Source organism: Salvelinus fontinalis, chromosome 29, assembly GCF_029448725.1.
Source record: "Salvelinus fontinalis isolate EN_2023a chromosome 29, ASM2944872v1, whole genome shotgun sequence".
In the NCBI taxonomy this organism is placed as follows: domain Eukaryota; kingdom Metazoa; phylum Chordata; class Actinopteri; order Salmoniformes; family Salmonidae; genus Salvelinus; species Salvelinus fontinalis.
In genome coordinates this window covers 6,134,394-6,206,013 of record NC_074693.1, presented here as the reverse complement: position 1 = coordinate 6,206,013, position 71,620 = coordinate 6,134,394, and the positions used below count along the sequence as shown (strand labels likewise).

The 71,620-nt window shown below is 45.3% G+C and overlaps 2 protein-coding genes across 7 annotated transcripts in view; both read right to left on the bottom strand.

Annotated features, from left to right (window-relative positions):
• The window catches only part of LOC129827351 (germ cell nuclear acidic protein-like), a 16,448-nt gene extending 4,406 nt beyond the window's left edge, over positions 1–12,042 (bottom strand). The window contains exons 1-9 of the mRNA XM_055888119.1: positions 11,938–12,042; positions 11,207–11,309; positions 10,554–10,764; positions 10,154–10,220; positions 9,173–9,222; positions 7,265–7,328; positions 7,102–7,181; positions 6,242–6,772; positions 3,769–3,946 (exon numbers count right to left, since the gene is read on the bottom strand). Coding sequence (XP_055744094.1) covers positions 3,769–3,946; positions 6,242–6,772; positions 7,102–7,181; positions 7,265–7,328; positions 9,173–9,222; positions 10,154–10,220; positions 10,554–10,764; positions 11,207–11,296 — 1,271 coding nt within the window. The 5' untranslated portion in view covers positions 11,297–11,309; positions 11,938–12,042. The remainder of the gene's footprint in view (positions 1–3,768; positions 3,947–6,241; positions 6,773–7,101; positions 7,182–7,264; positions 7,329–9,172; positions 9,223–10,153; positions 10,221–10,553; positions 10,765–11,206; positions 11,310–11,937) is intronic.
• Positions 12,043–15,901: 3,859 nt separating this feature from the next.
• ogt.1 (O-linked N-acetylglucosamine (GlcNAc) transferase, tandem duplicate 1) lies at positions 15,902–51,798 on the bottom strand. Of its 6 annotated transcripts, none has more exons than XM_055888113.1 (22): positions 51,406–51,798; positions 48,964–49,147; positions 48,188–48,431; positions 47,846–47,914; positions 43,850–43,966; positions 43,118–43,197; positions 39,259–39,469; positions 38,632–38,772; positions 36,375–36,475; positions 36,075–36,228; positions 35,717–35,818; positions 35,274–35,471; positions 34,544–34,702; positions 34,235–34,324; positions 33,948–34,073; positions 27,771–27,941; positions 21,297–21,413; positions 20,725–20,895; positions 20,049–20,201; positions 19,658–19,910; positions 19,283–19,406; positions 15,902–17,908 (listed from the first exon to the last, which is right to left on the bottom strand). In XM_055888113.1, exons 1-22 carry the CDS (start codon positions 51,440–51,442, stop codon positions 17,728–17,730), a joined length of 3,183 nt encoding a protein of 1,060 aa, XP_055744088.1. In that variant the 5' UTR covers positions 51,443–51,798; the 3' UTR covers positions 15,902–17,727. The 6 variants fall into 6 exon arrangements, with proteins under 6 accessions (XP_055744088.1, XP_055744090.1, XP_055744089.1 ...); XM_055888115.1 differs by having other exon boundaries at positions 35,292–35,471; XM_055888114.1 differs by having other exon boundaries at positions 39,274–39,469.
• Between the last annotated feature and the right edge of the window lie 19,822 nt (positions 51,799–71,620).

Here is a 71,620-nt window from a genome sequence, read left to right as displayed (position 1 = left end):
CCCTAGTCAGCACAGTATGGAGCTACACCCTGTCCTAGGCCCTAGTCAGCACAGTATGGAGCTACACTCTGCCCTAGGCCCTAGTCAGCACAGTATGGAGCTACACCCTGTCCTAGGCCCTAGTCAGCACAGTATGGAGCTACACCCTGCCCTAGATCCTAGTCAGCACAATATGTAGCTAAACCCTGCCCTAGGCCCTGGTCAGTAGAGTATTGAGCTACACCCTGCCCTAGGCCCTGGTCAGCAGAGTATTGAGCTACACCCTGCCCTAGGCCCTGGTCAGCAGAGTATTGAGCTACACCCTGCCCTTGTCAGTAGAGTATTGAGCTACACCCTGCCCTAGATCCTGGTCAGTAGAGTATTGAGCTACACTTCCAGGCCCTGGTCAGTAGAGTATTGAGCTACACCCTGCCCTAGGCCCTGGTCAGTAGAGTATTGAGCTACACCCTGTCCCAGGCCCTGGTCAGTAGAGTATTGAGCTACACTTCCAGGCCCTGGTCAGTAGAGTATTGAGTTACACCCTGCCCTAGGCCCTGGTCAGTAGAGTATTGAGCTACACTTCCAGGCCCTGGTCAGTAGAGTATTGAGTTACACCCTGCCCTAGGCCCTGGTCAGTAGAGTATTGAGCTACACTTCCAGGCCCTGGTCAGTAGAGTATTGAGCTACACTCCCAGGCCCTGGTCAGTAGAGTATTGAACTACACTCCCAGGCCCTGGTCAGTAGAGTATTGAGCTACACTCCCAGGCCCTGGTCAGTAGAGTATTGAGTTACACCCTGCACTAGGCCCTGGTCAGTAGAGTATTGAGCTACACCCTGTCCTAGGCCCTGGTCAGTAGAGTATTGAACTACACTCCCAGGCCCTGGTCAGTAGAGTATTGAGCTACACTCCCAGGCCCTGGTCAGTAGAGTATTGAACTACACTCCCAGGCCCTGGTCAGTAGAGTATTGAGCTACACTCCCAGGCCCTGGTCAGTAGAGTATTGAGCTACACTCCCAGGCCCTGGTCAGTAGAGTATTGAGCTACACTCCCAGGCCCTGATCAGTAGAGTATTGAGCTACACTCCCAGGCCCTGGTCAGTAGAGTACTGAGCTACACCCTGCCCTAGGCCCTGGTCAGTAGAGTATTGAGCTAGACTCCTAGGCCCTGGTCAGTAGAGTATTGAGTTACACCCTGCCCTAGGCCCTGGTCAGCAGAGTATTGAGCTACACCCTGCCCTAGGCCCTGGTCAGCAGAGTATTGAGCTACACCCTGCCCTTGTCAGTAGAGTATTGAGCTACACCCTGCCCTGGTCAGTAGAGTATTTAGCTACACCCTGCCCTAGATCCTGGTCAGTAGAGTATTGGGCTACACCTCCAGGCCCTGGTCAGTAGAGTATTGAGCTACACCCTGCCCTAGGCCCTGATCAGTAGAGTATTGAGCTACACCCTGCCCTAGGCCCTAGTCATTAGAGTATTGAGCTACACTCCCAGGCCCTGGTCAGTAGAGTATTGAGCTACACTCCCAGGCCCTGGTCAGTAGAGTATTGAGCTACACTCCCAGGCCCTGGTCATTAGAGTATTGAGCTACACTCCCAGGCCCTGGTCATTAGAGTATTGAGCTACACTCCCAGGTCCTGGTCAGTAGAGTATTGAGCTACACTCCCAGGCCCTGGTCAGTAGAGTATTGAGCTACACTCCCAGGCCCTGGTCAGTAGAGTATTGAACTACACTCCCAGGCCCTAGTCAGTAGCGTATTGAGTTACACCCTGCACTAGGCCCTGGTCAGTAGAGTATTGAGCTACACCCTGCCCTAGGCCCTGATCAGTAGAGTATTGAGCTACACCCTGCACTAGGCCCTGGTCAGTAGAGTATTGAGCTACACTCCCAGGCCCTGGTCAGTAGAGTATTGAGCTACACTTCCAGGCCCTGGTCAGTAGAGTATTGAGCTACACTCCCAGGCCCTGGTCAGTAGATTATTGAGCTACACTCCCAGGCCCTGGTCAGTAGAGTACTGAGCTACACCCTGCCCTAGGCCCTGGTCAGTAGAGTATTGAGCTAGACTCCTAGGCCCTGGTCAGTAGAGTATTGAGTTACACCCTGCCCTAGGCCCTGGTCAGCAGAGTATTGAGCTACACCCTGCCCTAGGCCCTGGTCAGTAGAGTATTGAGCTACACCCTGCCCTAGATCCTGGTCAGTAGAGTATTGAGCTACACTTCCAGGCCCTGGTCAGTAGAGTATTGAGCTACACCCTGCCCTAGGCCCTGATCAGTAGAGTATTGAGCTACACCCTGCACTAGGCCCTGGTCAGTAGAGTATTGAGCTACACTCCCAGGCCCTGGTCAGTAGAGTATTGAGCTACACTTCCAGGCCCTGGTCAGTAGAGTATTGAGCTACACTCCCAGGCCCTGGTCAGTAGATTATTGAGCTACACTCCCAGGCCCTGGTCAGTAGAGTATTGAGCTACACCCTGCCCTAGATCCCTGGTCAGCAGAGTATTGAGCTACACCCCCAGGCGATGGTCAGTAGAGTATTGAGCTACACTCCCAGGCGATGGTCAGTAGAGTATTGAGCTACACTCCCAGGCCCTGGTCATTAGAGTATTGAGCTACACTCCCAGGCCCTGGTCATTAGAGTATTGAGCTACACTCCCAGGCCCTGGTCAGTAGAGTATTGAGCTACACTCCCAGGCCCTGGTCAGTAGAGTATTGAGCTACACTCCCAGGCCCTGGTCAGTAGAGTATTGAGCTACACTCCCAGGCCCTGGTCAGTAGAGTATTGAGCTACACTCCCAGGCCCTGGTCAGTAGAGTATTGAGCTACACTCCCAGGCCCTGGTCAGTAGAGTATTGAGCTACACTCCCAGGCCCTGGTCAGTAGAGTATTGAGCTACACTCCCAGGCCCTGGTCAGTAGAGTATTGAGCTACACTCCCAGGCCCTGGTCAGTAGAGTATTGAGCTACACTCCCAGGCCCTGGTCAGTAGAGTATTGAGCTACACTCCCAGGCCCTGGTCAGTAGAGTATTGAGCTACACTCCCAGGCCCTGGTCAGTAGAGTATTGAGCTACACTCCCAGGCCCTGGTCAGTAGAGTATTGAGCTACACTCCCAGGCCCTGGTCAGTAGAGTATTGAGCTACACTCCCAGGCCCTGGTCAGTAGAGTATTGAGCTACACTCCCAGGCCCTGGTCAGTAGAGTATTGAGCTACACTCCCAGGCCCTGGTCAGTAGAGTATTGAGCTACACTCCCAGGCCCTGGTCAGTAGAGTATTGAGCTACACTCCCAGGCCCTGGTCAGTAGAGTATTGAGCTACACTCCCAGGCCCTGGTCAGTAGAGTATTGAGCTACACTCCCAGGCCCTGGTCAGTAGAGTATTGAGCTACACTCCCAGGCCCTGGTCAGTAGAGTATTGAGCTACACTCCCAGGCCCTGGTCAGTAGAGTATTGAGCTACACTACCAGGCCCTGGTCAGTAGAGTATTGAGCTACACTCCCAGGCCCTGGTCAGTAGAGTATTGAGCTACACTCCCAGGCCCTGGTCAGTAGAGTATTGAGCTACACTCCCAGGCCCTGGTCAGTAGAGTATTGAGCTACACTCCCAGGCCCTGGTCAGTAGAGTATTGAGCTACACTCCCAGGCCCTGGTCAGTAGAGTATTGAGCTACACTCCCAGGCCCTGGTCAGTAGAGTATTGAGCTACACTCCCAGGCCCTGGTCAGTAGAGTATTGAGCTACACTCCCAGGCCCTGGTCAGTAGAGTATTGAGCTACACTCCCAGGCCCTGGTCAGTATTACCTGTAGGAGGAAAGGCTGCTGGTCTTGAGTCTTGATTCCGGCTGGGACACAGTGGGTTTAGTGACGGGCGGCCGCACCGGGGTCTTCAGATCCAAGGGCGTTCTCACTAACGGCCGAGGGCACACCTCTTTCGAGGCTTTTTGCCGTGGAGCTGACAGGGGGGGCTTCTGATTGGGCCCTGGATTCACACACACCAGGAAGCAGCCAATGAGATGACATGATATAGAAACGAAAAAGGAAATGTACCAATTAAAGACCGCAGCTGGCAGAAGCCTTGTTGGTGGACACTGTCTGAACAGAAATATATGAGTTATATTTAAACATGTTGGGAGCAGTATACCAGCATGCAGATTTACTTTGTTACGTTACCCTCTCTGATCCAACACCTTTTTAGGTATGTGCCTCCCCATTGTACAGAAAGATCTCCCGGTATTACACTCATAACTGCTGGACCTCCGACAGCAAGGCACTACAGAGGGTAGTGAGTACGGCCCAGTACATCACTGGCACCAAGCTTCCTGCCATCCAGGACCTCTATACCAGGCTGTGTCAGAGGAAGGCCCCAAAAAATTGCCTAAGACTCCATCCACCTTAGTCATAGACTGTTCTCTCTGCTACCGCACGGCAAGCGGTGCCGGAGTGTCAAGTCTAGGTCCAAAAAGCTTCTAAACAGCTTCTACCCCTAAGCCACAAGACTCCTGAACACCTAATCAAATGGCTACCCAGACTATTGCATTGCCCCCCTCTCGTCTATACATAGTCACTTTACCTCTACCTACATACTACCTCAATTACGTCGACTAACCTGTACCCCCACACATTGTACCAGTACCCCCTGTATATAGCCTCCTCACATTGACTCTGTACCAGTACCCCCTGTATATAGCCTCCTAACATTGACTCTGTACCAGTACCCCCTGTATATAGCCTCCTCACATAGCCTCTGTACCAGTACCCCCTGTATATAGCCTCCACATTGACTCTGTACCGTAAAACCCTGTATATAGCCTCCTCACATTGTACCAGTACCCCCTGTATATAGCCTCCCCTCATTGACTCTGTACCAGTACCCCCTGTATATAGCCTCCTCACATTGACTCTGTACCGGTACCCCCTGTATATAGCATCGCTACTTATTTTATTGTAGCTCCTTAATTATTCTGTATTTTTCTATTTTTCATATTTAATACATTTTTTACTTCAGCTTATTTTTGTAAATACTTGAAAACTTTATGAACTGCATTGTTGGTTAAGGGTTTGTAAGTAAGCATGTACAACTATGGTTTTATTCAGCGCATGTGACAAACACATGATTTGATTTATTACTGTGACCTGTGTTTAGGTGTTGGGGTGTTACCCGTGTCGTGTTGGGGTGTTACCCGTGTCGTGTTGGGGTGTTACCCGTGTCGTGTTGGGGTGTTGGAGCGTTACCCGTGTCGTGTTTAGGTGTTGGGGCGTTACCCGTGTCGGGTTTAGGTGTTGGGGCGTTACCCGTGTCGGGTTTAGGTGTTGGGGCGTTACCCGTGTCGGGTTTAGGTGTTGGGGCGTTACCCGTGTCGGGTTTAGGTGTTGGGGCGTTACCCGTGTCGGGTTTAGGTGTTGGGGCGTTACCCGTGTCGGGTTTAGGTGTTGGGGCGTTACCCGTGTCGGGTTTAGGTGTTGGGGCGTTACCCGTGTCGGGTTTAGGTGTTGGGGCGTTACCCGTGTCGTGTTTAGGTGTTGGGGCGTTACCCGTGTCGTGTTTAGGTGTTGGGGCGTTACCCGTGTCGTGTTTAGGTGTTGGGGCGTTACCCGTGTCGTGTTTAGGTGTTGGGGCGTTACCCGTGTCGTGTTTAGGTGTTGGGGCGTTACCCGTGTCGTGTTTAGGTGTTGGGGCGTTACCCGTGTCGTGTTTAGGTGTTGGGGCGTTACCCGTGTCGTGTTTAGGTGTTGGGGCGTTACCCGTGTCGTGTTTAGGTGTTGGGGCGTTACCCGTGTCGTGTTTAGGTGTTGGGGCGTTACCCGTGTCGTGTTTAGGTGTTGGGGCGTTACCCGTGTCGTGTTTAGGTGTTGGGGCGTTACCCGTGTCGTGTTTAGGTGTTGGGGCGTTACCCGTGTCGTGTTTAGGTGTTGGGGCGTTACCCGTGTCGTGTTTAGGTGTTGGGGTGTTACCCGTATTGGGTTTAGGTGTTGGGGTGTTACCCGTATTGGGTTTAGGTGTTGGGATGTTACCCGTGTCGTGTTTAGGTGTTGGGGTGTTAGCCGTATTGTGTTTAGGTGTTGGGGTGTTAGCCGTATTGTGTTTAGGTGTTGGGTTGTTACCCGTATTGTGTTGGGGCGTTACCCGTATTGTGTTTAGGTGTTGGGGTGTTACCCGTATTGTGTTTAGGTGTTGGGGTGTTACCCGTATTGTGTTTAGGTGTTGGGGCGTTACCCGTATTGTGTTTAGGTGTTGGGATGTTACCCGTATTGTGTTTAGGTGTTGGGGCGTTACCCGTATTGTGTTTAGGTGTTGGGGTGTTGCCGGTCTTGTGGTTCTTCTTAATTCTGTCCAGTAAGCTGAGGAACTCTTCCTCTGAGCTGGCTGAGTCCTCCACCTTCGACGGGGCTGAGTAGTTCCGCTGTGGAACGGGGGTCAGGGAGGGGGTGAAGGAGGAGCGGAGAGGAGGAGAGCTGGGAGAGAGGAAAGGCAGAGGAGGAGAGCTGGGAGAGAGGAAAGGCAGAGGAGGAGGGGAGGGAGAGAGGAAAGGCAGAGGAGGAGGGGAGGGAGAGAGGAAAGGCAGAGGAGGAGGGCTGGGAGAGGGAAAGAAGATTTTGTCCTTCTGGTTACTTTGTAGGACTTTGACTTTGTGGGTCTGTGGCGGCGGCGGCGGCCGGTGCACAGGGTGGCATGTCCTCCACGTGCTCTTCATCACAATACCATCATCTTCTTCACTGTCGCTGAGGAAAACTGGAGTGTCACACTGGGACAGGGGTCTTCTGACTGGGGTCTGGAAGGATGACGACTTAGGGGTCTTAAAGGCACCTGTAGAAGACATGACGAGTCTCCATGTAATGCTGTCGGCCTAACAACTCCCCCTAGCCGTGACAATATATCATATTAACCAAGGCTTCCTGGGTATTACTTCAATTCTGGCTATGAAAATAAAAGTAATCACAGTGCTGAACTGAAATCAAGAAGAAGAAACTTAGAAACACATTTCAGATTACTACAAGCACGTATGAGGACAGTCAACGACAGCGTGTCAAAAGGCAACCTATTCACTAAATAGTCCACTACTTTTGAATAGAGCCCTATTCGCCCTGGTCAAAAGTAGTGTATTAAATTGCCATTAGGGAAGCAGTCGATGTTACCTTTAGAGGTAGGTTTTTTCTTCCTCTCAACGACAAAGTCATCATCGGAGGAAAAGCTGTCGACAATGAAGTTTCTGATGCTGAGGAAAAAACAGGAGATAAACCTGAGTATTTTACACATGATAGGGACCATAGGCATGGTAAGAGGTTGGCACCACTGTACCTGTCTACACTGCCACGCTCCGCTTCCTTGGGCTTAGGCTTGGGAGTTTTCACACGGCTCAGGACTTCAGGGGCACCAGACGAGACACAAGGGAACAGTAAACATGTCATCCCCCATGATGCAGCAGCGCCAGTTATACCTCTCACTTGGCCTTTTCCGCTCTGCTGTGACTAACACATTTCCGTTAATTACCTCATCATTCACCAGAAATTAGTCAAAATCATGTGACTAACGTACGAATGTATGAACAGGCAGGTGGAGATCGATCTACAGTCCCCTACTCGATTTCTTCGTGGGGACAATGACACGAGTTTGGAGATGTGGAAGGGACCTGGGCCCGGTTTCCCCAATAGTGATGGAACTTACGAGTGTTTTAACGATGCATCTTTCCTACAACGGCCGAAGACGTAAAATAAGTTCCCCCCAAAACCCCACGCAGAGAGAACATTCACTAAGTACGTCGTTGGAGAATGTGTCCATACTGATAGGATTGAAAGGCTACGCTGCTCTCGGATCAGCTTTCTCCATTCAAATCTTACCTTAACATTATAATTATTTCATAATACTGACGACGGATCAGCTCCTAAAGAGATATTATCACCTATGGCTGCAAATATTGGGGTGGGTTATTCTACCGCTTAGCCTATAATAATGCATTAAATGAAGATCCTTGCACTAAGGCGGAGGTAGCGGTCCTGCTGCTGGGTTGTTGCCCTCCTACGGCCTCCTCCACGTCTCCTGATGTACTGGCCTGTCTCCTGGTAGCGCCTGCACTCTCTGGACACTACGCTGACAGACACAGCAAACCTTTTTGCCACAGTTCGCATTGATGTGCCATCCTGGATGAACTGCACTACCTGAGCCACTTGTGTGGGTTGTAGACTCCGTCTCATGCTACCACTAGATTGAGAGCACCGCCAGCATTCAAAAGTGACCAAAACATCAGCCAGGAAGCATAGGAACTGAGAAGTGGTCTGTGGTCACCACCTGCAGAATCACTCCTGTTTTGGGGGGTGTCTTGCTAATTGCCTATAATTTCCACCTTTTGTCTATTCCATTTGCACAACAGCATGTGAAATTTATTGTCAATCAGTGTTGGTTCCTAAGTGGACAGTTTGATTTCACAGAAGTGTGATTGACTTGGAGTTACATTGTGTTGTTTAAGTGTTCCCTTTATTTTTTGAGCAGTGTATATAGGCCTATAGTCTATAATGTAGGCAGGCTATTTATAATATATAGGTCTATACTGTAGGTAGGCTATTTATAATATATAGGTCTATAGTCTATACTGTAGGTAGGCTATTTATAGTATATAAGTCTACACTGTAGGTAGGCTATTTATAATTTATAGGCCTATAGTCTATACTGTAGGTGGGCTATTTATAATATATAGGTCTATAGTCTATACTGTAGGTAGACTATTTATAATATATAGGCCTATACTGTAATGCAGTCATCTCGGGTTTTATTTGAAGTTTTGTTTTCAAATATTTTTATCCTTTGCTTGTTTGTAACATTTGCAATGACATTGGCAACTTAGTATTTGTAAATCAACTTCGTTGTGAAGTTATTGACGGTCACAGAGAGTGATACACATCTTGATTCTATGTTTAGTGACGATCTTCTGTGTGTAAAGTGACGTGGTAAGAAAAAAACCCAGAATCTAACGACACACTTTGCTGTTCTACAAGTAGTTTGAGTTAGATGCATTTAGGAAACCAGTCAGAAAGACTTCTGTTCTTTGACTTAGAAATGACATACACCAAATTAGACATGGCAAAGACCCATTTACATACAACATTGTTTCAATAAAGAATTCTGAAGCCGCATTGGGTTTCAAAATATGATGACATAATGATCTAAATGACTTCCCCAATACATATGTCAAGGCACCAGTATAATACTTACAGTTTTCAAAGTGGTCATCACTGTCTGAGCTTAATACAAGGACTGATTCACTAGAGGGGAGAGAATCAGAGAAGAAACAATAACACATTTAGTCCAATTGAATGACTAGATAGAGAAAAGGGGATTAAGGGCACTATTCAATCCGTATCGTGGAAGTTCAGCGTTACAGCGTGATTGAAATTTAAAGGCAATGTTCCCAGGTTAGCGGAGAGCGCATTCACGGTAAACGCCGCATGTCGGCACAATCGGACATTGATTGAATAGAGCCATAAGACTACAAGGCTTTTACGGATGGAAGTAGGACTGTGACAGTTATGGAATTTTGAATGACGGTAATTGGCCAGCCAAATGAGTTGTCACTGTAATAAATGCAAAGAAATTAATAAAATAAACAACAATTATAATATTCTATTCTCCTCTGCATGTGCTGCCATAGAGATAGAATGAATAGAACGGGTGTCCCCATTCAAGTCAATTATGGCATAATGGGTGGACTGGAGGCCATTGTGAGTGTACCCATATGAGAAAAGCAGGAAGTAAAATGTGCTGCGATTTGTTGATTGAACTCAACTGACATTTAAAAAAATATATTCCCTTGCATGAGCCACATCAGTTAACATCACTTCAATGAACATTCTACATTTCCAAGGAAATGATTGCTTCACAATACCAGGCAGTAAACAACACACCCCACTACCTCATTTTTTCTGGTTACGTTACAGTCAGCTGCTATTGTATTGGTGTCTATGGGAGAATCACCCCGTTAAGCAGATCGGAACTGACCACTTTTTTTTAAATGGTAAAGTGAATTATCTTCATTTATCCACCATGTTTGAAACAGACTCAACAGGGCACTAATGCTGTCCCATCTTTATTGTTGTTTTACGGGTATTTTATTTTCATGACGGTCTTCATACATAACCGTCAGTTACAGTTATACGATAATTGTGCCAACCTTAGCTGGACAATTCACTACTTTACCTGACTTTCTTAGCAGCACTGCAATGTTTCCGAGAAGCCGTTTTGGGTGTAGCCTGCTCCACAAGAACTACAGACAAGAAGAACATGGAGATTCATTCATTCAACTACAGTATTTCAATGCATAGCTGTCATAGGCATACATGGTTGGCACCATGACAACCATAATCAGGAGTTGGCCAATGCTCATACAGCTCTGGACCAGGTGTAAAGGAATCTTCCAGATGAACAAAAAGACAGCAGTCGTAGGTAAAGTCAAGCAAAAACCAATCCAGGTTTAATTTAACTCCCAACAAGGAGACACCCTTCAGCACAGAAGCAGAGAACATGTTTAACAGGCCTCTTGGAAACAGCCCTTTATATCCTAATAGTCTAGTAACCCAACCCACTGACTCTCACTTACACTGGTCGAAATCATCGTCACTGGACTCCATGAACACCTTGGTCCTGTAACTGTTGCCCTTGGAGACCTGGTTCTCTTTCCCTGAGCCCCTGTCATCCTCTTCCTCACTGTCTAGCAGGTGTAGCTGGACTGGGGGAGGAAGGTTTTGAGCACCCCTGGAGCCATGACAGCCTGTGGCCAGGCGCCGAGTCTTACTGATGCTCTTAATCAGCTGCAGAGAAGACACAGAATCTGTTTGAAATGGAACCCTATTCCCTATATAGTGCACTACTTTTGACCGGGGACTATAGGACTCTATTCCCTATAAAGTGCACTACTTTTGACAGGGGACTATATTCCCTATATAGTGCACTACTTTTGACAGGGGACTATATTCCCTATATAGTGCACTACTTTTGACAGGGGACTATAGGACTCTATTCCCTATATAGTGCACTACTTTTGACAGGGGACTATAGGACTCTATTCACTGTATTTCCTATATAGTGCACTACTTTCGACAGGGGACTATAGGACTCTATTCACTGTATTCCCTATATAGAGCACTACTTTTGACCTGGTCAAATGTATTGCACTACATAGGAAATAGTGTGCAATTGATTAAGATAATCACTGGTGGTTGTAATTCATGTGACGAAGTAACCACATCATACCTGTTTCTCTGCGGTTTCCAATCCTCCCTTCTCTGACCAGCCCAGTTTCTCTGCAACTCTTTGAAATAATCTGTGATTATCGTCATCCATGGTCCCTTTCTCTCTGTAAGGGGGACAATATGACTATTATCTGGAAACAACATGGTAACAACATGCCCGGGCTGCTTACCCACCGATAGTTAGCAATGCCCTGGCCAGCCCTCTTTGGGCAATAAAAACAAACAAGACACATTTTGATAATGCAGTATCTTGATTAGCTAACAATAGCTAGTAGCAAGACACATTCTCGTAGCAGGCAAATGTATTTTAGCTAGGTATTTGATTATGCACGGGGTGTAAGTAGTAGCCTAACTAGCTAATGGGCTGTGCTATCCGATATATCCTTGGGACGTCCCTAACCTAAACCCTAACTAATCTTAACTAACCATACCCCCTATCCTAACCATAACTCGTACCTAGCATCGTCGAGATCCAGGCTTCCAACGACGTGATTTGAGATTTTGCAACGCTAGACTAACTCTTACCAAACCATTTTAAATGTAAACTTTAATGAGGGGATATAGACGTCCCAATGATACCGGATTGCACGTTACCTAATGCATGCTACCAAAACCCCTATAACCACGACTGTAAATAAAGGCTAAACGTTACAGTTTCTCGTGTTTAACTCACTATGCATTACTATTGGTTTACTCAATATTAGATTTTCGCGAATCGGGACATAACGTTACCTTTGAAGATTATGGTCAGTACATTTGCTTTGGGCCCAAACCTCGTATAGCAACCGAAAGCGAACAACGAAGATTCAAAATTGTGCACCGGAAGTTCTCATAGGCCGAGCGGAAATCTAGTAGTAATGACGTGGATAAAGTTACACAGAGCAGGTTTGTATTGACGACTTCCAACTGTATTAACATAAATCATTCATTTGGCATCTTGGCAAGATAGAAGCTAAATGTACACGATTGTAAATATACAAGTAGAAAGACAACGCTGTAATTGTAATGTTGAATCCCATAGCATTATTCTCTGTGTACTGAAACCAATAAACTAGTTAGTTTTTTCAAATGTTGTAATTTCATGTTTTAGACAGGACCTAGAGAAGAACACTTTGGATTTAGTTTTAGACCAAATATTTATTGAATTATCAGAAACTTTATCAGATCCCCAGAAGCTCACTCTCCCCATATCTGAGGAGGATGTTCCCCCTGAGCAGGAGCACTGTGAGCAGGAGTGGAGCCCCAGTCTGAGGCAGGAGGACCCAGAGCCCAGACAAATTAAAGAGGAACAAGATGAACTCAGGACCAGTCAGGAGGAAGAGCAGCTTCAAGGACTGGGGGAGGCTGGTATCATATAGTTCATATTCTCTCCTGCATGTGTGGAAAATGTATTGTGATCAAGAGAACCCACCTCCGCCCTCACATCTTCACCAAAACTGTGGAGGACAGAGAGAGGGACTCTCTACCCACCAACACAACTGAAGAAAACAGACCCTGATGGAGAGGATTACAGAGTATCAGAACCAACCAGTGACTCTCAACCCCTCTGCAGTAAATCCAGACTGTTCTGCAGCTCAGAGTGAAAACAGGGAAAGTGATGAAGTGGAGAGTAGAAGACTACTGTCAGGGTCTAAGACACTCAAATCAAAGAGAAATTGGACAATGAAAGAAATCTGTGCTGGAGGCAGGATGGCCACAAAAACATAGATCACCTGCAAATTCACAGTAAAGAAACATTTTATTCTCATACTTCTGTCCAATTTTTCTCTAAAAATACGAGTCCCACAGGGGAAAAATCATATCGATTCCAAAAATGTGGCAAACAATTGACTCAAAGACGAACCCTGAGGCCACATATGAGAATTCACACAGGGGAGAAGTCTGTGCAAAGAATGTAGGAAACGCTTCACACGGAAGGGTCACCTGACAGATCATATGAAAACTCATACAGGAGCGAAAGCATATCGACGTTTAAAGAATGTGGAAAATGCTTCAGCCATAGTAAACACCCTCTCCAAACATATTGTTTGATGATCCACAGAGGGGAGAAATAATACCAGTGCCAGAATAGTAAGAATCACCTCACACAGAAGGTATACCTGACTAAGTATGAGAATTCATACAGGGGATAAATCACATAGGTGACAAGAATGTAGCAAATGCTTCAACCGTAGTGACACCCCGACTAGGCATGGGAAAATAAAAACTAGTGAAGAGTAGCGTGAAGGAGGAAGGAGGGAATACACCTGCGGGATCCAACAACAGACAAGAGTTCAAGGCCTTTTCTTGTTTGGGCACAAGTCCTTCCTCCACCTTGTCCTCTGTGACCCAGAAACCGTTAAGTGGTCGAGGAGATGTCAATTCGTTAGTAAGGGAACGAGTAAGAGGCTCCTCCCCTCAATAGCCACCTTTCATGGAGGATAGTCATGTGTAACCTGCCAGAGTCCTTCGAAATCTGTCACACAGCCTTTGAATCTGCTGTTTTGTCAGAGGCGAAAAGCACGCATGCGGTTAAAAACAATATGCTGCTCATTTTATCTAGAAAATGTTGTTTATCACTTTGCACATGTATTTAGGGACGTGGAGGAGTCATTTCATAGAAGCGCATTTTGTCCATATTCCCTTCTCACCGTCTCTCCTCGATTTACCTTTTCAAAAGGAGGCGAGACGACGGAGAGCGGATGCAGGAGTTGAGCAAATCCAATTGAGAGAATGCCCAAGTCACAAGGGAGGGAAGGAGGGAGGCTTAACAGGAGCAGATAGGCCCTCTTGCCAAAAGCCAAGTGCCTGAGTGGAGGGTTAGGGGCCAGTGGGGGTGATGGGCCAGTGGAGGGTGAGGGGCCAGTGGAGGGTGAGGGGCCAGTGGAGGGTGAGGGGCCAGTGGAGGATTAGGGGCCAGTGGGGGGTGAGGGGCCAGTGGAGGGTTAGGGGCCAGTGGAGGGTTAGGGGCCAGTGGAGGGTTAGGGGTCAGTGGGGGTGAGGGGCCAGTGGAGGGTGAGGGGTCAGTGGAGGGTGAGGGGTCAGTGGGGGTGAGGGGTCAGTGGAGGGTGAGGGGCCAGTGGAGGGTGAGGGGTCAGTGGGGGTGAGGGGCCAGTGGAGGGTGAGGGGCCAGTGGAGGGTGAGGGGTCAGTGGAGGGTGAGGGGTCAGTGGGGGTGAGGGGTCAGTGGAGGGTGAGGGGTCAGTGGAGGGTGAGGGGCCAGTGGAGGGTGAGGGGTCAGTGGAGGGTGAGGGGTCAGTGGGGGTGAGGGGCCAGTGGAGGGTGAGGGGCCAGTGGAGGGTGAGGGGCCAGTGGAGGGTTAGGGGCCAGTAGGGGGTGAGGGGCCAGTGGAGGGTGAGGGGCCAGTGGAGGGTTAGGGGCCAGTGGAGGGTTAGGGGTCAGTGGGGGTGAGGGGCCAGTGGAGGGTGAGGGGTCAGTGGGGGTGAGGGGTCAGTGGAGGGTGAGGGGTCAGTGGGGGGTGAGGGGCCAGTGGAGGGTGAGGGGTCAGTGGGGGGTGAGGGGCCAGTGGAGGGTGAGGGGTCAGTGGGGGTGAGGGGTCAGTGGAGGGTGAGGGGCCAGTGGAGGGTGAGGGGCCAGTGGAGGGTTAGGGGCCAGTGGAGGGTTAGGGGCCAGTGGAGGGTTAGGGGCCAGTGGAGGGTTAGGGGCCAGTGGGGGTGAGGGGCCAGTGGAGGGTTAGGGGCCAGTGGAGGGTTAGGGGCCAGTGGAGGGTTAGGGGCCAGTGGAGGGTTAGGGGCCAGTGGAGGGTGAGGGGCCAGTGGGGGTGAGGGGCCAGTGGAGGGTTAGGGGCCAGTGGGGATGAGGGGCCAGTGGGGGTGAGGGGCCAGTGGAGGGTTAGGGGCCAGTGGGGGTGAGGGGCCAGTGGAGGTGAGGGGTCAGGATTCAAGCCCAGGCGCTTCTGCTGCTCTGGAAGGGCTGGAGTTGGGGACATGGTCATGTGTAGAGGTTAGAGGGCAAGTTGGGGCGGTGTGCATCAATCTATGGAACGTCTTTGATTAACGTTTTCAGAGAAATATGCTTCAAGGTAGAGTAATTGCCCTTTTGGACCTTTTGATAGCTGGATTTTGTTCATCATGATACAAGTTACTGCACAGAAAATGACTGAATGTTAAGACAAATCAACTCTTCGTTAGCTTGTTCAAAAATATATTTATATAGTTTTATTCATTTAGCAGTTTTTGTTGAGTTTTCTATTTTGTAATTATTACAAAACTACTACTTATGGCTAACAGTTATTACATTTAGAAAATCTATTTACAGCCACAGTTCTGTGTCTTGTGTACACCGTTCAGAACATCTATTTACAGCCACAGTTCTGTGTCTTGTGTACACCGTTCAGAACATCTATTTACAGCCACAGTTCTGTGTCTTGTGTACACCGTTCAGAACATCTATTTACAGCCCCAGTTCTGTGTCTTGTGTACACCGTTCAGAACATCTATTTACAGCCCCAGTTCTGTGTCTTGTGTACACCGTTCAGAACATCTATTTACAGCCCCAGTTCCGTGTCTTGGGTACACCGTTCAGAACATTTACAGCTACAGATCTGTGTCTTGTGTACACGTTTTGAAAATCTACATGGTAAAAACATTTTTTATATCAAATTGAGAAAAACATCTGTAAGGTGGAAGCAATATTGGGAGAACGTGCCCATACACTACCCTGATTATAGCAGCAAAATGATCACACATTCCAAGAGGTTTACCATATTTTTCTTTATTTCAACAGAAATGGAGTCAGAGCCTTGCAGCATACCAGACAAAGCTTAAATAAAACAGTTCACTGAAAGACGAGTAACAAAACTAAAACTGCTTAGAAAATACTTACCTAGGCCATTCCTGGTTGAAGTGATAAAATCAATCATTACGTAGGGTGAGGTGGGCATAACTAAGGGTGAAAGAAATACAGGGCCTTTCAATTGGGTCGTACTGACAAGAACCTCCTGTCTGTCCAGTTTATCCATACGGTTTGGTCTTAACCAGCATAGTGCGTGACATCGAACAAGAGGACAAAGCAATTGAGAGTATTTTTTTGTTTTCTTACATTGAAACATGACAAAATCCTTAAAGTTGGCATTTGGTGGTGGTGGGGGAAGGGAGCGGTTATGATCTTTCTCTCTGAAATGTGATAATAAACACCGGCATCTACTCTCATCCTGAATAACCAATAGCCTAAGATGAAAAAAAACCAAGAGCAGCTGCAGACTAAAAACAAACTGTTTAAGCTGATTCAACGTTTTTACTTCAAGACTAGAGTTACTAGATGTTCAGACTGCGGTGCAACAGTCCCTTTATACTCTTACTGCAGATTACATTATTACATTGCGATGGAAAAACATTGATGAAGGCTTGTGTAACAAGCCCCATATACACACACAGAGAAGAGAAGAAGCCACGGGGAGTCTCTTCCAGGCGCTGGATGGAGGGCGGGATGGAGAGGGTGTTCCACCTCGTCCTCTCGTACCCTGTATGGAAGCTGTGGTTTGGGGAAGAGTCTCAGGTGAAGAGCAAAGTGGTTCTGGCTCAGTCTGGCTCAGGGAAACAGACATGGATGGGATATGACTAGAGTGGAGGAGGGAGAAGGTGGGATGAGGTGATGAAACGGTGGACACACCTGCAGGCTCTACAACAGACAAGAGTCCAAGTCACAGGGGAGGGTTGAAAGGGGCTAAATAGGAGTAGATAGGCGCAGAGCTTTGGGCAGGAGGGGTAGAGAGAAGGGCAAGTGGGGGTCAGTTCCAGCCCAGGCGCTTCTACTGCTCTGGAGGGGCTGGAGTTGGACAGGTGGTGAGGTTAGAGGTCAGGGTGGGGCGGCTGGAGTTGGACAGGGTCAGGTGGTGAGGTTAGAGGTCAGGGTGGGGCGGCTGGAGTTGGACAGGGTCAGGTGGTGAGGTTAGAGGTCAGGGTGGGGCGGCTGGAGTTGGACAGGGTCAGGTGGTGAGGTTAGAGGTCAGGGTGGGGCGGCTGGAGTTGGACAGGGTCAGGTGGTGAGGTTAGAGGTCAGGGTGGGGCGGCTGGAGTTGGACAGGGTCAGGTGGTGAGGTTAGAGGTCAGGGTGGGGCGGCTGGAGTTGCACAGGGTCAGGTGGTGAGGTTAGAGGTCAGGGTGGGGCGGCTGGAGTTGGACAGGGTCAGGTGGTGAGGTCAGAGGTCAGGGTGGGACGGCTGGAGTTGGACAGGGTCAGGTGGTGAGGTTAGAGGTCAGGGTGGGGCGGCTGGAGTTGGACAGGGTCAGGTGGTGAGGTTAGAGGTCAGGGTGGGGCGGCTGGAGTTGGACAGGGTCAGGTGGTGAGGTTAGAGGTCAGGGTGGGGCGGCTGGAGTTGGACAGGGTCAGGTGGTGAGGTTAGAGGTCAGGGTGGGGCGGCGTGCATCGATCGATGGGACATCTGGTCGGGGGGCTGCATCCCATATAGCACCCGGTTCCTTTTTTTGTAGTGCACTACATTTGTCCACGTCCTCTTTAGGTCCTGGTCATAAGCAGTGCACTGAATAGGGTGCCATTTGGGACGTACCCAGGGTCCAGGACTTCAGGTGCTCTCGCTGCTCTCGACGGGCTGCAGTTTGACCAGGTGGTCTGGCTTGCCGCCGCTGGCGTGACGCTCCCACATCTGCAGGTAGAGCTTCTCCAGATCCATAGTGTACTGCTTGGTGTTGAACAGAGGGCTGCAGATACGCTGCTTCCACACACGGGACCGGATCATCTTCAGACTGGGGGGAGAACCGGGTCAGTTACAACAACGGTGAGAAGAGGGAGAGATGCTCAACACAGAAGAGATGGAGACAGATGGAGTGTGAGAAGAGGGAGAGATGGAGAGAGATGGAGTGTGAGAAGAGGGAGAGATGGAGACAGATGGAGTGTGAGAAGAGGGAGAGATGCTCAACCACAGGAGAGATGGACACAGATGGAGTGTGAGAAGAGGGAGAGATGCTCAACCACAGGAGAGATGGAGACAGATGGAGTGTGAGAAGAGGGAGAGATGGAGAGAGATGGAGTGTGAGAAGAGGGAGAGATGGAGAGACAGATGGAGTGTGAGAAGAGGGAGAGATGGAGAGAGATGGAGTGTGAGAAGAGGGAGAGATGCTCAACCACAGGAGAGATGGAGACAGATGGAGTGTGAGAAGAGGGAGAGATGGAGAGAGATGGAGTGTGAGAAGAGGGAGAGATGGAGAGATGGAGTGTGAGGAGGGAGAGATGCTCAACCACAGGAGAGATGGAGAGAGATGGAGTGTGAGAAGAGGGAGAGATGGAGACAGATGGAGTGTGAGGAGGGAGAGATGCTCAACCACAGGAGAGATGGAGACAGATGGAGTGTGAGAAGAGGGAGAGATGGAGAGAGATGGAGTGTGAGAAGAGGGAGAGATGCTCAACCACAGGAGAGATGGAGACAGATGGAGTGTGAGAAGAGGGAGAGATGGAGAGAGATGGAGTGTGAGAATAGGGAGAGATGCTCAACCACAGGAGAGATGGAGACAGATGGAGTGTGAGGAGGGAGAGATGCTCAACCACAGGAGAGATGGAGACAGATGGAGTGTGAGAAGAGGGAGAGATGGAGAGAGATGGAGTGTGAGAAGAGGGAGAGATGCTCAACCACAGAAGAGATGGAGAGAGATGGAGTGTGAGAAGAGGGAGAGATGGAGACAGATGGAGTGTGAGGAGGGAGAGATGCTCAACCACAGGAGAGATGGAGACAGATGGAGTGTGAGAAGAGGGAGAGATGGAGAGAGATGGAGTGTGAGAAGAGGGAGAGATGGAGACAGATGGAGTGTGAGAAGAGGGAGAGATGCTCAACCACAGGAGAGATGGAGACAGATGGAGTGTGAGAAGAGGGAGAGATGGAGAGAGATGGAGTGTGAGAAGAGGGAGAGATGGAGAGAGATGGAGTGTGAGAAGAGGGAGAGATGCTCAACCACAGAAGAGATGGAGAGAGATGGAGTGTGAGAAGAGGGAGAGATGCTCAACCACAGGAGAGATGGAGACAGATGGAGTGTGAGAAGAGGGAGAGATGGAGAGAGATGGAGTGTGAGAAGGGGGGGATTTAGAAGGAGCTAGCTGGAGTGTGTGTGTTAGTCAGAAGTTCTTACTATTCCATGTCGCAGCCCAGTTTGACAGCCACGTCCTCATATTCCTGTCTGGTGTGGGCGATAAGCTCAGGACAACCCAGACACTGTAGCTGAGAGGCTGCCACGCGTGACGCCAGGGTCTCACCTGTACGGGCACACGTCACATTTAAATACCGACTTGTCGTTCACACACACCACTGCTACTACAACACACAGAACCGTACATCCCAATTATCTCTCCGTAGTGTGCATTTGTTCCCTTCATGGATTGGAAATGACTGGGACATAGAAACTCCCTCTAACCTAAGTCAACACTGATCCAAAACGTTCTAATTTATGGAGAGTAGTGAACACTTCTGGAGGAAACATCTGTCCTGCGATCCTACACGGTCTCACCTGGCATTGTAACCATGGGTGTCCCGGCCCAGAGGACGTCCATGCCGGTGGTGTGTCCGTTACAGAGTGGCGTGTCCAGACACACGTCGGCCAGCTGGCCCCGTCTCACGTGTTCCTCCTTGGGCGCCACGGGGGAGAAGATGATACGGGAGCCGGGCAGGCCGAAGTTCTGGGCGTACTGCTGGATGTTGGGCTCGCCCACCGCAGGGAAACGCAGCAACCACAGAACACTGTTGGGAACCCGCTTCAGGATCTACAGGAGAGACCGAAGACGAGATCAGTAAGAGTCTGAAATGGAAATGGCACTACTGTTGACCAGAGCCCCTATTCCCCATATAGTGCACTACTACAACAGGATCATGGAGACAGTGTTTTCTAGCTTGATGCTTACATTGGCCCACATCTGCAGGGTGGGAGGGTCGATCTTGTAGAGCTGGTTGAAGTTGCAGTAGACGATGGAGTCCTCAGGCAGCCCGTACTGGGAGCGGGTTGTCACCACGATGGTACGAGGAACCTCCTCTCCTGTAGCCGCCTTGTTGTTGAGCTGAGATGGAGGACAAGGAGGAGGTTATGATGGACAGATTTATTATGAGCAGAGAGAGATAGATGGGGGCAGAGGAGAGGCCAGTGCATAGTGACAGTGTTAACCTTACACCCCTGTTCTAAACCCTGTTCTGACCCCTGTTCACCACAGTACTGGAACCATTTTCCCAGGTGTCAAAGACCCAAAAGTAGACATGCAAGTGACCCATTGTCTTTATCCAGTACTAGCCAGTCTTCGTGCCATACCAGGAGTGATTCAGACCCTGATACTACAACCTTCTCCCCTGGAAGTATCTGAAAACACACAGTATACATGAGATGTAACACTACAGACCCTAGTCATGTCACATGGCTGGGATCAAAGGTCAACCATACAGGTAACTTCCTGCTTCATTAGGTCACATGGCTGGGATCAAAGGTCAACCACACAGGTACCTCACTGCTTCACTTCAACCAGCAAAATAACAGCCTGGTACTCATTCTTATCCATTTCCTGTGTGTGTGTGCGCGTGTCCCTCCAGTACCTGTGTGGTGGCCAGTCCATTACTGACGGTGAATCCGTTGATGGTGACCTGTATCTGTCCCTGGTTGATCATGTTGATGATGGCCTCAGCCGCTGTGTTCATGGGGATGACGGGCATGGACAGAGCCCCGTTGGTTTCTGCTGCGCCACTCTCCCCAATGGAACACTTCATCTGGACAGGAAGGAAGGAGTCAGTGATCTACAAAGCATTTACATCATACTTTCTGGAGGATAAGGGCAGGTCTTCACTGTTCAAGTTTCAGAACAACAAGGAACAGACAATGGGGATATGGTCACAGAACATTCACCATGTCACCGTCTCACCTTGACGTCAGGCAGGCTGTTCAGGAAGGGTTAGGACTATTCACCATGTCACCGTCTCACCTTGACGTCAGGCAGGCTGTTCAGGAAGGGTTAGGACTATTCACCATGTCACCGTCTCACCTTGACGTCAGGCAGGCTGTCCAGGAAGGGTTAGGGCTATTCACCATGTCCCTGTCTCACCTTGACCACCTTGACGTCAGGCAGGCTGTCCAGGAAGGGTTAGAACTATTCACCATGTCCCTGTCTCACCTTGACCACCTTGACGTCAGGCAGGCTGTCCAGGAAGGCCTTGAGGTCGATACCATTCAGAACGATGCGGTTGTCAAAGATGTGGCCGTTAGACTTGAAGTCAATCACCGCCTTTTTCTGTTGAAGAAAATAAAAACAAGAACACTGGAGGTGAAGAGGTGAACTGCATGTCAAGTGTTGTTCCAAGAAACCAAGTCAGGGTCGTAGATCTAAAAAGCATTATTTTCATTCATCAAAGCACACATTTTTCCTTTCAGATGAATGTCACTGTATTTTTATGTAAACAGGGGAAACCCATTGAGACCAGGGTCTCATTTTCAAGGGTACCCTGGGAATAATAATTACCGCCATAGCATACAATAGAGCATTGACAACGCAAGAAAAGCCTCTATCACCGGAATGCTAACAAAATTAGCACAAACTAATAGCGAAATCACATAGCTGTTGTTAGCTAAAGGCGAACGAACGAAAAATCTTATTGCAGACAGGCAAATCCAGCTCAAAGTTATACAAGCATAGCTAGTAGCTACCGAATGTTATTTTCAGTGAGTGTGGACATTTACAAGCTTAAGTGAAGGAGAGAAATTGAGCAAATGAACAAAGTTGTGATGCATGCTTTTCAGCAGGAAGAGCAGCACGTGTACCTGCAGCAGAGGGGAGAAGAAAAAAAACACTAATAGGAACAGGCTGTGGTTCAGGTGGTTGTTTTCCTTGATGATCTTTTTGGCCTTCCTATGGCATCGGGTGCTGTAGGTGTCCAGGAGGGCGGGAAGTTTGCCCCTGGTAATGCGTTGAGCAGACCACGCCACCCTCTGGAGAGCCCTGCGGTTTTTGGGCGGTGCAGTTGCCGTACCAGGCAGTGTTACAGCCCAACAGGATGCTCTCAATTGTGCAGCTATAAATGTTTGTGAGGGTTTTAGGTGACAAGCCAAATTTCTTCAACCTCCTGAGGTTTCAGATCGTCAGTGATGTGTACGGCGAGGAACTTGAAGCTTTTCCACTGCGGCCCCATCAATGTGGATAGGGGCGTGCTCCCTCTGCCGTTTCCTGAAGTCCACGATCATCTCCTTTGTTTTGTTGACGTTGAGTGAGGTTATTTTCCTGGCACCACTCTACCGGGCCCTCACCTCCTCCCGGTAGACTGTCTCGTCATTGTTGGTAGTTAGACTTACTACTGTTGTGTCGTCTGCAAACTGCATAATTGAGTTGGAGGCGTGCGTGGTCACGCAGTCATGGATGTACAGGAGGGGGCTGAGCACACACCCTTGTGGGCCCCTGTGTTAAAGATAAGAGAAGATGTTGTTTCCTACCTTCACCACCTGGGAGCAGCCCCCCGTCAGGAAGTCCAGGACCCAATTGCACAAGGTGGGGTTCAGACCCAGGGTCTCTAGCTTAATGATGAGCTTGGAGGGTACTATGGTGCTGAATGCTGAGCTATAGTCAATAAACAGCATTCTTACATAGGTATTCCTCTTGTCCAGATGGGACAGGGCAGTGGGCAGTGTGCAGGCGATTGCATCGTCTGTGGATCTATTGGGGTGCTAAGCAAATTGAAGTGGGTCTAGGATGTCAGGTAAGGTAGAGGTGATATGATCCTTAACTAACCTCTCAAAGCACTTCATGATGACAGAAGTGAGTGCTACATGGCGATAGTCATTTAGTTCAGTTACCTTTGCTTTCTTGGGTACAGGAACAACGGTGGACATCTTGAAGCAAGTTGGGACTGGGAGAGATCGATTATGTCCCTAAACACTCAAACCAGCTCCTATACGCATATTCTGAGGACACGGCTAGGGACGCCGTTTGGGCCAGCAGCCTTGAGGGTTAACACGCTTAAATGTCTTACTCACATCGGCCACGGAGAAAGAGAGCCCACAGTCCTTGGTAGCGGGACGCGTTGGAGGCACCGTGTTATCCTCAAAGCGGGCAAAGGTTTTTTAGCTTGTCCGGAAGCAAGACAGTGTCCGCGATGTGGCTGGTTTTCCCTTTGTAGTCCGTGGTTGTCTGTAGACCCTGCCACATAAGTCTCGTGTCTGAGCCATTGAATTCCGACTCCACTGTCTCTGTACTGATGTTTTGCCTGTTTGATTGCCTTATGGAGGGAATAAGTACACTGTTCGTATTCAGCCATATTCCCAGTCAACTTGCCATGGTTAAATGCAGAGGTTCGCACTTTCAGTTTTGCACAAATGCTGCCATCTATCCACGGTTTCTGGTTTGAGTAGGATTTAATAGTCACAGCAGGTACAACATCTCCTATACACTTCCTGATGAACTCAGACACCATATCTGTGTATTCGTCAATGTTATTCTCAGAGGCTACCCGGATCACATCAGTCCGCATGTGCAAAACAATCTTGAAGCATGGATTCCGATTGGTCAGACCAGCGTTGAATAGACCTTAGCACAGGTACTTCCTGTTTGAGTTTCTGGCTATAGGAAGGGTGGAGCAAAACGGAGTTGTGATCAGATTTGCCGTTCTACAGTACTAATGTGTTGGTAGAATTTCGGAAGCGTTTTCCTCAAATTTGCTTTGTTAAAATCCTCAGCTACAATAAATGCAGCCCCAGGATGTGGTTTCCAGTTTGCATAAAGTCTAGTGTAGTTCCTTGAGGGCCGTCGTGGTATCGGCTTTAGGGGGATGATACACGGCTGTGACTATAACCGAAGAAAATTCTCTTGGGAGGGAATACAGTCGGCATTTGATTGTGAGGTATTCTAGGTTGGGTGAACAAAAGGATTTGAGTTTCTGTATGTTATCACAATCACACCATGAGTAGTTAATCATGAAACATACACCACCGCCTTTCTTCATCCCGGAGAGTTCTTTATTCCTGTCTGCGCGATGTACTGAGAACACAGATGGCTATATGGATTGGAACAGTATATCGAGAGAGAGCCATGTTTCTGTAAAACAGAGTATGTTACAATCCCTGATGTCTCTCTGAAAGGAGATCCTCGCCCTGAGCTCAATACTGTGGAACTCTTAAAGAGATGGGTCTGATAGATATCTGGAGAGAGACTAATAGCTTATCCATGGACTATACATACTACTTCAATGTCCATAACACCTACTCTCGTATAGATTACATTTTTATCCCAAAGATTTCCATAAAGTCTGCCACTTGTACAAAATCGGACACACAGCACTTTCAGTTCACGTCTTTGTCTGCCTCCGCTTTGACCTCTAAAAACATCCTGAGGTCAAAGAGCTGGAAATTCAACAGCTCCATGATATCAAACGAAGCATTCCATACATCGGTTACTACATGGATCGACAACAGTCTCTCCTATTTCTCCGGCCAATGTGAGACGCTGCCAAAGCCACACTTAAGAGGTCTTCTAATTGCATATGCTTCCTCTAAGAAAAAAGCAATGGAAGCACACAGGTTAGATCTTGAGGGAGTTGGAACACAGCGAAAAAGTACATAAATAATCCCCAGACAGTAACCTCCTAGAGTCAACTTAAAGTAGCCAAAGCCAAACTAAACTTGGACTATACTCAGGAGATGTACTAAACAGAAATAGCAGATTGCTTGCCTATTAAAATAAGAGCAGTCAGAGCATACAATCATCGCCATCTGAACAGCAGACGATGAGGTCACATACGATCCAGTTTATTTTTATTTTATTTTTTTACTTTTCATGGTTTTTACTGCAAATGATATACATCTGAGAGAAAAAAATTGATGCAAAACTCCATTCCTTCCTAGAGGGACTCTTGCGACCAAAACTATTTGAGACCCACCAAGATCTGAACTCTCCTTTCATGCCTGAGATCCTCAGAGCAATTATCTCCATACCACCTAATAAGTCCCCAGGCCCAGATGGATTTCCCCAGAGAGTTCTACAAAGCTTTTTGGCCCCAGCTGAGCCCTATTTTCATGCGCTCTCCCAGACTATTACAGTGTTGTTAAAACGGGCGCTCTCCCAGACGATTACAGTGTTGTTAAAACGGGCGCTCTCCCAGACGATTACAGTGTTGTTAAAACGGGCGCTCTCCAAGACGATTACAGTGTTGTTAAAACGGGCGCTCTCCCAGACTATTACAGTGTTGTTAAAACGGGCGCTCTCCCAGACTATTACAGTGTTGTTAAAACGGGCGCCCTCCCAGACGATTACAGTGTTGTTAAAACGGGCGCTCTCCCAGACGATTACCGTGTTGTTAAAATGGGCGCTCTCCCAGACTATGTTCACAGCCCTCATTACAGTGTTGCTATAAAAGACAAGGACCCTCTATCCTGCTCGTCCTTCCGGCCCATTCCGACTATAAAATAACTACCAAATTGCTCGCCAAAAGACGAAAACACTTCTTCTCAAAGTAATAAAAGCGGATCAAACAGATTTTATTAGAGACAGATACTCTTCATTCACCATCTTTTTTTATATTATAGATCAAGTTAAACGCACAGAAGACCACTGTCCTGCTGTCGTCACTGGATGTTGAGAAGGTGTTCGACAGGATGGAGTGGAACGTTTTGTTCTTCGTCTTAGAAAAGTTCAATATGGGCCCAAACTTTATTAAATGGATTAAGTCCCTATATTCTCATCCAAAATGCCATGGTGACTACTAACGGTCTGAATTCTGATAGATTCCCTTTGGAACGTGGCACAAGACAAGGATTCTCGCTGTAGCCCCTGTTGGGGGCGGATTTGATAAGGAGCAATCCAAGTATTATATGGGTGTTTCTGCAGGCGACCTTCAGCACAAGATTTCACTCTACGCGGATGATGTCTTGCATGGATCACAAACAGACAAGACTCAATGTGGATTCAGATAGAGGCCAATCCTGTGGTTCATTGCCCCTAAGCTCAATTACATTCATGAATAACTTTAGCAAAGTGGGCAACATAGCCAAAACCTTAGTGATTGCGACATGGTATACTGCTGCTCTACTAATGTAAAGATGAAATAATCTAATTACACATCTGTGGTGTACAAATTGTATCACATCCCAGTGAGAATCCATCGAATGAATACAGACATTTCTCCTGATTGTAAAATACGTACCTGTTCTTAGTTAAGTCTTTTTAAAACGCACATTGAAAAACCTGAGGGAGTTCAAGGTGCAGATCTTCAGGGTCAAGTCTACGAGATGTGGTTTCATCACCATTTAGCACTCCTTTAAGATTGGTGAGCAATTTTTGATTTGAATCAAAGCCAAGCTGAAGGTCTTTAACCAGTTAAATGTCATCTCATGATAATTACCTTTGGGCATTATGTAGAAGGCCATAAACAATAACAATTAATGCTGCATACTTAAGTTAAAATCTCACCTGTCTGATAAAAATATCTATAAATTGCTGAGGTGTAGTCGCTTGAAGACAAGCGCAAGTACACAGTTACAAATATGAAAATGAAATATTTGCATTTCCTATTCAACAATAATGTATGAATAAGGTTTGAAATTATTTATATGCTTTCTAAATAAAGCAGAATCAAATTATAAAACGACTAATTATACGATTTCACCTTCCTTATAAGTGTAAAGTACATATTTGTATGTTTAGAGTTAGAGAGAACGTGCATATTTTCTTAAGGTCTCTTGATCAAAACGGTAGGAGGGACATCCCAGCTTCAAGTGGTTTCAGATTTCACATCCTACGTCACAAGCTCATATTTTTTTTTATACAAAAAAATAAATATATATATATATTTTTTTTTAACTGTCCGTGGGAAACAGGGCTATCATTCAATGCAGGCCATTCTGATCTACGGCGTCCACAGATCGATTTAAGCAAAATTGACAGTCGGAACCGGTAACAGAAGCACTTTGGTCCCCAAAACAGGGGACCTTACATCTAAGAGGTTTTAAATGGTCTGCTGCACTGAAGGGGAATAAATAACTCACCTGCACAGTCCCATGTATTATTAAAAAGGTACAAACCAACATTATTAAATGTAAATAGTGAACAATAAAGGGCCTAGTATTGAGCCAGGCAGCTTGCTCTCAACCAATTACTACACCTTCATATTTAAATTCACTGGAGTGATATCCTTGATGCTGAAACTTGACCTTTGACTCAGAAAAACATATACAGGAAAAAAAATACCTTTATGTAAATATGCATATTATTTTATTGCTCTAGGAAAGTAATTTACTATGCATAGAGATTCTCCCCCCCCCCCCCCCCTCCCCCCCCCCCCCCACCCCACACACTCTACGCGATGCGCAATGCACAGAACACCGGAAGAAGAATTATCGTAATGTTTGAGCGACAACTAATCCCATAAGGGATATGTTGCCAACTGGCGATTTGAAATAAAATTCATTCATTCACAGGAAACATGGCAAGAGAACAAAACAGTCCCCCCAGGATTCCTTGATTGCAATTTGTTTGGCAAAATCAACAGTTCCCTGTATATTATGAGGGCTTGCAAATTTGACCTATCACTACGCATTAGCAACATAATAACGTCTAAATCAAGCCACTCAACAAACTTTTAATTGACTTGATAAACAGGAATCTCACCTTGAGGTGGGGGAACATGTTAGCGTGGTCTCCAATGAAGAAGGTGTGTGGCATGTAGGCTAGTTTCTCAGAGTACTGCTCTGCCACCTCGAAGGGGGACGTCTCCTTGTCTGACACAATGTAGTCCATGAAGGGAGCTCCGCTGGTCCCTGGGTAGCCCAGCCACATACACTGAGAAGCAGAGAACAGTTGGCACAGTGAACTTTATTTGGACATTATATCCCGGCTGTGGTGGTGACTTTTTTTGATGAGGGAGCGCACAAAAAAAAAAAAAATGTAATGACAGATGTAGCTTACTGAATATCATTGTAGAATAGGCCTCAGTAACAGTGGCAGTCTGAATGGGGGTGATCATAACAGTATAGTAACAGTCTGAACGGGGGTTATCATAACAGCATAGTAACAGTCTGAACGGGGGTTATCATAACAGGATAGTAACAGTCTGAACGGGGGTTATCATAACAGTATAGTAACAGTCTGAACGGGGGTGATCATAACAGTATAGTAACAGTCTGAACGGGGGTGATCATAACAGTATAGTAACAGTCTGAATGGGGGTGATCATAACAGCATAGTAACAGTCTGAATGGGGGTTATCATAACAGTATAGTAACAGTCTGAATGGGGGTGATCATAACAGCATAGTAACAGTCTGAATGGGGGTGATCATAACAGTATAGTAACAGTCTGAATGGGGGTGATCATAACAGTATAGTAACAGTCTGAACGGGGGTTATCATAACAGGATAGTAACAGTCTGAACGGGGGTTATCATAACAGTATAGTAACAGTCTGAACGGGGGTGATCATAACAGTATAGTAACAGTCTGAACGGGGGTGATCATAACAGTATAGTAACAGTCTGAACGGGGGTTATCATAACAGGATAGTAACAGTCTGAACGGGGGTTATCATAACAGGATAGTAACAGTCTGAACGGGGGTGATCATAACAGTATAGTAACAGTCTGAATGGGGGTGATCATAACAGTATAGTAACAGTCTGAACGGGGGTTATCATAACAGGATAGTAACAGTCTGAACGGGGGTTATCATAACAGGATAGTAACAGTCTGAATGGGGGTTATCATAACAGCATAGTAACAGTCTGAACGGGGGTGATCATAACAGTATAGTAACAGTCTGAACGGGGGTGATCATAACAGTATAGTAACAGTCTGAATGGGGGTGATCATAACAGTATAGTAACAGTCTGAACGGGGGTTATCATAACAGTATAGTAACAGTCTGAACGGGGGTTATCATAACAGTATAGTAACAGTCTGAACGGGGGTGATCATAACAGTATAGTAACAGTCTGAACGGGGGTTATCATAACAGTATAGTAACAGTCTGAATGGGGGTTATCATAACAGTATAGTAACAGTCTGAACGGGGGTTATCATAACAGTATAGTAACAGTCTGAATGGGGGTTATCATAACAGTATAGTAACAGTCTGAATGGGGGTTATCATAACAGTATAGTAACAGTCTGAATGGGGGTTATCATAACAGTATAGTAACAGTCTGAATGGGGGTTATCATAACAGTATAGTAACAGTCTGAACGGGGGTTATCATAACAGTATAGTAACAGTCTGAATGGGGGTTATCATAACAGTATACGCCCAAATATATTGTCTCAAGAAAATGTGATATTTTCAATACCCTCAAAACACCAAGTAAGGCTTAACTAATTTCCAAATAGGCCATCACTGTCAATCGTAAATGATCATTCTTCATGTGTTAACGACAAACTGAATGCCTGCCAATCATGTGATCTCAATCAGTTTCATGGAAATATGCAGTTAGATCTTCTTGAATTACTTTTGTGAGCAAAAAAAAGATTGTGTTAAAATATTAGCCTTTCTCCTAGGCCTATTTTGTTTCAATTAAAGCATAGTGTACAAAACATTAGGAACACCTGCTCTTTCCAGGACAGAGTGACTAGGTGAATCGTATGATCCCTTATTGACGTCACTTGTTAAATCGACTTCAATCAGTGTAGATGAAGGGGAGGAGACAGGTTAAAGAATGATTTTAAAGCCTTGAGACATGGATTGTGTGTGCCATTCAGAGGGCGAATGGGAAAGACAAAAGAGCCTTTGAACAGGGTATGACAGGCGCACCGGTTTGAGTATGTCAAGAACTGCAACGCTGCTGGGTTTTTCCACACTCAACAGTTTCCCGTGTGCGTCAAGAATGAGCCATCACCCCAAAGACATCCAGCCAACTTGACAACTGTGGGAAACATTGGCGTCAACATGGGCCAGAACCCCGGTGGAATTTATTTGACATCTTGTAGAGTTCATACCCTGACGAATTAAGGGATGTGAAAAAGGGGGTGCAACTCACACAAATGCGTGCACACCCCTTCAAATGAGTGGATTCGGTTATTTCAGCCACACCTGTTGATGGCAGGTGTATAAATACAGTTGAAGTCAGAAGTTTACATACACTTAGGTTGAAGTCATTAAAACTCGTTTTTCAACCACTCCACAAATGTCTTGTTAACAAACTATAGTTTTGGCAAGTCGGTTAGGACATCTACTTAGTGCATGACACAGGTAATTTTTCCAACAATTGTTTACAGACAGATTTTTTCACTATCACAATTCCAGTGGGTCAGAAGTTAACATACACAAAGTTGACTGGGCCTTTAAACAGCTTGGAAAATTCCAGAAAATTACGTCATGGCTTTAGAAGCTTCTGATAGGCTAATTGACATCATTTGAGTCAATTGGAGGCGTACCTGTGGATGTATTTCAAGGCCTACCTTCAAACTCAGTGCCTCTTTGCTTGACATCATGGGAAAATCAAAAGAAATCAGCCAAGATCTCAGAAAATAAAATTGTAGACCTCCACAAGTCTGCTTCATCCTTGGGAGCAATTTCCAAATGCCTGAAGGTACCACGTTCATCTGTACAAACAATAGTACGCAAATACACTGCTCAAAAAAATAAAGGGAACACTTAAACAACACAATGTAACTCCAAGTCAATCACACTTCTGTGAAATCAAACTGTCCACTTAGGAAGCAACACTGATTGACAATAAATTTCAGCAGTGCACTGCCAGAGCCCTGCTGGAGGTCATTTTGCAGGGCTCTGGCAGTGCACCTCCTTGCACAAAGGCAGAGGTAGCGGTCCTGCTGCTGGGTTGTTGCCCTCCTACGGCCTCCTCCACGTCTCCTGATGTACTGGCCTGTCTCCTGGTAGCGCCTCCATGCTCTGGACACTACGCTGACAGACACAGCAAACCTTTTTGCCATAGCTCGCATTGATGTGCCATCCTTGATGAACTGCACTACCTGAGACACTTGTGTGGGTTGTAGACTCCGTCTCATGCTACCACTAGAGTGAGAGCACCGCCAGCATTCAAAAGTGACCAAAACATCAGCCAGGAAGCATAGGAACTGAGAAGTGGTCTGTGGTCACCACCTGCAGAATCACTCCTTTTTTGGGGGTGTCTTGCTAATTGCCTATAATTTCCACCTTTTGTCTATTCCATTTGCACAACAGCATGTGAAATTTATTGTCAATCAGTGTTGCTTCCTAAGTGGACAGTTTGATTTCACAGAAGTGTGATTGACTTGGAGTTACATTGTGTTGTTTAAGTGTTCCCTTTATTTTTTTGGAGCAGTGTATAAACACCATGGGACCACGCAGCCGTCATACCGCTCAGGAAGGAGACGCGTTCTGTCTCCTAGAGATGAACATACTTTGGTGTGAAAAGTGCAAATCAATCCCTGAACAACAGCAAAGGACCATGTGAAGATGCTGGAGGAAACAGGTACAAAAGTATCTATATCCACAGTAAAATGAGTCCTATATTGACATAACCTGAAAGGCCGCTCAGCTAGGAAGTGCTCACTGCTCACAAAACCGCTATAAAAAAATCCAGACTACGGTTTGCAACTGCACATGAGGATAAAGATTGTACTTTTTGGAGAAATGTCCTCTGGTCTGATGAAACAAAAATAGAACTGTTTAGCCATAATGACCATCGTTATGTTTGGAGGAAAAAGGGGGAAGCTTGCAAGCCGAGGAACACCATCCCAACCGTGAAGAACGGGGGTGGCAGCATTATGTTGTGGGGGTGCTTTGCTGCAGGAGGGACTGGTGCCCTTCACAAAATAGATGGCATCATGAGGATGGAAAATTACGTGGATATATTGAAGCAACATCTCAAGACATTTATTTTTTATTTATTTTATTTTACCGTTATTTTACCAGGTAAGTTGACTGAGAACACATTCTCATTTGCAGCAACGACCTGGGGAATAGTTACAGGGGAGAGGAGGGGGATGAATGAGCCAATTGTAAACTGGGGATTATTAGGTGACCATGATGGTTTGAGGGCCAGATTGGGAATTTAGCCAGGACACCGGGGTTAACACCCCTACTCTTACGATAAGTGCCATGGGATCTTTAATGACCTCAGAGAGTCAGGACACCCGTTTAACGTCCCATCCGAAAGATGGCACCCTACACAGGGCAGTGTTCCCAATCACTGCCCTGGGGCATTGGAATATTTTTTAGACCAGAGGAAAGGGTGCCTCCTACTGGCCCTCCAACACCACTTCCAGCAGCATCTGGTCTCCCATCCAGGGACTGACCAGGACCAACCCTGCTTAGCTTCAGAAGCAAGCCAGCAGTGGTATGCAGGGTGGTATGCTGCTGGATCATCAGTCAGTCAGGAATCATCAGTCAGGAAGTTAAAGCTTGGTTGCAAATGGGTCTTCCAAATGGACAATGACCCCAAGCATACTTCCAAAGTTATGGCAGGACAACAAAGTCAAGGTATTGGAGTGGCCATCACAAAGCCCTGACCTCAATCCTATAGAAAACGTATGGGCAGAACTGAAAAAGCGTGTGTGAGCAAGGAGGCCTACAAACCTGACTCAGTTACACCAGCTCTGTCAGGAGGAATGGGCCACAATTCACCCAACTTATTGTGGGAAGCTTGTGGAAGGCTACCCGAAAAGTTTGACCCAAGTTAAACAATTTAAAGGCAATGCTACCAAATACTAATTGAGTGTATGTAAATTTCTGACCCACTGGGAATGTGATGAAAGACATAAAAGCTGAACTAAATCATTCTCTCTACTATTATTCTGACATTTCACATTCTTAAAATAAAGTGGTAATCCTAACTGACCTAAAACAGGGAATTTTTACTAGGATTAAATGTCAGGAATTGTGAAAAACTGAGTTTAAATGCATTTGGCTAAGGTGTATGTAAACTTCCGACTTCAACTGTGTGTATATATATACAGTATATAAAATAAAAGATAAATCAAGTACAGCCATGCAATCTCTATAGATAAACATTGGCAGTAGAACGGCTTTACTGAAGAGCTCAGTGATTTTCAAAATGGCACAGTCACCTTTCCAACAAGTCAGTCACATTTCTGCCCTGCTAGAGCTGCTCCGGTCAACTGTAAGTGTTGTTATTGTGAAGTGGAAAAGTCTAGGAGCAACTACGGCTCAGCAGCGAAGTGGTAGGCCACACACGATCACAGAACGCCGAGTGCTGAAGCCTGTAGCGTGTAAATATCGTCTGTCCTCTGTTGCATCACTCACTACCGAGTTCCAAACTGCCCCTGGAAGCAACGTCAGCACAGGAACTGTTCATCGGGAGCTTCATGAAATTGGTTTCGATGAAGATCACCATGCGCAACGCCAAGTGTTGGCTGGAGTGGTGTAAAGCTCGCGGCAATTGGACTCAGGAGCAGCGTAAACACTGTCTGTAGAGTGATGAATCACACTTCACCATCTGGCAGTCTGACGGTCGAACCTGGGGTTGGCGGATGTCAGGAGAACGCTACCTGCCCCAATGCATAGCGCCAACTAAAGTTAGATTATGGTCTGGGGCTGTTTTTCATGGTTTGGACTAGGCCCCTTAGTTACAGTGAAGTGAATCTTAACTCTACAGTATACAGTTCATTCTGTTATTCAATGCGTTTGTATGGTCAAATAGCAGTAAGGCCGAATACAATTCGTTTTATACTTCAAGGGGTATTTAAAATTCATAATCAAATAGCAAAAGGATCGTTGGTATGACATTAAAACAATTAAATACAGCTCATGAAACATGGCACAAACACGTCACATGATGTTTATATTGTTGTTCAGTATCGAAATGAACACGGCTAAATAAAGCCTGGTTATCTCACCTGGATGGGAGCGGGGCGCAGGGCAAACAGCTCGTTGCGGGCTCCTTTGGTATAGCCGTTCATATTGACCAGGATGTGGAGTCCATCCTGATGGATCCTGTCTGCTGCCTTACCGTTACACGGGAGCTGACAGAGGGGAGGAGTGGAGATGGAGGGAGAGACAGGAGGAGGGGGAAGGGAGAGGCTTTCAATCTGTACTCTGAAGTGCTGGATGTGGCTGAGAGGACAGAGAAAAGGAAGCTACTTCTAAAGTACTTAGATTCAGTTCTCAATCTGAGTTTACTCACCTGTGACAGGTCAGTGAAGTGATGGGCCTCGGCCACTACTTTAACCCTAAAGTTGGTGTTGTCATCTGGGCTCAGGGCATAGCAGAACACCTGGGGAGAGGATGTTATAACCATGTTACGACCAACACATTTCAAGTAATGTTTGGTCACTATAACACCTCACTTGTATCCATTATTTATTCAGTTACGTCAAAAAAAACATTGGTTTAAATGAAAAATCTAATCCAAGTAAGCAAACATCAGTTCATTTTAAATCATGGGTTGTTGCCAGTCTAGTGATAATGTCATACAACAGTAAGAAACCCTCACCTCAAACTTCTCAGAGTTGTGCATGCCGGGGATGGACTGCATGAGGTGGGAGGTGGGGTGGTTCCCGAAGTCAGAGCTGACATATCCCACCCTCAGACGACCCGCGCTGGCCTTCAGGTCTTTGGGGTACTCAAAGGCCGGCTTGTGGAGCGCATTGATCTGTGGGGGGGACAAGGACGGGACGGGGGGGGGGGGTTAGACTAACCAGGATGCACCCCAAATGGATTCCTATTCCCTATATAGTGAACTACTTTTAACCAAAAGTACTGCTCTATGTAATGAAAAGGGGGCCATTTGAAACCTAGGCCAAGGCTCTATTCTAGCATACTACATAGAATGATTGCTAGTATGGACATTGGAACATCATAGCCTGTCAGACAATGACCATAAACCCTAACTCCTTTCAGGTGGTCCAACTTGACAAGGTAGATTGTGTAATGGACGAGGGATCTGGTTTCAGTTACAACTAGCCTGAACCTGACCTTAACATCCAACTAACCACCCGACCCTAACCAATCTGACTGAACCAACCTCTTCACCCTGCAAGCAAGCCAACCACCTCCTGCCATCTAAGGCTGCTTTTTACTGTTTATTATCAACTAAATAAAAGACTACGGGCCTAAGTTTCCTTAACATAACTTCCAAGACATCCCACCTTACCGTTTACCCTTCACCATGCAAGCATCCCAGCCTAACTTTCCCCTGAATAAAAGGTCAATACTGTACTTGCTTTGATGAGGGCCTGTACCTTGTCCAGACAGAGGTTGCCGTGCCTCTCAGCGATGGCCTTGCGGAAGCCGTGAGAGAGGGGGTACAGCATGCTGTGGTGGGGGTGCACCGAGGGCAGCCGGTTCTTATCCAACTGGTCAGCCACGATGCTCACCAGCTTCTTCATACGCTCATCATAGTCTGTCCAGTCACACACAATCTGGGGAGAAGAGAGGACTGCTGTCTAAGTGGTGAGGTGTGAGAAGTGAGGCAGTCTGAAGTGGAAACTCAGAGAAATGTCAATCAAAAGAGCAGTAACTCGAGCATTACTTGGTTTATCTCTCGCAATGGCTCACATCAATACATGACTTATACTCTAGTTACAGTTAAGTCCCAAATCAGGATTTGGCATCAAGTGTATCTGCAGTAACTTGACATAGGAGACTAGTGTGTGTGTGTTTGTACCTGCAAGCAGTGTGCTAGGTTGCAGTAGGCATCAGGGAAGTCAGGCTTCAGTTTCAGGGCTGTACGGTATGAAGCAATGGCTTCTGGGATGTTACCAGAGTCCTGGGGGGGGGGGGGGGGGGGGGGCAATAACATATCATTACAATAATGCAATCATAGGACAACTTCCTTTATAAATACATGCATTTTAATATTTCCATTCATTAAAAAACGAATTGCAGACCAATTTTGTCCCGTGGAATATCAGTGACAGAAGATGAGTGATGCCAACGCTAAAGTCTACTTCACTGCACTTCTGTAGGTCTGATAGGAGTTGATTTAGAAATAGGGGTTAGAACAAAGATGGCAGATGAGTCACCTTGTGAATGGAGGCCAGGTTAGAGTGAGCGTCAGCGAAGGCAGGGTTGATCTGGATGGCTCTGGTGTAACACTGCAGAGCTCCCTGGACATCCTGCATCTCCTTCAGAGTGTTGCCCATGTTGGAGTAGGCATCAGCAAACGTAGGGCTGATTCTACAGCGACACAGAAACAAATCAGTAGGACGCAAATCAACTAGAACCCTGAAACAACATCCCTAAAAGTTGTGTCTCTGTCGATTGTCAAACCACAACTGATTGATATAAGAGGGAGAGACAGAGGGAGGTGTCTGTCTACGGACCTGATGGCCTCCTTGTAGTGCATGAGGGCCTCCTGGAGTTTCCCCTGCTGCTGCAGAACGCTGGCCAGGTTAGAGTGGGCCGCTGCAAACTCTGGAAACACCTGAAGACAACACAACCCACAACCACACTTTAAAATACATATTACAACAGAACGCTGGCCAGGTTAGAGTGGGCCGCTGCAAACTCTGGAAACACCTGAAGACACCAACCACACGTTAAAATACATATTACAACAGAACGCTGGCCAGGTTAGAGTGGGCCGCTGCAAACTCTGGAAACACCTGAAGACAACACAACCCACAACCACACGTTAAAATACATATTACAACAGAACACTGGCCAGGTTAGAGTGGGCCGCTGCAAACACCAACACACACACAGGTTATAGGGTGAACAATCAAAAAGTGCATCATTTGACCACTGGGTAAGATAGAGGATTATCTACCATATTAAAACCCATGTTCCAAACATCAGGTCTCTACCATGATCCATTCAAAAATGATTGGCGTGTTCACCCTTGTAGGATGGCCAGAATCAGGACGACTAAATCCAGTTCACCCTTGTAGGATGGCCAGAATCAGGACGACTAAATCAATGGAGGCCAGAGAAAAAGTAGTAATAAAATATAAATCTGGAAAATTGCATCGCGTCAGATAGGCTGAATTATGTGTAGAATTTAGGCTACCTAACAGCTCACCGTTGAACTCGTCCCCTTCTCCAAATCCGCAGGACATGTAATCAATAGAAGCTAGATGACATCGACTGAGACATGTAGTATTTTCATATTTTAGTAAGAGGTCTCAAAAAAACAAGCATATGATATGAAGTGTCAACGGAGCACTGGGCGTATACCAAGCTTTTTACATATAACTCTGCTCGTGTCATGCTAAATGTAGTTTTTTACATATAACTCTGCTCGTGTCATGCTAAATGTAGCTTTTTACATATAACTCTGCTCGTGTCATGCTAAATGTAGTTTTTTACATATAACTCTGCTCGTGTCATGCTAAATGTAGTTTTTTACATATAACTCTGCTCGTGTCATGCTAAATGTAGTTTTTTACATATAACTCTGCTCGTGTCATGCTAAATGTAGCTTTTTACATATAACTCTGCTCGTGTCATGCTAAATGTAGCTTTTTACATATAACTCTGCTCGTGTCATGCTAAATGTAGTTTTTTACATATAACTCTGCTCGTGTCATGCTAAATGTAGCTTTTTACATATAACTCTGCTCGTGTCATGCTAAATGTAGCTTTTTACATTTAACTCTGCTCGTGTCATGCTAAATGTAGCTTTTTACATAACTCTGCTCGTGTCATGCTAAATGTAGCTTTTTACATATAACTCTGCTCGTGTCATGCTAAATGTAGCTTTTTACATATAACTCTGCTCGTGTCATGCTAAATGTAGCTTTTTACATATAACTCTGCTCGTGTCATGCTAAATGTAGCTTTTTACATATAACTCTGCTCGTGTCATGCTAAATGTAGCTTTTTACATATAACTCTGCTCGTGTCATACTAAATGTAGCTTTTTACATATAACTCTGCTCGTGTCATACTAAATGTAGCTTTTTACATAGCTCTGCTCGTGTCATGCTAAATGTAGCTTTTTACATATAACTCTGCTCGTGTCATGCTAAATGTAGCTTTTTACATATAACTCTGCTCGTGTCATGCTAAATGTAGCTTTTTGCAACCTGCGGAAACACCTTGGACGACGAGCAAAATGGAAAATCCTCAAAAGTCGAGGCGAGAAACCGGCGTCACTCTGTCAGAGCTCGGATTACCGGATGTATTACGTTACGAAATCCAACTCTTTACATATCATGTTAATATTAGAGAAAGACCACCACTGAACGATTCAGAACATGAATAAATCATATTTGTCTTGGTAAAATGTACATTAAAATATAAGGAGGCGAAATGATCGCCAAAGCACGTTTTCACCCACTCTGGGCAGAGTGAGTGGACACCTATAGGTTAAAATACATACTACAACAGGACAGTAGCCAGGTTAGAGTGGGCCCGCTGCAAACTCTGGAAACCCCCCCCCCCCCCCAAAAAAGGTTCAGTCACCACCAGATTCATGAAATGACACTTCCTTAAAAAAAGAGAACACTGAGCTGACGTGATTAAGGGGGGGGGGGGGGGACAAGGGCTTATAAACAGCCTTCCTTTAACCTATCATGAGAGGTAAAATACTTTTCAATGCTTTCTATGAGCATTCTGCCATATAGTTAACTATCTCACCTCCAGGGCTTTCCTGTAGAGCTGGACGGCGTCCTCGATGTTGCCCTGCTCCCTCTTGATGTTGGCCAGGTTGTTGAGAGAGTCTGCGTGAGTGGGACACAGACGCAGGGCCGTGTTGTAACACTCCTCAGCTTCGGACACCTGGGAGAGGCGGGATTCAAACCACACATGGTTAAACCACACACACACATTCACAGACAGCCTACACACAAACACTCAGATTTTCATACAGAAAAGGGAAACCCCAACAGACTGACGCCAAGGCCCAGAGGCGGCCAACAGAGACAACAGCAACAGCTAACGGACAGCTGGAACCCATATCAATCTACATCTATTTGTAGTTGAACAGAGGACATTTAAGCATCCCAAAATAATCATTGTCTAGAGTAGTGGTGAAAGGGATGGCCTCACAACAATCATGAAGATCAGTGTGTCATGCATATCCATCTAACCACACCCAGTCTGATCTCTGACCCCTGTCATCTAGTAAACTGGGTCAAGGAAGACATGACATGCACAGGGCACAGTGACCTGCCGCAGCCTGCTGGGACAGCCATGCCTCACACACTGGGAGTAGGGATGCAGAATAACAGAGCAGCTGCTCACTGCGTGGACACACACACACACCGTGTTCTTCCTTACATTGCCCTTCTCCTTGAGGGCGTTGGCCAGGTTACAGTAGGCGTCGGGGAAGTGGGGCTGCAGCTCGATGGCACGGCGGTACGTGTCGATGGCCAGGTCGATAAGACCCTGCTCGTAGTAGACGCACGCCAGGTTGCCGTGGACGACTGCGTGGTTGGGGCTCAGGCTGAGGGCACGCAGGTAGCCAGCCACCGCTCTGAATGGTTGGAAGAAGAGAGAAGGGTGGGTAAACCACTGGTAACAATTAAGGCAAATACTACTAAAGGCTGAGGACTCAGCGGTAGCCCACCACCGCTCTGCAGAGGAGAGTATAGTGGCATTAGTGCTACTGAGCTGTAGTAAAATTAGTCTTTGCTAAGATGGCGCTGTACTGGATGGCCTCCGGTTTGCCAACTTTGATATTATTTTGTACATTATTTTCTCTAAATGTATTCGCTATCATTTCTTACAAACGGACGACTTTTGAACATCAGATCGGCAGTTACCGCAATTCCGGCTTCAACTTATCTGCCCTGGGCTCTTTATGTTATTCCGACCAAATTCAGGCTACCCAAGAGGAAACAGCAACATTAGAGGTAAGGGGGGGGGGGGGGGGGGTCGTCATGGAGAGATTAAGGTGAAGGGAGAACTGGCCATCTCGTCTCTCCATTCTACTTGTCACTTGATAAAAAGATAACGTCCGATCACAGATTTGCTACCAACGGGACTCCCAAAACTGAAATAGTCTCTGCTTTTCTGAAACATGGCTCTTGGGCAAGATACCCCGTCATGGCTATTCAACTGGATTTGGGCCGTCACCCCCCCCCCCCCCAAAAAAAACTAGAGTTGTTTGTTCTTTCGTTCAACGGTTTGTTAGAAATGTTAAAACATTTATTTTTCCCAATAAAGACACAACCTGTGTTTAATTGAAATCAACAATATGTAGGCTACTGAGCTCATCTGATGCTTTAGGCACACTGTGATTAAATAACACAAATGACTCGAGCCTAACCATGAAAAAAAAAAATTGTATCTCAATGTAGCTTATTTGAAAAATCTTTACAGCTCTCTTTCAATAAAGACGCAGCATTAAAAGAAAGAAGTAATGCTCTGATCCCATAGACACATCGTAAAACAAGCCTACCGGATTACTTTTCTATCCCTTGCAGAGCTTCCAGCCATGTCTGTCCGGAGCTCACTGGGAAACAGAGCCGAGAATATTTTATACAATTAGCAAGTAGCCAATGTGATTTATACAGCCTATCAACCAAACAAACTGACCCATCGTCTAAATGGGGTCAGCCCTAAACTCGATGGATTTCTCCATTCACCGTGTCGACAGGACAGCGGGAGAAATCGAGGAGGGGCTTTTGCCACTTTGACAACTGGTGTGCTGACTAGAGCGTGGTGGAGGTGTCGACTCATTGTTCACCAGTTTTGAAATACATGGTCAAACGCTGCCCCTTTTCCTTCCAGGGGCTGCTTTTCGGGGTCGCCGGAGATCTTTATTCCACGTCATTAAGACACTTGATGGCCAACTTTCATCAACAAGCCTCCCTTGCCACGTGGCACCGTCATAGGATGCCACCTTTCCAACAAGTCAGTCAAATTTCTGCTCTGCTAGAGCTGTCCCAGTCAACTGTAAGTGCTGCTATTGTGAAGTGGAAACGTCTAGGAGCAACTATGGCTCAGCCCCGACGTGGTAGTCCACACAAGTTCACAGAAAGGGAACGCTGAGTGCAGAAGCCTGTAGCGCATAAAAAATTTGGTTGCAACACTCACTACCGAGTTCAAAACTGCCTGTGGAAGCAACGCCAGCACAATAACCGTTGGTCAGGAACTTAATCAATTCAGTTCATGGAAGATCACCATACGCAATGCCAAGTGTCAGCTGGAGTGGTGTAAAGCTCATGGTTTTTCATGGTTCGGGCCCCTTAGTTCCAGTGAAGGGAGATCTTAACACTACCGCATACAATTACATTCTAGATGATTCTGTGCTTTCTACTTTGTGGCAACAGTTTGGGGAAGGAGGCTCTTTCCTGTTTCAGCATGACAATGCCTCTGAACAAAGCGAGGTCCATAGAGAACTGGTTTGTTGAGATCGGTGTGGAAGAACTTGACTGGCCTGCACAGAGCCCTGATCTCAACCCCATCTTACACCTTTGAGATGAATTGGAACGCGGGCTGCAAGCAAGGCCTAATCGGTCAAAATCAGTGCCCAACCTCACTAATGCGCGAGGCTGAATGGAAGCAAGTCCCTGCAGCAATGTTCCAACATCTAGTGGAAAGTCTTCCCAGGAGAGTTTAGTGAAGAGCACTTTTTGCCAGTCCTGTCTGGTCCAGCGATAGTGGCATTGTGCCCATAGGTGACGTTGTTGCCGGTGAAGTCTGGTGAGGACCTGCCTTACAACAGGCCTACAAGCCCTCAGTCCAGCCTCTCTCAGCCTATTGCGGACAGTCTGAGCACTGATAGAGGGGTTGTGCGTTCCTGGTGTAACTTGGGCAGTTGTTGCCACCCTGTACATGCCTAAGGCATGTTCATGCAGATGAGCAGGGACCCTGGGCATCTTTCTTTCGGTGTTTTCAGAGTCAGTAGAAAGGCCTCTTTAGTGTCCTAAGTTTTCATAATTGTGACCTTAATTCCCTACCGTCAGTAAACTGTTAGTGTCTTAACGACCGTTCCCCAGGTGCATGTTCATTAATTGTTCATGGTTCATTGAACAAGCATGGGAAACAATGTTAAAACATTTACAATGAAGATCTGTGAAGTTATTTGGATTTTTATGAATTATCTTTGAAAGACAGGGTCCTGAAAAAGGGACGTTTCTTTTTTTGCCGAGTTTATTTTCCATAACCAAAAATATTGCATTTTCAGCTAGTGTACAAAACCGAAAGTACGAGAATAATAGAAATAGTGCATATAGAACAGTTCTACATCTTCGATTTGCTTTCAATGAGAAAGACAGATCTATAACTCACATTTCTATGTGAATATGCAAAAAAAGTTATATATTCCAGCTTTAAATAAAAGGTTAAATTCTACAGAAAGTCAGATTATGTACAATTTATACTATATAAAACATACTTACCCACAAGATACTATACTACCCTTACAAACCAAAACCAAGGCTCGACAAACGCTCTACTTGAGGCAGAAACATTGGGTTTGTGCGCTGCTGCTACTACCTACCACTACCAAATCTACTACTACCTACCACCACCAAATCTGCCTACCACCACCAAATCTACTACTACCTACCACTAAATCTGCCTACCACTAAATCTGCCTACCACCACCAAATCTACTACTAAATCTGCCTACCACCATCAAATCTACTACTAAATCTGCCTACCACCACCAAATCTGCCTACCACCACCAAATCTGCTACTAAATCTGCCTACCACCACCAAATCTGCTACTAAATCTGCCTACCACCACCAAATCTACTACTACCTACCACTAAATCTGCCTACCACCACCAAATCTACCTACCACCACCACCAAATCTACTACCACCTACCACTAAATCTGCCTACCACCACCAAATCTACTACTAAATCTGCCTACCACCACCAAATCTACTACTAAATCTGCCTACCACCACCAAATCTACTACTACCTACCACTAAATCTGCCTACTACCACCAAATCTGCTACTCCCTACCCTTACTCCTAAATCTGCCTACCACCACAAAATCTACAGCTACTACCATGCATATGGTTCTGTGTGTGTTTGACTTTCTTCAAAATGTCAGAGCGTCATATGAGCGCCTGTGGCGCACTAGGTGAATTGAGGATAATTAGGACTGAACGAGGGAGTGTCTTCAGGTCTAACTCGTTATGCCATGGAAAAAGTCTCTGACCTGTCAAAGATGCGAGCCTCTTTCAGAACGTTGCCCAAGTTGATGTAGGCATCCAGGAAGTTGGGATCCAGAGTCACAGCCTGACAAACACCCATAAATACATACATCAAAACAGACAGGACATACTGCATTAGAAGTGTGTTAAACATTTCCTCCAAACACCAGGTGTAATGGGAAATATTTAAGATGAATAAAGTTCCTATTCAGTTTAGAGTAATTAACACAATGCTTAGCATATTTATATGAGTCTTCCCATGTTATCCACATGATTTTAAGTGTTCTATTTGTGACACAGGTTGGTCACAAGATGTAATGCTGGATGTTACTCATATCTGTTGAAAGGGACTGATGCCAGACTGCAGTTTCAAGGAGACTTATTGTTGTTGTATTCTGTTGAACACTGATTCTGTGGCTAGCAGCCGACAAGGTCTTGGTTTTCTGGTGCTGTATAATTACGATAAGGACCTTCTCTGCGAAGGCCAAGTTAAACATTCTCTCCGCTGCTGTTGCAACTTGAATTAAACATAGATTTTCTGATTGACTATATCCACCACTGCGCTTGCTTTTGTTCACCTGAAAAATCTCCTTTAGACCAGTGAACACGGACAGAACAGTCCACAGTACTCTACTTAAAATGTTCTCAGACATTAATAGTATTGTGTATTGGTTAGTGACAGACTATCCTGGTCTGTCCTTTGTTTTTACATCATCGGCAGTGTAGAAAAGTCTTACCTTCTCAAAGTGGTGTATGGCCAACCATATCTCTCCCTGGGCGTTGAACACACAACCCAGGTTGCTCCAAGCCACCGCAAAGTTAGGCTGAGTCTCAATAGCCTTCAGGTAACACGCCTTCAATGGGTTAACAATCAAAACAAGAGGAGAGGAAGAGTAGCGGAGGCGAGGAAGAGTAGCGGTAGGAGGAGGCGAGGAAGAGTAGCGGTAGGAGGAGGGGAGGAAGAGTAGCGGTAGAAGAGGAGAGGAAGAGTAGCGGTAGAAGAGGAGAGGAAGAGTAGCGGTAGAAGAGGAGAGGAAGAGTAGCGGTAGAAGAGGAGAGGAAGAGTAGCGGTAGAAGAGGAGAGGAAGAGTAGCGGTAGGAGGAGGAGAGGAAGAGTAGCGGTAGGAGGAGGAGAGGAAGAGTAGCGGTAGGAGGAGAGGAAGAGTAGCGGTAGAGGTTGTAAAAAAAAAAAATTTGAAGACAAGAAAACGGAAAAAAAAGTAGAGGAAACAGAATTAGTGACCGTTCTCAACTAAAGCAAAAAGTGAGTGTGCAGCATGGGCTCGCCTGCGCTGAAATCTGCGGCGCTAAGCTGCCTTGCTTATTCCTACGCTGCGCAGATCCAACCAGCACCCACACGCAGACCGACATTCTGCAGTTATCATCATGGCCTCACAACACGAGGAACCGAAACGACTAGACTTTTCTGCTGCTTGGTTATGAAAATGTTCAGCCTTTAAGCTGCTGATATGAGTGTAGGAAAATAGCTAAAAGATATTCAAATGTATAAAACCAGTAACTGGTTTATACAGTAACTGATATTTGATAGCTGACTATATTTACTAGCGGTATCTCTCACAACCTTGAATGGCGGGTGCTGCGTGCAGGTGGAGGTCCCTGTAATGCATGCGCACAAAAATCTACGTGGGCGGGCGTGTCCTAGGTGTGTCTGACTACAACCAAAGTCACCCCGCACGCCACCGACCCTGTTGCTGCTTAGCAACACACGGTCGTTGTTTGCCGCCGCCGCGCTCGCTGACCCCGGCCACGTTGCGGTCCGGCTGCAGACCCAGAGTCCCGGAAGACGCCCTGCTTACCCAGACTGCCACACTCTGTACCCACAATGCCTTTCAGAACCAATGTGCGGCAGGGGAGAGGGTTGGGGTTAGAGGTCATTGAGACCACAGCCAAGCGGCTGTTTAGATAGAGGGGGAATACAGAAGTGGAGTTTGAAGTTTAGGGGCATCAAGATGGCCTAGTGTCTGATGCCCTAAGAGGAGGATAGGAGAGTTGATCTACCACCAGAGCCCAGGGGCTGTTCCGCAGGGCAATGGGGAAATAGAGGAGTTGTTTTAGAGAGACAAATTGTGTCCTATTGGAGGTTGGGGGTACGCTGGGTGCCAGGCTGACAGAGGGCGTCGGGGGGAGGGTCTGTACCCAGCAGGCCAGGGGGGGGGGGGGGGGGGGGGGGGGGAGCGTCGCTTGAGCCTGAGGCCTTGGAAGGTTTGTTCGCTGCGCAGCCCCTGCGTTACTACACACTCACAGCGCCGTCTGCATCATCCGCAGAGCACTGCAACTCCAAAACCAAGAAGGAAAAAAACTCAAATCAACAGGAAAAAAAATGCAACCAACAAGTAAGAGTTAGATGGTTCTTACTTTTTCTTTACTTAATATTTTCCCGCTAATTGCTTCCATGTTTGGTATATATTTTTTTGAATGTACTGATATAGGTTTTGGCCGTTGTTGTCATGGTAATTTAAGGTATTTAAAGGAATGCTTACTGTACTTCTCTTTTTGTTTTTGTTTGTTTTACTGTTCTTTTCTTGTTTTGTTTCTCTGCTCTTCAGAGGAAGCCACAAGACAGAGGCATGATGTAGTAGTAGTAGTTCGTGGTTTTTTCTGTTGCTGGCAGTTTACAAACCCGTTACCACATTGTTTGGACTTTGAGGGGCGGCAGCCTCAGCAGCTGGTGGTTGAGGACTGATGCTGCCCTAGTGATCCGTGTTTCAGCCAGGGCACCTAGGGTACGGTAGCAGGAGTAATGTCATCACCCACCTGAAACAACCTTCTAAATAACATCATCAGTCGTGGAAAAAACCCAAGAGACAAAATAAAACAAGAGCGTTAGTAAAAGTTGGCAAACAATACATTATTTTTCTCTCCCTCTCATATGGAAATTAAATAAAACAGCACAAAAAATAAACAGCACAAAATTAAGACAACCTGCTCTGTTTACATTCATGTTTATTTATTTTTAAATTATGTTTCGGGGGTGGGGGGGGGTGGTCGGCACGAGGGAAGAAAGGCTTCGATAAAATGTGTTATCAATCACTAATATTAATAGTATGGCCAAGCTAGGAGAACGGAGGGAGGATAACTAGCTTGATCTTCATCAAATGAACTGATGACATTTCTTTGGGAATAATATGTCATAGCATATGCTTTCCTGCAACCTCTTCTTCAAAAAGTATTTGTTTTAATGCTTGGCTTTTTCTTTGTCCTGTTGTGCGTGAATCCTGGCCAATGGGGAGTGAGAAGAAAAGCCTTGGTTGTGTAATGTTTGGACATCTAGAAGCATCCATAGGTAGCTCTGAAATAAAGAGGGTTTCTCTCTAACCCAGCCAACTGAACGCGGGCGGCGGAGTGCAGATTGTGAGCTGTCTGCCTGACGCAGCATCGGACCGTACTACGGGCTCTTGTGGGGTGGGGTGTGTGAGAGATAGGGTATGCAAACGTGGTACAGTCCTGACTATTCTATTAACCCACTCTTTAAGACAGCAGGAACAGTCAGATAAGATAACCAGTAGGGTCCAGTTGGCACAGTGACAGCATTGGCTGTTTCTGATCAGATGGGGGGGGGGGGGGGCGCATGTGGAGCCTCTGATTGGGGTGTAGCTGGGGTGTCAGGAAGGCAGCTCTTAGCGCCACACTCCACCGTACCTAGCGAGCGCGCGGGGGGGAGGAGCAAATGCGCAGGGGTCGGCTGGCCTGGCAGCTCCCTGGAGCTCCTCCCCCTTCTGGCACCAAATAAGATGGCCTGGCACCAGGTCACCTAGCAAGATGTCAACTCCACAGCTCCAGCTTCCACCCAACCCAGGGAAGGTATAGATATCGTATCAGGGAGATGAATAGAGATATCACTAAAAAAGAGCCAATGTATGCATGGCTTAGAGGTGGTAAATAAAGAGGGAATAACAGGGTCAGAGGGCACTCCATAAAATACAAGACTAGCAAATCGGCATGGGTACGGAGTAGTGGGAAAACTGGATTGAGTGGTGGAGTTGTCAATTTGTTTTTAAATAATTAGAGTAATGTGGTTTGGTTAGAGGCCATCTTATCTTTTGCATTGCAGAGATGAACTATCTTCATCAGTTCATTTATCAGTCCAAGACCGAGCCAGCATTATCCCTCCAAAACCACCTTTGTTTATATCATTTCAGGAGTTTTTAATGGGAAGGAAAATGATTTTTTTTTTTTATTGCTAGCAATTTGAAAAGCCCAGCCTTTCTTCCCGTGAGGGGAGGGGAAATGACCTGAGGTTGAGAGGTCAGAGCACTGTGAGTGGAAGGAGAGGAGTTGTGCGGGGGTGTTGGGAGTGGAGCTAGCCTCAACAGGAACAAAGTATAAAGCGGTCTGAAAAGTCACTTACAGGACAAAAAGAGGGTTTAATGGGTTGGGGGTCTAGAGAATTTATCCCCCCCCCCCCCAAAAAAAAGCCTCATAAGAGGGAGGCGGAATCTGCCCAGAGTCAGGGTGTACTGGGGTGGGGCCTGCCCAGGGCGATAGGGGCTGCCCAAGGCGTAGTTGGGGGCCTGAGATGGCATCAGGGACAGAAAAATCACACTCAAGTGAATGAGTAGAGTGAGGGGGGGAAAAGAGCACTGGCTCAAAGGGGGCGGGGAATAGAACTGACAAACAAAACATCTACAAAAGAAATTAAAGTACAAAGTAAATTTTCAACCAAAAGAAAGATAAGCAAAAAGCTGTGCCGGTGTCAAGCCCCTGGAACATACCTTAGCCTCTTCCAAACGCCCCAGGGCTTTGAGCAAGTTCCCCAGGTCGCTGCGGACACAGTACAGATCCTGAAGGACAGGAAACAGATTAGAGCTCCAAACCAGAAACGCACTACTAGACTGACTAACACATGTTATTTCAGATCTACTTTTTGAGATCTACACCCGCATTAACATCTGCTAAATATGTGTATGTGACCAATAACATTTGATGTCAGATTGGGGTAGCTTGAGGGTGCAAGACATGTTCAGAGTCAAGGTCTGGCAGAACACCAAAACACTGGGTTTTGTGCTGGGCTGCTACCTTATGAGGTACACGAACTGGGTCCAAGGTCTACTCACAGGGTTGTACTGTAGGGCTGAGACGTAGGCCTGGACGGCGCCCTCCATGTCCCCCGCTGCCACCAGGGCTGCTGCCAGGTTGATGTACCCGTCGATGAAGTCTGGTTTCAGCCGCAGGGCGTGGCGGTAGTGCTCTATAGCCTCCTGCAACTGGCCGCGCTCCTTGTACACGTTGCCCAGGTTGGAGTAGGCCTCAGCCAGCATAGGATTCTGCTTGATGGCCAAGGTGCTGAAGTGGGCAGATCTGGAAGGACGGAGGGGGTGGTCACGAGGCTGGTAGGCAGTACTGGAGAGATGCGGTGGTGTGTGGTCCAGGTACTTTGGTCAATGGGAGATCTCATTTAACACACTAGCTGGTGTGTTATGAGATAGTGGGACAACTAAATGATTGTGTGTGTGTGGGGGGGGGGGTTAAACATATGGTTAATTCAAATCACTTGCGTGTGCTTATAGTACATAGTAAGAGCAACAAGCCAAAACACCAGAGAAAAACAGTAAAATCCAAGCCAACAGCTGGATCACCTGTGAGAAGAGAAAACTGCCACCACCCCCTGTAAGAGTCCTTTTAGAGATGCAGGAAGATTACGGACAGACCAGCTGCACAGCCAGCCATTCCTTACTCCTCAACACCACAGATGTGTAGTAGTAACATGTACTGTAGCAGCCAGAGTGCTGCAGCTTCAGCCAGTCACAGTGGACCCAGTATTCTCTCCAGACCAGGCCCACCATGTAGACTGACTGCAGTGTGAGCTGACAACCCTCGCTGCCCACCTCACCTGTCGAGCCTGCGACACTGGAAGTGGATGGAGGAGAGCAGCAGTAGCACGCCCGTGTTGTCGGGCTCCTGCCTCCACAGCTGCATACAGTGGCGCTCGGCAGCCTCAAAGTCACCCGACTGGTACTCCCGGTGCGCCAGCTCGGCCAACCCTTGGAAGGAAAGCATACGTTGTTTTGTCGGTTCTGTATCACCAACACCCAACAACCCGAGGGGGGGGGGGGAACAACACGTTAGAAGAGATGGAAGAACATGAGGACAGAGACAAAAAAATAAACAAGATAAAGTACTTGAAATCAAATCAGACCATTTATAAAATGCCCTTGGGTGCTAAATAATTGCACCGTTGAAGTAGATCAATCAATAGTTTAATACAAATTGCTGTGAGGCAATGGACTGTCAATCACAGGGTATTAGTCACGTTTTAAGAGACAAATATGTGGCTATAGGTCAGATAGCTACTGTTATATAGGCCAAGAAGTCAACCGTCTGTGAAAATAGCAGCAGGCATTCTTCCTTTGAAAGATACACTATGTGACCAAAAGTACGTAGATACCTGCTCGTCAAACATCTCATTCCAAAATAACGGGCATTAATGTGGAGTTGGTCCTCCCCTTCACAGCTATAACAGCCTCCACTCTTCCACTAGATGTTGGAACATTGCTGCCACATTCAGCCACAAGAGCATTAGTGAGGTCGGGCACTGATGTTGGGCTTGTAGTCGGCGATCTAATCATCCCAAAGGTGTAACATGGGGTTGACGTCAGGGCTCTGGGGTGGCTAGTCAAGTTCTTCCACACCGATCTCAAACCATTTATGTATGGACCTCTCTTTGTGCACGGGGGCATTGTCATGTTGAAACAGGAAAAGGCCTTCCCCAAACTATTGCCACAAAGTACAAAGCACAGAATCGTCTAGAATGTCATTGTATGCTGAAGCGTTAAGATTTCCCTTCACTGGAACTAAGGAACGTAGCCCGAAACATGAAAAAGAGCCCCAGACCATTATTCCTCCTCCACCAAAATGTACAGCTGGCACTATGCATTCGGGCAGGTAGGGTTCTCCTGGCATCCGTCAAACCTAGATTCGTCTGTCGGATTGCCAGATGGTGAAGCGTGATTCATCACTACAGAGAACATGTTTCCACTGCTCCAGAGTCCAATGGCGGCGAGCTTTACACCTCTCCAGCCAATGCTTGGCATTGCGAGTGGTTATCTTAAGCTTGTGCACGGCTGCTCGGCCATGGAAACCCATTTCATAAAGCTCCCGGCAAACAGTTCTTGTGCTGATGTTGCTTCCAGAGGCAGTTTGGAACTCGGTAGTGAGTGTTGCAACAGAGGACAGACGATTTTTCCACTCTACACGCTTCATTGGTCCCGTTCTGTGAGCTTGTGTGGCCTACCACTTCGTGGCTGAGCCATTGTTTGTCCTAGACTTCCACTTCACAATAACAACACTTACAGTTGAAAGGGGCAACTCTAGCTGGACAGAAATTTGAAACTGACTTGTTGGAAAGGTGGAATCCTATGACAGTGCCATATTGAAAGTCACTGAGCTCTTCAGTAAGGCCATTCTACTGCCAATGTTTGTCTATGGAGATTGCATGGCTGTGTGCTCGATTTTACACTTGTCAATGGACGTGGCTGAAATAGTCGAATCCTCTAATTTGAAGGGGTGTCCACACTTTTGTATATATAGTGTAGCTAACTAGCTAAATGATTAGCCACTGTTAGCTATATAAGAGTCAAGAGCTAAAGAAAAATTGTGAATTATGATTTTAACTAACGTTAGCTAGGCATCAGCTTCGTTATAAAAAGCATCAACATTTGCTAGTTAGAACTGTCTGACACGAAATATTATGAAAGACGCAATGTTGTGCGATTAAATGAAAATGGACCAAAGTAACGTACATAGCTAGACGAAATGTGAGGTGATTGTTTACAAATGTAACGTCACGCTAGTTGGCGGACAAAACCAACCCCCATCAACATCTAACGCTACCTAACAGTAACGTCAGCTAGTCTAGCTAAAATTAGATTGATGCCTAAAAATGTATAGGGAAAACTAAACGGTCTATAAACAAAATAGTCAATGCACACAGTGTCAAATAATTATCCACGTTACCTAGCTAAATTGCATTGTATCAAACGTTGGGGAAGACAACTAAAATTAAGTTTAGCGAGATTATGGTCAAGATAACTAATACAATAACATCCTTCGGGCTTCGTGATTGGCGGGTTCACCTACCAACATGATCCGTTTTGTGTATTTACACAACATATCGATACATAGCCACACCTGGCTAAGTGACATGCTATAATTGAAGTTGGCGCAAAATGTGGATTAGTTACACGCCGGCATAAAGTTTTTTTTAAATGGTTCTGCAAGATGTTAGTAGACTCGTGTCATGTTAACAGCGTTAGCTAGCTAGCGAGAGCTCTACCTGTGCTGTCAGCCACGTTTCCCACGGAGCTCGCCATCTCCTCGGTCTTCGAGTCTTGCACGGTGGTCGTCAGTGTTGTGGTTTGATAATATCAAATTAAGAGAAACGTTTAATTATATGCGTCGATTGTTCGACGTTTCTAGAGCTGTTAGCCTAGCTATGCTAACCAGAGTCAATGCTAGCTAGTCAAGAAGAAAGCCACTCTCTTTTCAACAGTTGGCTAGCTCATAAGCGATTTACTGTCCTTGTAATATATACGTTTAACTGCTAACAATCAACGTACTGCTACGGGACTCAAATAATTATTCCTTCAAATTCGCAATCATGAAATGCTGCTTCGTCCTCAACAAAGCGACTCTCGAGACACAAAATGGCGAAGGAGCCTCAGCCAGGGACACGTTTTTTTACAGAAAATAGATCCAATGGAAATAATAAATCCACAAACTGTACAGAAAATGAGCGTAATTTATTAACATTTTGATGTCGTATGAAATATTCATTAATTATTCAAAGAGCACAAACCCAACGTTTAAAAACGAGTATATGCAAACATTTTGTAAATAATAATTTTAGCGCGGATGGATACACAATCGCAGTGAGGTTTTTTGTTACGCATCATTCCCACATGTGCACTGCGGCAAATCGAAGGCGAAGAGAATGTTCTGAAAGTTGACATTCATTTGAGGGTTGTGAAGAGAAACCAAGGCAGTTAGCAGATGGAGAGACTGAATTGTTATGACATTGATTGAAAGACAGAAAAATGCATGTGTTTGTTGTCTAACTAGAAGTAGTTTAAACGTGTCTGGCTAGGGCCTGAAGGCATAGCTGTTCACACCAGTGGTTGACCTCTTTCTCGTTGCAACATGATGAAACGATTGATACATATTCTTACTTTTCCTATGCCCCCTCTGAGAATTGTTGTGTACAGCTAAGTAGTAGGTAATGTGCAGTGATAGTGCACACTTTGGCAAGGTGAGCGCCACCGACTTTAGGCATTTCATTTTTTGACCACGACCAACAGGGGGCAATCGCTACATACCTTTTGATTCATTGTTTTTTATTTAATTATTGTACGGAAATGTCAATAATGTAAAGCACAGGTGTCAAACTCATTCCACCGAATGCCGAGTGTGCGGTTTTCGCTCCTTCCTTTTACTTAATCGACGAATTGGTAAGGAACTCCCAACACCTGGTTGCCTTGGGCTTAATTGAAAGGAAAAACCAGGAGCCACCATAGGCTCTCCATGGAATGATATTGACACCCCTGATGTAAACGCTCTGCAAGATTGTCATGCACAGCCTATTATTATACCGTACATGTTTATTCTTATCTAATTACACACAGCTATGTATATCCATTCTATGCATAACCATGTCATGTTGAACTTTTGACTATTTGTGGCGAAATTTACATGTGAATACATGTTACTCACCAGTGGTGTAACACACTTAAGCAAAAAATACTTTAAAGCACTACTTAATTGTTTTTTGTGGGGTATCTGTACTTTACTATTTATAATTGACAACTTTTACTTTTACTTCACTACATTCCTAAAGACAATTATGTACTTTTTACTCCATACATTTTTCTTGACACTCAAAAGTATTTTTTTATGCTTAGCAGGACAGGAAAATTGTCAAATTCACACACTAATCAATAGAACGTCACAGGTCATCACTATTGCCTCTGATCTGGCGGACTCACTAAACACAAATTATTTAACGTAAATTATTTATGGATGTTGGTGTGCCCCTGGCTATCCATAAATTAAAAAGATTTGCTTAATATAAGGAATTTGAAACGATTTATACTTACATTTTTGTTACTTAAGCATATTTTAACAATTACATTTACTTTTGATACTTACGTATATTTAAAACCAAATCCTTTTGGACTTTTACTCATGTGGTGTTTTTCTGGGTGACTTTCACTTTTACTTCATTTTCTATTAAGGTATCTTTAATTTTACTCAAGTATGACATCTGGGTACTTTTTCCAACACTGTTACTCACAAATGTAACCAGTTTAACAAGGCTATAACTTTTGTAAATACTTATTTTTTTTGCATGAGGGGCCTGTAACATGTCATCTCTGGTGTGCAAGCTCTTTCTCTCCACTATCTCTCCTTTCTTTCTCTCCACTCTCTCTTTCTCTCCACTCTCTCTTTCTCTCCACTCTCTCTCTCCTTTCTTTCTCTCCACTCTCTCTTTCTCTCCACTCTCTCTTTCTCTCCACTCTCTCTCTCCTTTCTTTCTCTCCACTCTCTCTTTCTCTCCACTCTCTTTCTTTCCACTATCTCTCTCTTTCTCTCCACTCTCTTTCCTCTCCCTCCTCTCTTTCTCTCCAGTCTTTCCTTTCTTTCTCTCCTCTCTTTCTCTACTCTCTTTCTCTCCACTCTCTCTTTCTCTCCACTCTCCTCTCTTTCTCTCCACTCTCGCTCTCTTTCTCTCCACTCTCTCCTCTCTTTCTCTCCACTCTCGCTCTCTTTCTCTCCACTCTCTCTCTCCTCCCTTTCTCTCCACTCTCGCTCTCCTCTTTTTCTCTCCACTCGCTCTCCTCCCTTTCTCTCCTCCCTTTCTCTCCTCTCTTTCTCTCCTGTCTTTCTCTCCACTCGCTCTCCTCTCTTTCTCTCCTCCCTTTCTCTCCTCCCTTTCTCTCCTCTCTTTCTCTCCACTCGCTCTCCTCTCTTTCTCTCCTCCCTTTCTCTCCTGTCTTTCTCTCCTCACTTTCTCTCCTGTCTTTCTCTCCACTCGCTCTCCTCTCTTTCTCTCCTCCTCTCCACTCTCTATCTTTATTTCTCTCTCTTCAACCTGTGCCCTTTCCTGTATCCCCACTCTCCAGCTCTTTACCATGTAAATGAAAAGCCAGGATCCTTGCTTTTTACCATGTAAATGAAAAACTGGGGTCTGGGAACAAACAGAACAGACCCCAAACATTTTCACCCCTTCTCCTCCTCCCTAACCCCTACCACCCCCTTCCTCTCAGCCTCTCCATCTGATTGACATGTCTAAAGAGACCCTAAAGGATGTTGAGACCTTATATGAGAGTCATTAACTTCCCATTCTACGTTCTGCCCTGCCTGAGGATGTTGAGAAGGCAACACTCTGCCCCGCTCCTGTTTTCCAGAGCCCATCTATGGGAACAAGGCTGACATCATTGACCATGTCGGGTCCTCTCTGTGTGCTCAGAGCATGCACAGCCGCATCCAGCTTGTGTGTTCATCCCCCCCTTTTTTCATTCCATTCCCCTCCCTCCATCTCTCTCTTTCCACTCGGCTCTGCTGTGCCGGGTTGACGATCGCCTAACGCAGCTAGGGCCAGGGAAGGGGAATGATGTCATGGGTAATGGGCAGTGTCTGCAGCGATTCTATCTCACATGTTTTATCTTTGTTCAGGCCCCATTACTGGTTGGGCCAGTCAGGGTGGATACACACGCACACACTCTTCCACTTCTTCTCAACCCCAAAGTTAACTGCTGGGCAGATTCACCAAAACAAGGGTGGCCAGAAATATCACCCATTAACTAAACTCTCTCAGTCTGGGTTGTTCCTAATAAGCTGTGGTATGAGACTACACCCACAATTGGAGTGTGTACAGTACTGATAACTTGTCATTATGAAATAGCCTATACTGTTATAAATGTTATGTTTACACTTACTGCCCAATTCTGATCTTTTGCCCAATTATTGGTGTTTTGACCAATCAGGTCATATATTTTACCTATAATTCGGCAAAAGATCAGAATTGGGCTGCCTGTGTAAACGCAGCCATACAGTACTGAGCCCAATAATGTTCTGTACCAATAGTTGTGTCTCTTGTTTGGGGATGTTGTTGTGCTTCTTAGTTAAGCCTATTGGACCACATCATATCTCATGGGTGACCAGAGGGATCTCAGCCAAATTGTTTTACGGTACGGATGGTCCAGTTTCAGATACCGGCAAATATAGTACCAGTCAAAAGTTTGAACACCCATACTCACTCAAGGATTTTTCTTTATTTTCACTATTTTCTACATTGTAGAATAATAGTGAAGACATCAAGACTGTGAAATAACACATATGGAATCATGTAGTAACCAAAATATGCTTAACACTTGTTGGCTGCTTTTCCTTCACTCTGCGGTCCAACTCATCCCAAACTATCTCAATTTGGTTGAGGTCGGGTGATTGTGGAGGCCAGGTCATCTGATGCAGCACTCTATCACTCTCCTTCTTGGTCAAATAGCCCTTACACTGTCTGGAGGTGTGTTTTGGGTAATTGTTCTGTTGAAAACATATGATATTCCCACTAAACACAAACCAGATGGGAGTGTGTATCGCTGCAGAATGCTGTGGTAGCCATGCTGGTTAAGTGTGCCTTGAAATCTAAATCAATCACAGACAGTATCACCAGCAAAGTACCATCACACCTCCTCCTCCATGCTTCACGGTGGGAACCACACATGCGGACAGCAGTCTCACAAAGACATGACGGTTGGAACCAAAAATCTCAAATATGGTCTCATCAGACCAAAGGACAGATTTCCACCGGTCTAATGTCCATTGCACATGTTTCTTGGCCCAAGCAAGTCTTTTCTTATTGTTGGTGTCCTTTAGTAGTGGTTTCTTTGCAGAAATTTGACCATGAAGGCCTGATTCACGCAGTCTCCTCTGAACAGTTGATGTTGAGATGTGTCTGTTACTTGAAGTCTGTGACTCACTTATTTTGGCTGCAATTTCTGAGGCTGGTAACTCTAATTAAGTGCAGCAGAAGTAACTCTGGGTCTTCCTTTCCTGTGGTGGTCCTCATGAGAGACAGTTTCATCATAACACTTGATGGTTTCTGCGACTGCACTTGAAGAAACTTTCAAAGTTCTTGAAATTTTCCGTATTGACTGACCTTCATGTCTTAAAGTAATGATGGACTGTTGTTTCTCTTTGCTTATTTGAGCAGTTCTTGCCATAATATGGACTTGGTCTTTGCCAAATTAGGCTATGTTCTGTATCCCACCCTTACCTTGTCACAAGACCAATGATTGGCTCAAACGCATTAAGAAGCAAAGAAATTCCACAAATTAACTTTTAAGGGCACACCTGTTCCTTGAAATGCATTCCAGGTGACTACCTCATGAAGTTGGTTGAGAGAATGCCAAGAGTGTGCATAGTTATCATCAAGGCAAAGGGTTTTGATGTCATAGTTTTGATGTTGTCACGATCGTCAAAGGGACTGAGAGAGGACCAAGGCGCAGCGCGTGGAAAGTACTTCTTCCTTTTATTTAAAGAAGGGAAAAACAAAACAACAAACGACCGTGAAGCTATCAAACATAAGTGCTGACACAAAACACTTCGACATAGACAATTCCCCACAAACAGCTAAAGCCTATGGTTGCCTTAAATATGGCTCCCAATCAGAGACAACAATAACCAGCTGTCTCTAATTGAGACCCAATTCAGGCAACCATAGACTTTCCTAGAACCTACACTGAAACATAGACACAGCTAGACACCTTCACTCAACACAAACCCATACACTACACCCAACACCCCCTTTACCATATAACCACCCAAAACACAAACATTCCCCATGTCACACCCTGACCTAACTAAAATAATAAAGAACACAAAGAATACTAAGGCCAGGGCGTGACAGATGTCTACACTTTTATTCTACAATGTATCCCTGTTGAATATACACTGAACAAAAATATAAACGCAACATGTAAAGTGTTGGTCTCATGTTTCATGAGTTGAAAAAAAAAAGAACATGCATTTTCCATACATACAAAAAGGTTATTTTTTCTCTAATTTTGTGCACAAATGTGTTTACATCCCTGTTAGTGAGCATTTCTCCTTTGCCAAGATAATCCATCCACCTGACATGTGTGCATATCAGGGCATAATGAATTTATTTCAATTGACTGATTTCCTTATATGAACTGTAACTCAGTAAAATCTTTGAAATTGTTGCATGTTGCTTTTATAATTTTGTTCACGTTTGTTCACCTTTAGGGAACCATAAATTATCATCAGCAGGAGAAGAGAAGATTACAATACTGTGTGGAATATACACTGCTCAAAAAAATAAAGGGAACACTTAAACAACACAATGTAACTCCAAGTCAATCACACTTCTGTGAAATCAAACTGTCCACTTAGGAAGCAACACTGATTGACAATAAATTTCACATGCTGTTGTGCAAATGGAATAGACAAAAGGTGGAAATTATAGGCAATTAGCAAGACACCCCCCAAAACAGGAGTGATTCTGCAGGTGGTGACCACAGACCACTTCTCAGTTCCTATGCTTCCTGGCTGATGTTTTGGTCACTTTTGAATGCTGACGGTGCTCTCACTCTAGTGGTAGCATGAGACGGAGTCTACAACCCACACAAGTGGCTCAGGTAGTGCAGTTCATCCAGGATGGCACATCAATGCGAACTGTGGCAAAAAGGTTTGCTGTGTCTGTCAGAGTAGTGTCCAGAGCATGCAGGCGCTACCAGGAGACAGGCCAGTACATCAGGAGACGTGGAGGAGGCCGTAGGAGGGCAACAACCCAGCAGCAGAACCGCTACCTCCGCCTTAGTGCAAGGAGGTGCACTGCCAGAGCCCTGCAAAATGACCTCCAGCAGATCACAACTGTTGTTGTTGTTGATACACTAGTACACTGTTGTTGTTGATACACTAGTACACTGTTGTTGTTGATACACTAGTACACTGTTGTTGTTGATACACTAGTATACTGTTGTTGTTGATACACTAGTATACTGTTGTTGTTGATACACTAGTACACTGTTGTTGTTGTTGATACACTAGTATACTGTTGTTGTTGTTGATACACTAGTATACTGTTGTTGTTGATACACTAGTACACTGTTGTTGTTGATACACTAGTACACTGTTGTTGTTGTTGATACACTAGTACACTGTTGTTGTTGATACACTAGTACACTGTTGTTGTTGATACACTAGTACACTGTTGTTGTTGTTGATACACTAGTATACTGTTGTTGTTGTTGATACACTAGTACACTGTTGTTGTTGATACACTAGTACACTGTTGTTGTTGTTGATACACTAGTACACTGTTGTTGTTGATACACTAGTATACTGTTGTTGTTGTTGATACACTAGTACACTGTTGTTGTTGTTGATACACTAGTACACTGTTGTTGTTGATACACTAGTACACTGTTGTTGTTGATACACTAGTACACTGTTGTTGTTGATACACTAGTACACTGTTGTTGTTGATACACTAGTATACTGTTGTTGTTGATACACTAGTACACTGTTGTTGTTGATACACTAGTACACTGTTGTTGTTGATACACTAGTACACTGTTGTTGTTGATACACTAGTATACTGTTGTTGTTGATACACTAGTATACTGTTGTTGTTGATACACTAGTACACTGTTGTTGTTGTTGATACACTAGTACACTGTTGTTGTTGATACACTAGTACACTGTTGTTGTTGATACACTAGTATACTGTTGTTGTTGTTGATACACTAGTATACTGTTGTTGTTGATACACTAGTATACTGTTGTTGTTGATACACTAGTACACTGTTGTTGTTGATACACTAGTACACTGTTGTTGTTGATACACTAGTACACTGTTGTTGTTGATACACTAGTACACTGTTGTTGTTGATACACTAGTACACTGTTGTTGTTGTTGATACACTAGTACACTGTTGTTGTTGATACACTAGTACACTGTTGTTGTTGTTGATACACTAGTACACTGTTGTTGTTGTTGATACACTAGTATACTGTTGTTGTTGTTGATACACTAGTACACTGTTGTTGTTGATACACTAGTACACTGTTGTTGTTGTTGATACACTAGTACACTGTTGTTGTTGTTGATACACTAGTATACTGTTGTTGTTGTTGATACACTAGTACACTGTTGTTGTTGATACACTAGTATACTGTTGTTGTTGATACACTAGTACACTGTTGTTGTTGATACACTAGTATACTGTTGTTGTTGATACACTAGTATACTGTTGTTGTTGTTGATACACTAGTACACTGTTGTTGTTGTTGATACACTAGTATACTGTTGTTGTTGATACACTAGTACACTGTTGTTGTTGTTGATACACTAGTATACTGTTGTTGTTGATACACTAGTACACTGTTGTTGTTGATACACTAGTATACTGTTGTTGTTGATACACTAGTATACTGTTGTTGTTGATACACTAGTACACTGTTGTTGTTGATACACTAGTATACTGTTGTTGTTGTTGATACACTAGCATACTGTTGTTGTTGATACACTAGTACACTGTTGTTGTTGATACACTAGTACACTGTTGTTGTTGATACACTAGTACACTGTTGTTGTTGTTGATACACTAGTACACTGTTGTTGTTGATACACTAGTACACTGTTGTTGTTGATACACTAGTACACTGTTGTTGTTGATACACTAGTATACTGTTGTTGTTGATACACTAGTACACTGTTGTTGTTGTTGATACACTAGTACACTGTTGTTGTTGTTGATACACTAGTACACTGTTGTTGTTGATACACTAGTACACTGTTGTTGTTGATACACTAGTACACTGTTGTTGTTGATACACTAGTACACTGTTGTTGTTGATACACTAGTACACTGTTGTTGTTGATACACTAGTATACTGTTGTTGTTGATACACTAGTATACTGTTGTTGTTGATACACTAGTACACTGTTGTTGTTGATACACTAGTACACTGTTGTTGTTGATACACTAGTACACTGTTGTTGTTGATACACTAGTATACTGTTGTTGTTGATACACTAGTATACTGTTGTTGTTGATACACTAGTACACTGTTGTTGTTGTTGATACACTAGTATACTGTTGTTGTTGTTGATACACTAGTATACTGTTGTTGTTGATACACTAGTACACTGTTGTTGTTGATACACTAGTACACTGTTGTTGTTGTTGATACACTAGTACACTGTTGTTGTTGATACACTAGTACACTGTTGTTGTTGATACACTAGTACACTGTTGTTGTTGTTGATACACTAGTATACTGTTGTTGTTGTTGATACACTAGTACACTGTTGTTGTTGATACACTAGTACACTGTTGTTGTTGTTGATACACTAGTACACTGTTGTTGTTGATACACTAGTATACTGTTGTTGTTGTTGATACACTAGTACACTGTTGTTGTTGTTGATACACTAGTACACTGTTGTTGTTGATACACTAGTACACTGTTGTTGTTGATACACTAGTACACTGTTGTTGTTGATACACTAGTACACTGTTGTTGTTGATACACTAGTATACTGTTGTTGTTGATACACTAGTACACTGTTGTTGTTGATACACTAGTACACTGTTGTTGTTGATACACTAGTACACTGTTGTTGTTGATACACTAGTATACTGTTGTTGTTGATACACTAGTACACTGTTGTTGTTGTTGATACACTAGTACACTGTTGTTGTTGATACACTAGTACACTGTTGTTGTTGATACACTAGTACACTGTTGTTGTTGATACACTAGTACACTGTTGTTGTTGATACACTAGTATACTGTTGTTGTTGTTGATACACTAGTATACTGTTGTTGTTGATACACTAGTATACTGTTGTTGTTGATACACTAGTACACTGTTGTTGTTGTTGATACACTAGTACACTGTTGTTGTTGATACACTAGTACACTGTTGTTGTTGATACACTAGTACACTGTTGTTGTTGTTGATACACTAGTACACTGTTGTTGTTGATACACTAGTACACTGTTGTTGTTGTTGATACACTAGTACACTGTTGTTGTTGTTGATACACTAGTATACTGTTGTTGTTGTTGATACACTAGTACACTGTTGTTGTTGTTGATACACTAGTACACTGTTGTTGTTGTTGATACACTAGTACACTGTTGTTGTTGTTGATACACTAGTATACTGTTGTTGTTGTTGATACACTAGTACACTGTTGTTGTTGATACACTAGTATACTGTTGTTGTTGATACACTAGTACACTGTTGTTGTTGATACACTAGTATACTGTTGTTGTTGATACACTAGTATACTGTTGTTGTTGTTGATACACTAGTACACTGTTGTTGTTGTTGATACACTAGTATACTGTTGTTGTTGATACACTAGTACACTGTTGTTGTTGTTGATACACTAGTATACTGTTGTTGTTGATACACTAGTACACTGTTGTTGTTGATACACTAGTATACTGTTGTTGTTGATACACTAGTATACTGTTGTTGTTGATACACTAGTACACTGTTGTTGTTGATACACTAGTATACTGTTGTTGTTGTTGATACACTAGCATACTGTTGTTGTTGATACACTAGTACACTGTTGTTGTTGATACACTAGTACACTGTTGTTGTTGATACACTAGTACACTGTTGTTGTTGTTGATACACTAGTACACTGTTGTTGTTGATACACTAGTACACTGTTGTTGTTGATACACTAGTACACTGTTGTTGTTGATACACTAGTATACTGTTGTTGTTGTTGATACACTAGTATACTGTTGTTGTTGATACACTAGTACACTGTTGTTGTTGTTGATACACTAGTACACTGTTGTTGTTGTTGATACACTAGTACACTGTTGTTGTTGATACACTAGTACACTGTTGTTGTTGATACACTAGTACACTGTTGTTGTTGATACACTAGTACACTGTTGTTGTTGATACACTAGTATACTGTTGTTGTTGATACACTAGTACACTGTTGTTGTTGATACACTAGTACACTGTTGTTGTTGATACACTAGTACACTGTTGTTGTTGATACACTAGTATACTGTTGTTGTTGATACACTAGTATACTGTTGTTGTTGATACACTAGTACACTGTTGTTGTTGTTGATACACTAGTACACTGTTGTTGTTGATACACTAGTACACTGTTGTTGTTGATACACTAGTACACTGTTGTTGTTGATACACTAGTACACTGTTGTTGTTGATACACTAGTATACTGTTGTTGTTGTTGATACACTAGTATACTGTTGTTGTTGATACACTAGTATACTGTTGTTGTTGATACACTAGTACACTGTTGTTGTTGATACACTAGTACACTGTTGTTGTTGATACACTAGTATACTGTTGTTGTTGATACACTAGTACACTGTTGTTGTTGATACACTAGTACACTGTTGTTGTTGATACACTAGTACACTGTTGTTGTTGATACACTAGTACACTGTTGTTGTTGATACACTAGTATACTGTTGTTGTTGATACACTAGTATACTGTTGTTGTTGATACACTAGTACACTGTTGTTGTTGATACACTAGTACACTGTTGTTGTTGATACACTAGTACACTGTTGTTGTTGATACACTAGTACACTGTTGTTGTTGATACACTAGTACACTGTTGTTGTTGTTGATACACTAGTACACTGTTGTTGTTGATACACTAGTACACTGTTGTTGTTGTTGATACGCTAGTACACTGTTGGTGATTATACATGACATTCAGTCAGTCATATTAGTATAGTTATACATTATTCAGCCAAGATAAATGATTAGGCTAAGGCTTCCTGTCACCTCAGTTGACACCTCTGAGAGGTTTTACAAGGCTGGACGTGTAGCCTACATATCTTGGTTCAAATAGTATTCATTTTATTTCAAATACAAATCAGATGGGCAGGGTTTTCACTTTGGGGACATTTATGTTAGCTCCATTCTGACAACCATGCTCAATCAAAGGCAACTAAAGTATTTGAAAGATTATTGACTATTGATATTTTACCCCAGATCTGGTACATACTAATTATGCTGTGTGGAAAACAGTTAGCCAGAGAGAGCGAAAACATCTGAGGTAGAGTTAATGTAGGGTCTCCTGCCAGCTACCTCCTGCTAGTTCTTAAATATCAGGTGCTGGGTGTTTGATTCATGGCCCTGGTCTTTATTTAAGGCATTTGTCAGGTGTGGACTGATTCACATGTTTTATAGCCACACATTTTGTGGTCAGGGTTGTTTCCCCGAACACAACAAGTATACAAAAAAATCTACCCTTTTAAAGCTGTCTGTTTCTGTTTGAAGACATTTAATCCACACCTCCTGATTGTCCTCCAGCAATATGGGGGCGTAGGTCGTTCTGTGCAAAAACAGTGTGTTCATTGAAGAACACTTTATAGTCCCATAGGGCAGCGCACAATTGGTCCAGCGTCATCCGAGTTTGGGGAGGGTTTGGCCGGGGTAGGCTGTCATTGTAAATAACAATCTGTTCTTAACTGACTTGCCTAGTTAAATAAAGGTTCAATAAAATATCACATAACTGCATTTCTGGTCTTTGATCTATATCTATCTCAACCTTATTCTACTCAGTGAGCAGTAAACTCATCTCAAGTCTAATAACTGTCAAATGAGAAATGGCTTTTATGAGCAAGCAAAAGAACAGTCCCTTTGGTGCCGTTGGCAGTTTGATTGCATGTTGTTTTAACCAACTCCTGGTGTCAATAAATGAGAGAGAGAGAGAATAATCCATGCAGAGCAGAATTTGGCCGATAAGCGCTAATTATCAAAATCCAGAAAAGAGACGTTAAATTCTACAACCACCTAAAAGAAAGCGATTCCCAATCCTTCCATAACAAAGCCATCACCTACAGAGAGATGAACCTGGAGAAGAGTCCCCTAAGCAAGCTGGTCCTAGGGCTCTGTTCACAAACACAAACACACCCCACAGAGCCCCAGGACAGCAACACAATTAGACCCAACCAAATCATGAGAAAACCAAAACATAATTACTTGTACTTATAAGAAATCCCGCTATGCCTTCAGACTAACCATCAGACCATCAAACAGGCAAAGAGTCAATACAGGACTAAGATTGAATCCTACTACAGCGGCTCTGATGCTCGTCTGATGTGGCAGGGCTTGCAAACTACTACGGACTACAAAGGGAAACTCAGCCGCAAGCTGCCCAGTGACACGAGCTTACCAGACAAGCTGAAGGCCTTTTATGCTCGCTTTGAGGCAAGCAACACTGAAGTATGCATGGGAGCACCAGCTGTTCCGGACGACTGTGTGATCACGCTCTCCTTAGCCGATGTGAGTAAGACTTTTAAACAGGTCAACATTCACAAGCCCGCGGGGCCAGACGGATTACCAGGACGTGCACTCAGAGCATGCGTGGATCAACTGGAAAGTATCTTCACTGATATTTTCAACCTTTCCCCGACCGAGTCTGTAATACCCACATGTTTGAAAAAGACCACCATAGTCCCTGTGCCCAAGAAAACAAAGGTAACCTGCCTAAATGACAACCGCCCTGAAACACTTAACAGCTTCTACCCCCAAGACTGCTGAACAATGAATCAAATGGCCACCCGGACTATTTACATTGACTCTCCCCACCCCCTTTGTTTTTATACTGCTGCTACTCGCTGTTTATTATCTATACATAGTCACTTCCTAACCTCCTGGCAAATGTATGACCATATTAGAGATACATATTTCCCTCAGATTACACAGCCCCACAAAGAATTTGAAAACAAATCTGTCACGCCTTCTCTCGCTCCTCCTCTCTGGCGCTTGAGGGCGCCAGGCTAACCGTCATCATACTCACCTGTTACCATCATTACGCGCAGCTGCGCTCATTGGACTCACCTGGACTCCCTCACTGTGTTGATTACCCCTACATATATGTCTGTTCCTCTGTGTTGTTCCCTGTATGTCTGCTCCTCTGTGTTGTTCCCTGTATGTCTGCTCCTCTGTGTTGTTCCCTGTATGTCTGTGTTGTTCCCTGTATGTCTGTGTTGTTCCCTGTATGTCTGTGTTGTTCCCTGTATGTCTGTGTTGTTCCCTGTATGTCTGTTCCTCTGTGTTGTTCCCTGTATGTCTGTGTTGTTCCCTGTATGTCTGTTCCTCTGTGTTGTTCCCTGTATGTCTGTTCCTCTGTGTTGTTCCCTGTATGTCTGTTCCTCTGTGTTGTTCCCTGTATGTCTCCTCCTCTGTGTTGTTCCCTGTATGTCTGTGTTGTTCCCTGTATGTCTGCTCCTCTGTGTTGTTCCCTGTATGTCTCCTCCTCTGTGTTGTTCCCTGTATGTCTGTGTTGTTCCCTGTATGTCTGTTCCTCTGTGTTGTTCCCTGTATGTCTCCTCCTCTGTGTTGTTCCCTGTATGTCTGCTCCTCTGTGTTGTTGCCTGTATGTCTCCTCCTCTGTGTTGTTCCCTGTATGTCTGTGTTGTTCCCTGTATGTCTGTTCCTCTGTGTTGTTCCCTGTATGTCTCCTCCTCTGTATTGTTCCCTGTATGTCTGTGTTGTTCCCTGTATGTCTGTTCCTCTGTGTTGTTCCCTGTATGTCTGTGTTGTTCCCTGTATGTCTGCTCCTCTGTGTTGTTCCCTGTATGTCTGCTCCTCTGTGTTGTTCCCTGTATGTCTGTGTTGTTCCCTGTATGTCTGTTCCTCTGGGTTGTTCCCTGTATGTCTGTTCCTCTGTGTTGTTCCCTGTATGTCTGTGTTGTTCCCTGTATGTCTGTGTTGTTCCCTGTATGTCTCCTCCTCTGTGTTGTTCCCTGTATGTCTGTTCCTCTGGGTTGTTCCCTGTATGTCTGTTCCTCTGTGTTGTTCCCTGTATGTCTGTTCCTCTGGGTTGTTCCCTGTATGTCTGTTCCTCTGTGTTGTTCCCTGTATGTCTGCTCCTCTGTGTTGTTCCCTGTATGTCTGTTCCTCTGTGTTGTTCCCTGTATGTCTCCTCCTCTGTGTTGTTCCCTGTATGTCTGTGTTGTTCCCTGTATGTCTGTGTTGTTCCCTGTATGTCTGTGTTGATCCCTGTATGTCTGTGTTGTTCCCTGTATGTCTCCTCCTCTGTGTTGTTCCTTGTATGTCTGCTCCTCTGTGTTGTTCCCTGTATGTCTGCTCCTCTGGGTTGTTCCCTGTATGTCTGCTCCTCTGTGTTGTTCCCTGTATGTCTGTGTTATTCCCTGTATGTCTGTTCCTCTGTGTTGTTCCCTGTATGTCTGTGTTGTTCCCTGTATGTCTGCTCCTCTGGGTTGTTCCCTGTATGTCTGTGTTGTTCCCTGTATGTCTGTTCCTCTGGGTTGTTCCCTGTATGTCTCCTCCTCTGGGTTGTTCCCTGTATGTCTGCTCCTCTGTGTTGTTCCCTGTATGTCTGCTCCTCTGTGTTGTTCCCTGTATGTCTGTGTTGTTCCCTGTATGTCTCCTCCTCTGTGTTGCTCCCTGTATGTCTGTGTTGTTCCCTGTATGTCTGTTCCTCTGTGTTGTTCCCTGTATGTCTGTTCCTCTGTGTTGTTCCCTGTATGTCTGCTCCTCTGTGTTGTTCCCTGTATGTCTCCTCCTCTGGGTTGTTCCCTGTATGTCTGTGTTGTTCCCTGTATGTCTGTTCCTCTGTGTTGTTCCCTGTATGTCTGCTCCTCTGTGTTGTTCCCTGTATGTCTGCTCCTCTGTGTTGTTCCCTGTATGTCTGTTCCTCTGTGTTGTTCCCTGTATGTCTGTTCCTCTGTGTTGTTCCCTGTATGTCTGCTCCTCTGTGTTGTTCCCTGTATGTCTGTTCCTCTGTGTTGTTCCCTGTATGTCTGTTCCTCTGTGTTGTTCCCTGTATGTCTGTGTTGTTCCCTGTATGTCTGCTCCTCTGTGTTGTTCCCTGTATGTCTGTGTTGTTCCCTGTATGTCTGCTCCTCTGTGTTGTTCCCTGTATGTCTCCTCCTCTGTGTTGTTCCCTGTATGTCTGTGTTGTTCCCTGTATGTCTCCTCCTCTGTGTTGTTCCCTGTATGTCTGCTCCTCTGTGTTGTTCCCTGTATGTCTCCTCCTCTGTGTTGTTCCCTGTATGTCTGTGTTGTTCCCTGTATGTCTGTTCCTCTGTGTTGTTCCCTGTATGTCTGCTCCTCTGTGTTGTTCCCTGTATGTCTGCTCCTCTGTGTTGTTCCCTGTATGTCTGTGTTGTTCCCTGTATGTCTGTTCCTCTGTGTTGTTCCCTGTATGTCTCCTCCTCTGTGTTGTTCCCTGTATGTCTGCTCCTCTTTGTTGTTCCCTGTATGTCTGCTCCTCTTTGTTGTTCCCTGTATGTCTGCTCCTCTGTGTTGTTCCCTGTATGTCTGCTCCTCTGTATTGTTCCCTGTATGTCTGTGTTGTTCCCTGTATGTCTGCTCCTCTGTGTTGTTCCCTGTATGTCTGCTCCTCTGTATTGTTCCCTGTATGTCTGTGTTGTTCCCTGTATGTCTGTTCCTCTGGGTTGTTCCCTGTATGTCTGTTCCTCTGTGTTGTTCCCTGTATGTCTGTGTTGTTCCCTGTATGTCTGCACCTCTGTGTTGTTCCCTGTATGTCTCCTCCTCTGTGTTGTTCCCTGTATGTCTGTGTTGTTCCCTGTATGTCTGTTCCTCTGTGTTGTTCCCTGTATGTCTGCTCCTCTGTGTTGTTCCCTGTATGTCTGTTCCTCTGTGTTGTTCCCTGTATGTCTGTTCCTCTGTGTTGTTCCCTGTATGTCTGCTCCTCTGTGTTGTTCCCTGTATGTCTGCTCCTCTGTGTTGTTCCCTGTATGTCTGTGTTGTTCCCTGTATGTCTGTTCCTCTGTGTTGTTCCCTGTATGTCTGGGTTGTTCCCTGTATGTCTGCTCCTCTGGGTTGTTCCCTGTATGTCTGTTCCTCTGTGTTGTTCCCTATATGTCTGTTCCTCTGGGTTGTTCCCTGTATGTCTGTTCCTCTGTGTTGTTCCCTGTATGTCTGTGTTGTTCCCTGTATGTCTGTGTTGTTCCCTGTATGTCTGCTCCTCTGTGTTGTTCCCTGTATGTCTGCTCCTCTGTGTTGTTCCCTGTATGTCTGCTCCTCTGTATTGTTCCCTGTATGTCTGTGTTGTTCCCTGTATGTCTCCTCCTCTGGGTTGTTCCCTGTATGTCTGTTCCTCTGTGTTGTTCCCTGTATGTCTGTTCCTCTGTGTTGTTCCCTGTATGTCTGGGTTGTTCCCTGTATGTCTGCTCCTCTGTGTTGTTCCCTGTATGTCTGGGTTGTTCCCTGTATGTCTGCTCCTCTGTGTTGTTCCCTGTATGTCTGGGTTGTTCCCTGTATGTCTGCTCCTCTGTGTTGTTCCCTGTATGTCTGCTCCTCTGTGTTGTTCCCTGTATGTCTGTTCCTCTGTGTTGTTCCCTGTATGTCTGTGTTGTTCCCTGTATGTCTGGGTTGTTCCCTGTATGTCTGCTCCTCTGTATTGTTCCCTGTATGTCTGTGTTGTTCCCTGTATGTCTGCTCCTCTGTGTTGTTCCCTGTATGTCTGCTCCTCTGTGTTGTTCCCTGTATGTCTGGGTTGTTCCCTGTATGTCTCCTCCTCTGTGTTGTTCCCTGTATGTCTGTTCCTCTGTGTTGTTCCCTGTATGTCTGTTCCTCTGTGTTGTTCCCTGTATGTCTGTGTTGTTCCCTGTATGTCTGTTCCTCTGTGTTGTTCCCTGTATGTCTGTGTTGTTCCCTGTATGTCTGTTCCTTTGTGTTGTTCCCTGTATGTCTGTTCCTTTGTGTTGTTCCCTGTATGTCTGCTCCTCTGTGTTGTTCCCTGTATGTCTGCTCGTCTTTGTTGTTCCCTTTATGTCTGTGTTGTTCCCTGTATGTCTGTTCCTCTGTGTTGTTCCCTGTATGTCTGTTCCTTTGTGTTGTTCCCTGTATGTCTGTTCCTCTGTGTTGTTCCCTGTATGTCTGTTCCTTTGTGTTGTTCCCTGTATGTCTGTTCCTCTGTGTTGTTCCCTGTATGTCTGTTCCTTTGTGTTGTTCCCTGTATGTCTGCTCCTCTGTGTTGTTCCCTGTATGTCTGTGTTGTTCCCTGTATGTCTGTGTTGTTCCCTGTATGTCTGTTCCTTTGTGTTGTTCCCTGTATGTCTGCTCCTCTGTGTTGTTCCCTGTATGTCTGTGTTGTTCCCTGTATTTCTGTTCCTTTGTGTTGTTCCCTGTATGTCTGTTCCTCTGTGTTGTTCCCTGTATGTCTGTTCCTCTGGGTTGTTCCCTGTATGTCTGCTCCTCTGTGTTGTTCCCTGTATGTCTGTTCCTCTGTGTTGGTCCCTGTCTGTCTGTTCCTCTGTGTTGTTCCCTGTATGTCTGTTCCTCTGTGTTGGTCCCTGTATGTCTGCTCCTCTGTGTTGTTCCCTGTATGTCTGTTCCTCTGTGTTGTTCCCTGTATGTCTGTTCCTCTGTGTTGTTCCCTGTATGTCTGTGTTGTTCCCTGTATGTCTGGGTTGTTCCCTGTATGTCTGCTCCTCTGTGTTGTTCCCTGTATGTCTGCTCCTCTGTGTTGTTCCCTGTATGTCTGTGTTGTTCCCTGTATGTCTGTTCCTCTGGGTTGTTCCCTGTATGTCTGTTCCTCTGTGTTGTTCCCTGTATGTCTGGGTTGTTCCCTGTATGTCTGCTCCTCTGTGTTGTTCCCTGTATGTCTGTTCCTCTTTGTTGTTCCCTGTATGTCTCCTCCTCTGTGTTGTTCCCTGTATGTCTGTTCCTCTGTGTTGTTCCCTGTATGTCTGTTCCTCTGTGTTGTTCCCTGTATGTCTGTTACTCTGTGTTGTTCCCTGTATGTCTGTTCCTCTGTGTTGTTCCCTGTATGTCTGTTCCTCTGTGTTGTTCCCTGTATGTCTGTTCCTCTGGGTTGTTCCCTGTATGTCTGTTCCTCTGTGTTGTTCCCTGTATGTCTGCTCCTCTGGGTTGTTCCCTGTATGTCTGTTCCTCTGTGTTGTTCCCTGTATGTCTGTGTTGTTCCCTGTATGTCTGCTCCTCTGGGTTGTTCCCTGTATGTCTTTGTTGTTCCCTGTATGTCTGCTCCTCTGTGTTGTTCCCTGTATGTCTGTGTTGTTCCCTGTATATCTGTTCCTCTGTGTTGTTCCCTGTATGCCTGTTCCTCTAGGTTGTTCCCTGTATGTCTGTTCCTCTGTGTTGTTCCCTGTATGTCTGTTCCTCTGTGTTGTTCCCTGTATGTCTGCTCCTCTGTGTTGTTCCCTGTATGTCTGTGTTGTTCCCTGTATGTCTGTTCCTCTGTGTTGTTCCCTGTATGTCTGCTCCTCTGTGTTGTTCCCTGTATGTCTGTGTTGTTCCCTGTATGTCTGTTCCTCTGTGTTGTTCCCTGTATGTCTCCTCCTCTGGGTTGTTCCCTGTATGTCTGTTCCTCTCTGTTGTTCCCTATATGTCTCCTCCTCTGTGTTGTTCCCTGTATGTCTGTTCCTCTCTGTTGTTCCCTGTATGTCTGTGTTGTTCCCTGTATGTCTGTTCCTCTGTGTTGTTCCCTGTATGTCTGCTCCTCTGTGTTGTTCCCTGTATGTCTGTTCCTCTGTGTTGTTCCCTGTATGTCTGTTCCTCTGTGTTGTTCCCTGTATGTCTGGGTTGTTCCCTGTATGTCTGCTCCTCTGTGTTGTTCCCTGTATGTCTGTGTTGTTCCCTGTATGTCTGTGTTGTTCCCTGTATGTCTGTTCCTCTGTGTTGTTCCCTGTATGTCTGTTCCTCTGTGTTGTTCCCTGTATGTCTGTGTTGTTCCCTGTATGTCTGCTCCTCTGTGTTGTTCCCTGTATGTCTGTGTTGTTCCCTGTATGTCTGTTCCTCTGTGTTGTTCCCTGTATGTCTGGGTTGTTCCCTGTATGTCTGTTCCTCTGTGTTGTTCCCTGTATGTCTGTGTTGTTCCCTGTATGTCTGTTCCTCTGTGTTGTTCCCTGTATGTCTGTTCCTCTGTGTTGTTCCCTGTATGTCTGGGTTGTTCCCTGTATGTCTGTTCCTCTGTGTTGTTCCCTGTATGTCTGTGTTGTTCCCTGTATGTCTGTTCCTCTGTGTTGTTCCCTGTATGTCTGTTCCTCTGTGTTGTTCCCTGTATGTCTGGGTTGTTCCCTGTATGTCTGCTCCTCTGTGTTGTTCCCTGTATGTCTGTGTTGTTCCCTGTATGTCTGTTCCTCTGTGTTGTTCCCTGTATGTCTGGGTTGTTCCCTGTATGTCTGTTCCTCTGTGTTGTTCCCTGTATGTCTGTGTTGTTCCCTGTATGTCTGTTCCTCTGTGTTGTTCCCTGTATGTCTGTTCCTCTGTGTTGTTCCCTGTATGTCTTGGTTGTTCCCTGTATGTCTGTTCCTCTGTGTTGTTCCCTGTATGTCTGTGTTGTTCCCTGTATGTCTGTTCCTCTGTGTTGTTCCCTGTATGTCTGTGTTGTTCCCTGTATGTCTGCTCATCTGTGTTGTTCCCTGTATGTCTCCTCCTCTGTGTTGTTCCCTGTATGTCTCCTCCTCTGTGTTGTTCCCTGTATG

Excerpts from the sequence above, each read along its gene's own strand:
- ogt.1 (XM_055888113.1), bottom strand. The coding sequence starts at position 51,442 with ATGGCGAGCTCCGTGGGAAACGTGGCTGACAGCACAG. Across the intron at positions 49,148-51,405 it reads AAACGTGGCTGACAGCACAG|AACCGACAAAACAACGTATG; the intron begins GTAGAGCTCTCG and ends TTGGTGATACAG. Across the intron at positions 20,202-20,724 it reads ATGGACTGGCCACCACACAG|CTCAACAACAAGGCGGCTAC; the intron begins GTACTGGAGGGA and ends CCTCCATCTCAG.